The sequence below is a fragment of the Raphanus sativus genome, chromosome 7 (assembly GCF_000801105.2).
Source record: "Raphanus sativus cultivar WK10039 chromosome 7, ASM80110v3, whole genome shotgun sequence".
NCBI classification, from domain to species: Eukaryota; Viridiplantae; Streptophyta; class Magnoliopsida; order Brassicales; family Brassicaceae; genus Raphanus; species Raphanus sativus.
This window is the reverse complement of record NC_079517.1, coordinates 6699808-6767004: the sequence shown is the minus strand read 5'-3', so window position 1 is coordinate 6767004 and position 67197 is coordinate 6699808. Positions and strand designations below refer to the sequence as shown.

The window sequence follows — 67197 nt, the reverse complement described above, 5'->3', positions numbered from 1 at the left end:
AAAAGAAGAAAAAAACAGGTCAGGGGTATTTCAGTACATTCAAGGATCAACAGATACATGCCACATATAAGACGATGGCAAAATAAAAAAAAAACGATGGCAAGAATTTTTAGTCATTTTAGCAAAAAAAAAAAAAAGATTTTTTAGTCATTTTCTGGGACCGGTTGAAATCAAAACCATCAATGTTGTTTACTTGAGAACGTTAGCTTGTAAAATATATAAATACAGTTCTAACGCATGACCAATGGACATGTCACAAGTGTGTCCTAACCTAAATAATTGAGTTAGAATGGTAACTATGGGTTTCAATGAGAAATGAAGACAGAGGTCGTTCTCGTAATAACGTGGTCAAGAAGTGGGCACTTGAAAGAAAAAAATCACATTTAATTTTAATTTTCTGTCAGAAAATCCAAAATGGAAGATACATTACCCAATGTATAGTCCGTTTCATATTATGCAGTCAGACAAGAGACTGTATAATTCCCTTTCAACACCCTATTATATTTCCTTATTCATAAATTATATTATCTTTTTTTCTTTCACTATTTTTGAATCTTATGCTAATCATGGAGGTCGAGAAAACTCAAAGCGGTCCTGTATTAAATACGTGTCGAGTCAATATTAGCGAGAAAAGAAAAAAACGGGGCCGTTTCTAGAAAATCCGAAGCTTCCGCCACCGTCGGATCATGAAAATGAACGGTTGCTATAACAACAAACTATTGCAGAGAGTTTGAAAGTTACCTTGTCGACGGTTGAGTTTGAGTCAGAGTCTCGGTAGTGAAGAGCAAGTTCGAGGCAGTAAAGAACCGACCCAGAAGATTGTGGGAGTCGGGTCGGGTCAAAAACGTGGTCCGGGTGGAGTGGAACTGCTGGCCAGCCGTTGACCGGGTCGTCTCCGTTGACGAATACGAATCCCTCCACGTAATCAAACGATGCCTCGTCCTTCTGACTCACTAGCCACTCAGCGTCCCGACTGAACTCGTCGAACTCGGTGTATACTATTCTTATCCACCTCACCTAATACAATCATTTATATAAAATTAAAAATCACTCATCATTCATTTAAAAAAAAATAATAATCCAAATTCTCTGATTTTGATTGGATTAGATAAATATCAAATTGAGATTATAAAATATTATTTTAATTTTGGGGTTTTAAGTAATCACCATATCTGGTGCTGGCTGAAGCAAAACCCTAGCTCTGGTGATGATACCGAATTGGCCAAGACCACCTAAAACAGAGAAGAAGAGCTCCGAGTTCTCCATCTCCGAGCAAGTAACCACGTCACCATTCCCCGTTACCACGTCTAACTCCGTTACATTTGACGTCTGCGGACCGTAACGGAACGCTTGTCCACTAACGCCGGCATTAGACAACGTCCCGCCTACAGTTAACCCGAGGTAATCAGTCCACGACCTCGGCGCCAAACCGTACTCCGAAACGCACCGTTTCAGCACATTTTCCCATAATGCCCATCCGGAGACGTCGACGAACGCCGTACCACCACCATCGCCACCGGCCAAGAAACCAACCTCGAAATGATTATCGGCGGTGGACCGCATGTCGACGACGAGCCCTCCTTCCGCCATGGCTTGGCCGTTGATAGAATGGCCGTTTCCACGGGCCGCCACCGTGAGTTTATCGGAACTCAGAGCTGCTCTCACCGCTCCGGCGATATCCTCCGGTCCAACCGGTCTCACTACGGCGAGAGGCTTCACACAGTTCATGCCACCAAAGTCCTTCCCGGCGATATTGGCGGCAGAGCCGCCGCACAAGATTTCCCCTTGGATGTTGAGTGACTCAGAAACACCGTCGGAAGATCTCCCGGTGACGGTCAGGACGGAGGCAGCGTCGGACTCGTTGTCCAAGAAGTATGGCTCTATGTAAGCTATCATTCTTGTGTGTGTTGTTGTGTGATTTGCTATTTGCTATTGGAGAGACTATATTGTAGGTGGAAGCTTTTGGAACTAAACTCTTTTTATTTTTGGTTTGTCTGTGGTGAGAGAAGATGTGTCTTAGCTATAAATAGCCACTGAGTTCAGCTTTAGGATTATTCTTATTTAACTGCTAGATTTTTTAAATTTCATTCGGCCGTTAAAATCAATACTGTATTTTTTAATAGCGTATTTTGATTCGTTTTGTTGTTTAAACGAAGATATTGGATTTAAAGGCGTCTCCTAAAATTGTCAACACTGAGTTATGTGAAGATAACTAAAGGAGGAAAAAGAAAAATAGAAAAAGATTCAACGAGTCTTAAAAGAATGGTTAAAGGATCCTCAAAATCTGTCCCGTACCCAAAAAGAAAAAAAGCAGAAAAATCTAAGAAATTTATTGTGTAATAAAGTTGGTCTGTATGCTTACGGCATTATAGATACATGACGTAGTTATTGTTTTTTCATAAAAGCCAAAAAAATGAGTTTCCATCACCATAACTCTATGAGCTAGTTGAAACTATTGGCCAAACAAACAAAGAGAACTGGTTGAAGTAAATGTTTCCATTAAAATCATAAGTTTAGTTATAGATTGAAGATTAACACAGCTCCAGAAATACAAACAACAACATACCTGATTGTTATTCTTCCGATGAAACATATACGTTATAAAATTATAATTTCCTAACTTAAAATTTGTTTAATCCAGCAAACCTTAACACACAAGATACGGAGTAGACACTGTTCGGCAAAACAATTTGATGGAAATGTTAGGGATTTGTCTGTAATCATTAGTGATTGATATAATCAGTCTAACGCATGTAATGATTTCACATAAATTTGCGTATACTGTTCGCTAAATATGTTCCTGTGATTTCTTTTAAATCGCTGAATTGGGTAGTATTTGATTATAAAATTTGGATATATTATAATAGTTTCTTTGATCGTGACCGTGATCCCGTTCCCGGTAAATTCCGGTGGTCTGCCGTTTAGGTTTCCGGCGACGTCTTTCATGTAGTCAAGAACACTTAGAAATATAAATTTAAGTTTTATCTAGTTGTTATTTCTCACACAAAGTATCATTCTGAGAACAGAAAAATCGCATTGCAACTGACTAGATAATTTTGTTGTTAAAAACTTCACCGGTTTTTATATAACTCTCCCACGCCTAAAGTTAACTTGTAAATCATTTGTCTATCGTGCTACTATTTCTGTATTGGCTGAAAATTACTGGTTGGTTGTTATGACATAAAAAGACTTTTGAAACAATTATAATGACCAATAGGAGTATTCAGACATCAGAAGAGAATTAAAATTAGGTTTAGTTGCACATTAAATTATGATTAGTAAGAAGAAAATATTTAATTTGTCAACTGAGAAAACGCAAAGAAGATACAATCGTGTCACGACCTTCTTTAGCTTTTTAGTCAAAAAAACCTTCTTTAGCTTTAGAAGAAGTCCATATGCAAGTGATGAAGCCTCCCCATCAACTATTTATTTAATTATTTGAGAGAAGATCAATGTACTAAAAAAGAAAACCAAAAACCTTAAGTTTATATCACAAAAAATCGTTAAGTTAGTTAAAAATTTTAAAATAAAAACAAAACATCGTTAAGTTGTTTGACAGTCTAACTATACAATCCTGACTAGTTGGCTATGTTTATTCGTTTGAGAGAACGAACCAAAATAGTTTCTTGATTTTCCTTTCTTAAAATCCGCTTGCAAAAAGATGAAATTTAGTTAACTATATACAACTAAATTGTTGACTTGTCGTTCTAAAATAAAACGTTACTTTTAAATACCTCTTAAAAATTCAAAAGATAATTTGTACATTTCAAAAAGATAACATAGCATTATTTATTTTTTCAAAAAAAAACATAGCATTGTTTATACTTCTACAGGACAATCGATGTAATCATTTAGTGTTGTTCCGGTAATAAGCAGTTACTCGGATTATTGAGTAATTTGGATATGTTCTCATTTATTTCACATGCATAAATTAAAACGTTAATAAATGACCCACACACAGAATTGACGACATTCGTCTCTCTAATCGCAACTTTCAATTTTTTTTTAACGCTGATTTATTATGATATTACAATTACAATTAGTAGGAATATTACATAGACGATTCGACAACCGACAATACTACCTGTCTTATGAAGATTTACGTCTAACTGCATCATCTGAGCCGTCCTATGAAGATTCACGCCTGACCAAATTTATTTGCACCATTTGAAGATCTCTTGTAATCCTTCCTTCTATAATCGCATAGTTGCATGTAATCATTCATTCTATAATCTGCATAGATCGCAACTTTTAATTATTGTGGGTTTACTGTTGATTTTATAATAATCGTGGGGGAGGCAAATTTACTTTATCATATGAATATAGGTATAGATGACTTAGGTATTAAAAGTTACAAAAAATAAATATTGTGACCAACTTAAGATTAAAATATAAAGATTTTAGGAGGACAATTCCTAAATCCCGCCCGAATTAAATTAACTAATTCCGGAATCATGTCCCATAAAGTAGTTTAAAAACATTAGTGAACCTAGTAAATATCCTACTGACTTCAAGTTCTTTTCTTCCTTTGTCTATTTTTAATATCGATAATTAGCAAAAAGGTTCGTTTAGACTAATCATTTTTCGAATTATACGTAACAACATAAAGCACTTTCTTTACACTAACCCAACCACGATTTATAATCGTATAAAATTCCCGACTAAGATAGTGTAACAAAGCGATCATAGGAATATTGCACATAACTGTACATAATAGTCAAGGGAATTTTTGAAGACTATAAACAATTTAGTACAACATTTATTTTCCTCAATAACAATGAAATTGTATGTAAAATATTTTTTTAGGTTATTTTGTTTAACTATGAAATATGTATATATAACTATTAGATAAATGTATATATAACTACCTTCTGTACGAAAACTCAATCGAGAGTAAATATTATATCTAAAATAGTTACATTTTGTGTAACAGAATAACATATTTCCATTTATTTATACAGAAGGTAGTTTACTCTCGCTGGATTTAAAAAGCATTAGGTTCTCTGCGTTTGGGCTTATTCTAATGGGAGGTCTAAGTTTAGTTGTATCTTGACTTGTTTGGAGAAGTGAGGAAGGGTTTCTTGATGTGAACACTTGATTCTATAATGTTGCTCTGTTTCTTTTTGAATTAGTTTGAGATGATGTTCTTTTAGATGTCCCCCCTCTCTGTAATAGGGCTTAGATTCCGGGGAAGTTTGTTTCTTCCGGTTTAGGTTCTAGTATCCTTTCCGGCTTTGTATCTATCTATGTTTCAATCAATGTGTTTCAAAGTGAAAAAAAAAACTGTTTTTTTTTGTCAATCCTTCATTTGTACCTCCAATTTCCATGATTTTCTATTTTTTCATACAACTTTCCTATTACCAAAAGTAAGTGCTATGCACGCCCAACTGTCAATGTTTGCCTATATTGAAATGAGAGATGTTATAAATGATAGACAATGCTGAAAATGCAATATTGCAATTATCTGATGCTCTGCATATAGTAAATATAAACGATGTGTACATGTTGCAATACTGAAATCTTTAATCCTTAGGCCGTGAATAGCTGTGTCTGTGTCATTTTATTTGTCTTTTAGTCCTTTGTTGCAATCATGAAGATTTTTTTCTTGTCATGAAAAAAAAAGACAAAAGGACATCATTTAGAGTAAGAGAAAAATGTGATGCTGATATCTGGTTCATGAGATGCTTTTACATAGAATCTCAACCTACATCGGAAGAAAACTCAACTGCTTTGTTGGGATTTGAAGCTCATATCCAATTATATATTGTTATATTAGTATATAATATTGTCAATTTTTAACTAGAGACAAGCCCATATAATTTTTTTTTATTCTTTTCCAAAATGATTTGTACTAATTAGAGTTGAAATTTTCTTTATATACTACACTTTTTTATCTAACTTTCAATGTGTGATTTTGTTTGATATCTTACATTTTTTTCGTTTAAAGTTTAAACTAAAGAGCACATCTTTTTTGTATCTTTTTTTTTTCTCATGTGAAATTCGTTGGCTGGCACTTATTTTGTGCTTATTATATATTGTGCGCTTGAGATGGGATTTGTCGATATATTTGAAGTGGGAACATTTTAATAAATCCAATCAACTTTTACATATATATATCAAAGAGAAGACATCTGAAGTTGAAACATTGATATCTTTTATAGTTCAATATAGTTTTCAGTGTATTAATCAATTTTTATGTTTCAAAGAAACAAAAAAACATTAATAAAATCTAGTTTGTTTTGTTGAAAACATACATTAATAACATCTTTTTGTATCATAGCTTTCATTTGAATACATGTTGCAGTGGGGGAGGGGTGGGGGTTTTGCTATCAGATAAGATAAGATGGTACACCTCGCTACTGAAAGACGCTTATGAGGGATAGATACTCGTTCCTTTCTCTCCTCGAGCCCTCAGAAACAACAGCAAGAACCATTCGTGCATTCAAATTAACATTCTTTTATCCCCTCAGACATGCAGCTTCTCCAACCACGGGCCTGACCAAACATCAACGTGATGGCATGAACCGAGGACTAATCAACGCACTGAGGTCCAAGAACACGTAAATGTACTATGCAATTATATCGACCACTAACGTATTAGATTATTAATTAGGATTAATTTGGAACTCCTATTCCGTATGAATAAAAAACCATAAACATTAACCAAACGGTGGTGGCCGTAGTAGTCTACGAGTAAAGAGGAAAACTTGGAAAAATGCATAAACATACGTTTATTACAATCACGTAGCTTGAACATTCGTCAGATAATTAATACACTTAAGTATATAATCGACTACTAAATATACATTTTCTCGAAATGATTTAATATAAGGCGAGGAAGAAGATGGTGAAAGAAACAAAAGTGGCTAACGATTGAATGCAACAGAAAGGGCGACACCAAGGACAAGCCACGCCCCAATGAAGTATCCAAGAATCCTCGTTGGTCCTACATCCTCTGGTTCCTGTACTCAATATTCTCCCCACAAACTCATTAGTATATATTACGAGAAGCCGATCTCAAATATCAATATTTGGACTAAAACAAAACAGAGCGGGGGGTACACATACCTGAGGAGGAGGCTCTTCCCTGGAGGGTTCCATGATGTCAACCTCGAACGGCCAAATGTACCGCTCTGCTTTTTCGCTTCTGGCTAGACTCCAATCGTACATCCTTCTCTCTTCCACCGACGACAAGATCGTATATGAATCCTAAAATACATATGACTCCCATGATATCTCACAAAGATGATGTGGTAATATTCAAAAAGATTTTGGTTTTTGTTTTATACTTTGACAAGCTCCATCTTGTTCTTGAGCTGTTCTTCGTCTAGCCCTTGTCCCATTAGCTCCTTAACTCTATCTTGGTAACCAAGTCTTACCTGATAATTTTTTTTAAAAAACAGTTTCATTATGATCTATCTACTTGCTAATCTGAATCAGATTATCAAGGAGAAGGAGAGGAAAGAAAACTTGTATGACAAGTCATAATATAAATCTTATAAATAAAAAAAATTCTAAAATCCTTCTATACTCAAGTGACGATTCTGAAGTTTAAGCTGAGCATAAACTAATGAAGCATTGGTCTCCCAGACCTTTTAGAAAAGATTTACATGTTTCCCAAATTTGTAAAATAATATTTTTTTTAAATAGAAATCCTTACTAAATTGTCTATAACCATCCCCCAAAACTCATGACCTGCCTTGAGTTTAGGACAAGAACAGAAACAAAAACACAAACCTGATCATAAGAACAGTTTCTGAGAAGTCCAAGCCGACCGTAGTGATCAACATCTGTAATGGCTGCACTCTAATCCAAACCGCTATCAATGTTTTTCATCCACGTCCATCATTAAAAAAAACAAAAGAGAGAGAGAGACAAAGAGAGAGATTACGAAGGCCACGGAGAGCGCGTTCGACGTTGAGAGCGGAGATTAAAGATGGACTCTCTTTCGGCGCTTCATCGACGGCAGTAGTGCTAGATCCTCCACCGTCGGTTTCTCCGTCCGTCGACGTCTCACCGGAACTCCTTGCCGGCGAACAGATAATCCGTTTCGTGGTTGTTGGCTTCCGCGGGAAAGAGCACGTGCTTGGTACTAGTACGTGATGATGGGGGACGGATTCGCCGGGAATGTGTACTAACGACGGCTGAGTCATCGGAGATAAGGAAGCCATGGCGCTCAAAAATGTTCAGTCAAGAAAGTGATTTTCGAAATTTCGATCCATACAAATTTTACTTGATAACGGATACGAAACCGTCTCAGCCACAAAAAGAACAACTCTTCGTTATGGATGATAAATATATACGAATATATATTTACTAGTTGTTCAAGTATCAACAAAGTCGTTGTAGTATAGTGGTAAGTATTCCCGCCTGTCACGCGGGTGACCCGGGTTCGATCCCCGGCAACGGCGTCTTTTTTTTCTTTTCTTACCAGAATAGTTTTCGAAAAGCTGTCGTCTCCTTCCTTTTCAACGTATTTCCTTGATTTGCTCATCCAGTAAAAAAGTAAAAACACACATAATAATGTTCTCTACTTCTACAATCGAAGTATGTAAATATATAATAAACACCTTAACGCACATCCTTCGATATTTAAAAATTGTTCAAAAGAATCGAGTCCAATAAAAAGAAACAAGAAACAAAAGATAATACAGAATAAGAGAGCCAAACAGATTTGATTGAATCCAGAGTTGTTTTGTTCTTATTTGTTGTTAAGTCCAGAGCTCTCGCCGGATTTCCAAACCACATCGTTAAGTGTGGTCGAGAGCTTCTTGTAGAACTGCAAAGGTAAAGAGTTGGATTAACACATGTAACAAAACTGTCCTTGAAACACAGAGTAGATATACTGGATGTGATTATTATTACTCTTTACCTTATGGAACTCTAGTGTATCTCCTTTAGTTTTCCGGACTTCCACCATATGAAGAGACGGTGATACTTGAAATATCTACAAAAAACAGTATACTAGATTAAGGTAACTAACTTCTTTAATTTCCAAAGGTGATTCAGATTCAGACACTTCAAAAAGAGCCATGAGTTCATGCATTTAATGTATACCTCAGTTGCTACTTTTAGGTTTCCTTTCCTTCCTGCATTCACGTTTTCAAGTCTCATCTGTGTACAGAGGAAGCTGTTTTAAAACAATGGAGAGACAATGTCAATTAGCTGATAGGATTTCTACACGATCAGTTTACCTTATAGTTTTTCTTTTGAATATCGAAACCAAGAGGCTTAGAAGCTTCTTCAATCTTCTGGACTAATTCATTAGCAGCGCCCGTAGCTGCAAATCTTGTTTCTCTTTTGTACCCCTGTAAGTTAATAATAATCTTGAGTAATAATGTGGCAAGAAAGAGTTTGTTAGTCTAAGAGACACACACACCTCTTCTTCTTCAAACAAGTTCCCAAGATCCAAAGCTCTTGACATTGATATCAACTCAAAGGCATTCATTGAAGTCGGCTGCTCCTCTTTCTTTTCTGTGACATGATGCTCCTGTTTCATAGATCACATATTTGTTATGGACATGTTATAAATAAGGAAGTAGCTCAGTCACCATACAGATCTCAGATAACATAAAACACAACTCACTTCTGAGTCTTTGAAAACAGCTTCTACATCATCCAAGTTTGCTTCTTCTTTCTCCTCGAAGACAGCTGGCTTGTAATTTTTCTTGAACCACACATCTTCCAGAATCTCTTGAATTGTGATACGCTGTCACATTTAACGCACAGTCAATTAGCTCCCTCCACCGTTGAAATCAAAGGACGAGAGAAACAATCCTCAGTATGTTTTAAGACATGCAAAAGATGCAATTAAAAGTAATTAAGAGTCAAAAAAAAAAGAAATAGGTTTAAATCTTGAAATCGTTTGTAAATAGATATATCTTACAGTCACCGGGTTTGGATCCAAGATTCGGTGGATCAAGTTCTTGGCACCAGGAGAGAGCCAAGGAGGAAAGTTATATTCAGCAGCTGTTATCTGAAAAACAAAAATTTGATGGAAATTACAAACATGGAAAGAAGAAAAATCACAGATAAAATGTTAAAAGGATGAGATTTTTTTTTTACCTTTTTATAGAGAGTCATGAGATTAGAATCCTCGAAAGGCAAATAACCAGCAAGTAGTACAAAGAGTATCACTCCACAAGACCACAAGTCTGCGGTTGCCCCATCATAGCCTTGATCATTAAGAACCTTTGGGAGTAGAGAGCAACAAGCAAAGCTATTATTATTAACAACAACATGTTGCAAAAAAAGCGCGCATGAGAAGCCAACATGACTACTAAGCATATACCTCAGGAGCAGCATAGTTCGGAGTTCCGCATGCAGTGTGAAGAAGACCATCTCCCTATATGCCAAAACCAATTAAAATCATCAGAATATTGCATACACGTAAGAACATGCACATATGCATATGCAATTTGAATAGGACAATGAAAAAATCAGTAGGATGCTTAGAAGAAGAAGAAGAAGAAGAAAATATTAACCCTGACTTGTCTGGACAAGGCACTCAATCCAAAATCAGAGACTTTCAGATTGCCTTGAGCATCTAAAAGCAAGTTTTCCGGCTGCAGCAAGAGAAGTTTAAAAAGAATACCAAAAAATTAGCTGCAAATTTTGGGCTTTCAAAGATTTAAAACAAGAAAGATGTTTTAGTTAGTGTACCACCTTTAAGTCTCTGTGGTAAACTCCCCTGCTGTGGCAGTAATCAACAGCATTGATAAGCTGCTGAAAATATCTCCGTGCTGCATCTTCTTGCAAGCGCCCATCATGCACCTGCCCACCAGTTTAGACACATCAGATTTTTTTTTTTCTTTTTTTAAAGATAGAAAAGGGAAGAATCTCACAATTTTGTCAAAAAGCTCTCCACCAATGCCGAATTCGAGGACAATGTATATCTTTGTCTTGCTCGCCAAAACCTCATAGAGGCGCACTACATTAGGATGGTTTATCAGCTTCATAGTTGAGATTTCTCTCCTTATCTGTAAAAACCAAACAGAGAAGAGCCACGTCATACCTCAGGGATTAAAAGACAGAGATTCTATTTTCATAAAAAAATTTAAGATTCACTTTGCAAAGAGTAAATGTAAGAACCTGTTCAGACATCTTGTTCTTGAGAACCTTCTCTTTGTCAAGAATCTTAAGAGCCACCGATTCACCAGTCTCGGTGTTCTTAGCATACCTAACTTTAGCAAAAGTGCCTTGTCCAATCGTTTTCCCGACCTCGTATTTACCAACACGACGCTGTACCTTTGGGCGATTCATCCCTCCTCTTTGATATTCTCACAAGTTGTGAAAAATGTTATAGACTTACATAAGATTCCAAAAACAGAATAGAAACCCGACCACATACATATGAACTATTAGTAGATCTTGGAGATCACGACATCGCCTAGGCATATGTGTATACCATCATTATATATGAGACTATGCACACTTGAAACACAAGCTTAGAGCCTAAACAAAGTGATCAAACACTATCTAAGATACTTAAAATCACAACTATTCAAAAAGCTAAAGATTGGAAGATCTAAAACCTGAGAAAATCGGCCGGGGTAGAGAGAGAGCAGAGGAGGTGAAGAAAGGAGTTCCCGGAGCTGAAGAGTTGGTAGGTTGATCCGGGAGAAGAGAAAAAAATATATGGCGGAGGGAGAGGGAGGGGGGGGGGGGGAAGAGGGATGGACGAGAGATACGATGATTGTAGTTTTGAAGCTAACAGACAAAAACTAATTCATTTCGTGTGGGGACCGGACTACTTTCACAATGACACACTTCTCTTTTTCATTTTCGTATGGGACAACCTCCACTATACTGTACATACATTTCTTTCTTTTGCTAATACCAAATTCTTAATTTCTTTCTTTTTTTCTCTCTCTAAAGAATATTATGCTATCACCTTCCTTTTTTGGGTCAAATTATCTTTGAGTTAATTAATCCGATGCCAAAAGGATCTTTTTTTTTAGATTTGACTACATGTATACAATCTTTTTCTTCATTTTTTAAATATTTTGATTTAGAATTTAATATAAAATGTAGGGGTTTGTAAATTATTATCTATGACATTGTTTGTACTGTAGTATCATTTTTTATCATTTAATATTTTGTTGAATTTTCTTCATGAATAACATAAATACATATTATTTTACCAAATTTTTGATCGTTTGAGTTTGAAGTTTTACTCTATATATATGCATAAAATCTGAATTTTTAGTTAAGATAGAAAATTAATCTAAATGATTGATTTTCTCATTTTCTTATCTTTTCTAAAAGGAGATAATGCCAAATTTAATGCTCATATCTCATAATATATACCTATATTATCATTTTAATGTATCCACTATTAATAAATGTTACTTTTAAATTTATATATTGCAAAAATCTTCTACTAAATATGTTCTATGACTATCCCCTAGTCTATATTTGAGAAGTGATTTGCCACATGTCTTCCCTACAATCTTTTTCACAAAAAAAATTGTGACATGGCTATTAAGATTGATGACATGTCATATGGTTAAATATGACATGGACAATTACATTTAATGCTGATATATATTTTTGGAAATCTTTTTAAAATATGGCAATAACTTATATATTTCATTTAATATTGATTTATATTTTTGGTAAACTTTGTAGAATATGGTAATAACTCATAAATCATCACTAAAATAAATATATTCAAATATAACATTTTGAATTTCGAAATATTATATAATTTTACTTTTATAATTATAAAATTTTTATTATCTAAAATTTTCTAAATTTTGTGAATTTTTTTAAAAATATAAATCGTAATATCATTAGTTTCTTTTAGATATCTACAAATTATATAAATATTATTTAGTTTTAATTTTTGATAACTATACAATTTTATATGATTTTTAGTAATTTTGTACAAGTTGATTTAATACATTTAACCAAATGAAATAGATAATCTTTTTATTTAAGATTATAACTTTATATATATACATATATATTCTTAAATATAATTTAAAATAAAAAATATTTTCACTTAATTTTATGCTTAATTAATTATATTTATATTAATTATTGTTCAAAATAATAAAATATATAATATTAATAAATTATATTTTAAAATATAAAATTGAACTTTTAAAAAATTTATCACTACCCATGGTGCAGGAAAACACCTAGATTAATAATTGTAAGTATGACTACTAAAATTGATGACATGTCTTATAGATTAATATGACATGGATAATTATATTTAATGTTAATTTATTTTTGGTAAACTTTTTAAAATATGGTAATAACTCATATATTATATTTATTGTCGATTTATATTTTTGGACTTTTTTAAAATATGGTAATAACTCATAAATCATCGTTAAAATAAATATATTCAATTATGGCTTTTCAAATTTAGAAATATCATTTAAGTTAAAAATATTTCAAAAATATATACATATGTTTAGAAAATATAGAAATTAAATCATAAAATCAAATTAAATCGTAAAATCATTAGTTTCTTATATATATCTACAGGTTTTATAAATAGTGTTTGATTTTAATTTTTGACAATTATGAAATTTTACATATTTATTTAATATATTTAATTAAAATAAATAGATAGAAAAATCTACCTAAGATTATAATTTTAAATATATACATGCACATTCTTAAATATAATCCAAAATAAACAAAAAAATTTTATCTTAATTTTAATGTTCAGTTAAATCAAATTTATATTAAAATATTGATAAAGAAAGAAAATTTATAATATTAATAAAAATTAAATATAATTTATATTTATCTATTAAAAGTATTTTAAAATTTTTTTACTGCACATGGTGCAGGAAAACACCTAGTTATTAGTATAGATAGTCGTAGAAAAGAACTGAAAAGACAAAATCATAAGGGACAGGGCTAGTAGCCCACTATTTAATTTCAAAGGCCCATTAGGCTCTTGAGAATACATCGTTGCTCTCTTTAGAAGCACTCGCGCATAAAACTATAGTGGGAGGGGAGACCGAAAGAAAAAGAATCAGTCTCGAAACTTTTGTCGGATTTCCCAAAGAAAAAAAAAATGGCGGATCAACTGACCGATGACCAGATCTCAGAGTTCAAGGAAGCCTTTAGCCTCTTCGATAAGGATGGAGATGGTAATATCTTATTTCTACAGATCTTCCTACCTTTTTCGTTTATCTTTGAGCTTTTTTTTTTCCTTTTGACGATTGATGGTCTTCATTTTTCTGATACAGTTCGCGTTTGTTTCACGATCTAGTTTTTTGTTTTTTCCTGTAAACGATTCATGACTTGTGTTTTGTGTTCGCTTTCTCGATGGATCTCTTAAGATTGAAATGATCGAGATCTCATTCTTGCAGCAATGAAATTATTCCATGAATCTTAGTTATGTCATGTCATGTTCATATGTTATTGAATTGTTGATTGAGAATTACATAAGGAAACATAAACGGAGAATATTCCATTTTCCTTTTAACATTTTGGGGATATTATTTATTTTTGAAATGAAGTTTATTTGTTGAAGTCTCCCTCTCTCTTTGTTGTGTATTTGTAAACTGATGTTTGTCTCTAAAGCTTATAACTTTGGTGTGGTTTGCAAGGTTGCATCACAACCAAGGAGCTCGGAACCGTGATGAGGTCACTAGGGCAAAACCCAACCGAAGCTGAGCTCCAAGACATGATCAACGAGGTCGATGCAGACGGTAACGGTACCATCGATTTCCCGGAGTTCCTGAACCTGATGGCCAGGAAAATGAAGGACACTGACTCTGAGGAAGAGCTCAAGGAAGCCTTTAGGGTTTTCGACAAAGACCAGAACGGTTTCATCTCCGCGGCTGAGCTTCGACATGTGATGACTAACCTCGGTGAGAAACTTACCGATGAGGAAGTTGATGAGATGATCCGTGAAGCTGATGTTGATGGTGATGGTCAGATCAACTATGATGAGTTCGTTAAAGTCATGATGGCTAAGTAAGTGAGTGAGAGCGAGAGAGTCTTATTATCCCTTGTTAAAAAAATTAAAAGCCTTAACCTAAAAGAATGATACATTTGGCTTTGATTCTGGTTGTGTTCTTTAGGACATGTTTTTGCTTCTTTTCATGTTTTATTTGTCTGCTTTTGGCTTAAGCTATCTCTTTAGTGTTATGTCAAGTATGAACTTCATGTTTTCAGTATCCTTTTGACAATTGATATTCTCTCCTTTTTATTGGTTTTAATCCCTGTTGTTTCCCTTCAATGAATGTTCTATAAAAAAATACTGCTAGAGACGTCTAGGTGGTTGAAAGTAGACCTGAGTATTTGTAATCAAACCTGAGATCCGAACATCCATGTTCTATAGGATAGTCAATAGTGTTTTCTTAACCCGTGATAGGTTGGTTGAAGAAAGTTAACGGTGGATTTGATCTGTAGGGAGTAAAAAAATATAACAAAAATGTTATTGTACAGAAAAATGTATTTGTTTGCTTCTTCACCCTTGAACTTGGCTTCATCTCTACAGCCAAACAACTCTACATGATAGATTTGCAAACCTCCCAGCTTCCCTAATCTGGTCTCTGCACAACACCACCAAAACCTTCTGCCTCAAACCAAACTGTGACTTGATGCATAGCTTTGGTTTCTCGGGCATTCCCTTTAAGAACACCGTACTTCTCGCCGGGACGATATGATTAGGGATACTGAGTTTGGAGGAAGAAGCTGAGAAAGAAGAAGAGCCTAACGTATTGGCGTCACTACCGTTAGAAACACCGATAGCTTTCCATCCATCAGCTATCAGTTGCATAGTTTTCCTCGTGGGAATGACCTTCTTCTTCTCCATATCTTTCAGAAGCTCCTCAGCTTTCCACGGCTGCTTCGCTTCTCCAAACCCCCACATGAGAGTCTCGTAAGTAGTCAAGTTTGGGGACAGACCAACCGTTCCACACATTTTGCTATACACCTGCATCGCTTTCTTCATCTCGCCTGCGCTGCACCAACCGCTTATGATCGTCGTGTAGATCACCACGTTTGGCCTTACACCGAACTTCTTCATCTGATTCAAGATTTGCTCTGCCTTCTCCGGCTCTCTAGCTCGAGTGTACCCTTTGGCTAGGATGCTAAATGCATGAATGTCCGGGTCTATTCCTCCTTCCAACATATCTCCATAGATCTCCTCGCATCTTTTCATATCTCCCACAGAGCTCCACGCGTTCATTAGTGTGCTGAATGTAACCACGTCAGGTCTTACTCCGAACTCTTCCATCAGGTTCACCACCTCGCCAACTCCATCCATGTCGTTGCTGGCGAGGAAGCCTTTGATTAGAGAGTTGAAAACAAAGAGATTTGGATGAACTCCAAGTTCTTTCATTCTATAGAAAAACCTCAAAGCTTCCTCCATCTTCCCTTCTTCGCAGTAACCATTCGTAATGGTACCGCAGGTACGTACGTTCGGTTTAACTCTGCTGTGTAACATCCTCGGTATGATCATATCCTCAGCTGTGCATGTTGAACCGATCCGCGCATACGCTCTTGCCAACGTGTTGAACGTGACTACATCAGGTTTCACCCCATAAGATTGCATTTTGTACACAATGTTCCATGCTTCTTCGATCCTCCTCTGGTTACACCAAGCCTGGACGAGTATGTTGCATGTTCTGTCGTTCGGTTGGAGCATTTCGTCGCGTACCATCATCTCCAGGAGCCTTGACGATTCCTCCAGCTTACCGATTTTGCCGTATCCTTTGATGAGAGTGTTGAACGTGCTCGCTGTGGGTTTGCATCCACTCTCCTTCATTTTTTCGAAGATCTTCATCGCTTGGTCGAGGTTTCCAGACTCGGAAGAGGCGTTGATGATGGCGTTGAAGAGAATGGTGTCCGGTTTGAGGCCGTTTTGCTCGACTTTGGAGATGAGGGAGAGGAGAGAGTGGAAATGCTTTTGGCGGGTCAACGCGGTTACGAGAGTGGTGTATGTGATGATGCTTGGCTTGTGGCCTTCTTGGATAAGTGTGTTGAAGATGGAATGAGCCTCTTGTGGTCTCCCTCGTTCTATCAGACCGTTCATCAGCTTGGTCCTTGAACGAACATCGCCGCAAGTCGTACCGCTTGAACATATCACACACGGATATGACCTCAACTGCACTGTCACAGCCTGTGAAAGAAAGAAAAGGATAAGTTATCTCAAAACTCTTAAGGGATAGGATCAAAGACGTTAATTAAGTATTTGAATCTGATGGTTTAAGTATAATCAGATAGATGAATGACTCTCACTTCTGAATCTTTAAAAACAGCTTCCACATCATCCAAATTTGCTTCTTTGTTCTCTTCAGACACGGCTGGCTTGTAATCTTTCTTGAACCAGGCATCGTCTAAAATCTCTGGAATTGTGATACGCTGGCATGTTAATACAGTCAATTAGTTCCAACAATGAAATCAAGGACAAGTGGTGATATTTTAACCGCATATGTTTTCAATTATCAAGTTCTACATGAAAGACGCAGGTCAAGAATCCGCTTAGAATCGCTATATGATGGCAACGTATTCATGGGACTAACAACTGCTGCAGGAGGACTTTTAACTTTTTAGCATTTTAGACAAAATGATAGATCTACTAGGGAGTAGCTCATTTAAGATAGAATCAGCAAGAGTTCTAGTCTTTTCACAAGATTATTTGGGATAATTAAGATGTCTTGAAAGCAGTGGTAACCGAATATCTTACAGTTGTAGGTTTTGGATCCAACATTCGGACTATTAGGTTTTTAGCACCAGAAGAAAGCCAAGGAGGACAACTGAATTCAGCAGATGAGATCTGAAAAAAAACAACAAAAGTGAGTAATTACAGATAATGGTGAGGAAGAATCCTGAATATAAATATTACAAAACTTCTTACCATTTTGTTTAGCGTCTTGGGATCAGAATCCTCAAACGGCGAGTAGCCAGCAAGTAGAACAAAGAGTATCACTCCACACGACCACAAGTCTGCGGTTGCCTCGTCGTAGCCTTGGCTAAGAACCTTGGGAGTAGAGCAACAAGAAGAACCATTAAAAACAAGGTGGAAAAAAGCATGAGAAGCCGTATGACTAAGCATACCTCAGGAGCAGCATAGTTTGCAGTTCTGCATTCAGGACCATGACCCTGCCCAAAACCAAGTAATTCCGATAAGCTGAGAATCTAGAAAGATCAGTGTTATGGATTTATCAGATATTTGTTAATAGCATCATTACTAAACGTCAGGCACAGTCATAAGAATCAGGCAAGAAAAACTCAGTAGGAACTCATGCAGATAAAAAATGATGGTAAGAGACAAAACTACCATGACTTGTTGTGACAAGGCGCTGAATCCAAAACCAGAGACTTTCAGATTTCCTTGAGCATCAAGAAGCAAGTTTTCCGGCTGCATTGAGAGGGAAAAAAAAAAGCCATTCAATTAGCTGCGCTTGTAAGCAAACACACTATGAACTTGAGCCCTAAAACGTTGTTGTACCTTTAAGTCTCTGTGGTATAGTCCCCTGGTATGGCAGTAATCAACTGCGTTGATAAGCTGCTGAAAATAACTCCGTGCTTCCTCTTCTTCCATGCGCCCATCATTTTTCTTCACAAGTTTTTAAATTTAATGCATTGCTTAAAAGACCAAAAAATTAATACATCTTCATCTGTGAAATACAGGGAGCATGAGGCACTTGATGCATAATAATTCAATCACCAAAGAATACATGGAAGAGATAAACTCACAATTTTGTCAAAAAGCCTTCCACCACTGATGAACTCTAAGACAATATATATTTTCGACTTGCTCGCCAGAACCTAGAATGATTATCAACTTCTCAAACAGATCTGTTTTGATTTATTTCGTGACTTAGGCAAAGGAAATAGAGAGAGACGTAGAGAAAAGTTGGGACATTGAGATGAACCTCATAGAGCCGCACTACATTTGGATGGTTTATCAGCATCATTGTACAAATTTCTATCTTTATCTACAAAAGCAAAACACAAAATAGGCACATCAGACTTGTATATTGAAGACAGGTCAACATGTGAACCTCACTCTTTATATTGAGCATGTTTTGGTTCAAAAGTAATAATGAAAACAGAGAAAGTGAGTTTTTTTACCAGTTCAGACATGTTAGTTTTGAGAAGCTTGTCTTTATCAAGCATTTTGAGAGCAACGGATTCTCCCGTCTCGGTATCCTTAGCATACCTGAGTTTAGCGAAAGTGGCTTGTACAATCGTTTTGCCAACCTCATATTTACCAACCCAACGCTTGACTTTTGGATCACTCATCATCACTCAAGAGTTGACGTTTTGATCTTCACAAAGCTGTTAGTACAGGAAAAAAAATGTGTCTGGTCATCTCTTTAGAATTAATCCACCCAGCATAACAGTCAAAGAGTGTTTCTTTTTCTCAAATCACAAAAATTTAACTGCTACTCCACTAACCAATAATCTTATGCATATATATGTATACAGCTAAAAGTGAAATTCTCTGAGTTAGCTACAAGATAAATCATCATCATCATCCTCATACATATTAGATTGTCTACACACTTTATAAACGCGTGAACAGGTGATCAAACAAACTCTCCAGTTTTACCGAATCGTTTCTTAGAATCGAAGTAGAGAACATGGAAAACACACCTGTGAATTGGCACTAGAAGTGAAATCGCATGCAGACTTTCCAGAACTCAAAGCTTTGCAGGAGGATTCAAAAAAATCAATGGCGCAGAGTGATGCAGAACAAAGAAGCTTGAGAGTCGCGTGGAGAACAGACTCTCATCGCTTCTGCAACTTGATTGATCGGTCTAATTTACTACTACTAAGCCAATGCCTTCTTCTTCCTCCTTACTCCATCTTGTGGCTCACTTTATCACACGCTCTTTCTCTTGTTTTTCTTTTTTTTTTCTTTTATCTTTTTCTTATCCAAAATCTCAATTTACAATAGATACAACAAAAGTTCGACGACGTGGACAAATGATGAGCCAGTCTAATACTAACACTTTCTTTTCTGATTGGTTAATTATTTTTCTTGTCACAGAAAATGATTTTTTATTTTCCTAATTTGAAAAAAAAAACTATTTTTCGTTAACCACGACTCGGTTTCTTTTTCTTTAAGGAAACACGAACTATGCATGTCTGGTTGCTAGCAGATAAAGCTTATAATAACGTCTTATTGGGGAATGCATTTCACAGTTTTTTCTTTGTTACAATGAGAACTCAGAAGCTGTGTACATAAATTCCACCAGAACAAGGTAAGAAGAAGGTTAATAAGCTCGGGAATTGTTTGGCACTCACTATGAACAACGAACAAGTTCTCACAGAAATTTTTTGAGAGATAAAAGAGAGAAGACAACGTGGCATTTGATTTCTATCATTTCGGTTTTACCGTGTGAGCGGTTTGTAGAGGACAACAGTTATGTACTTAGACTCGAACCTGTGTGTTAAACCCAAAGCTACAATGGACTGTGGAGTCCATCCTTGCTCTATGAACACATGGTTTAGCACCACATGCTGTGGCTTTTTGCCTTCTACCCCTGTTTCTTCACTTTTCCCAAGAAGTGTTAGATGCAGCTGAGGTGGCACCGTCAGTGGATCTTTTGTGTAATCCTCTGCCGTTGGCAGGGCTTGGCCGTAGCTATGATCAGGTGACGGTGGCGCCTCAAACTCCACTATGCTTTCTGGGTTTTCCGGCACAAAGTTCTGCGTAATGATTTGAGGAGACGCCGCTACTTTATTACGCAGACTAATAGGTTTATAACATGAAAAAGAGGGTGTGAAAATTTACTTACATGAACATCGAGAATGTTACAGACATTGCCCGTTTCGTCTGATACAAAGGGCAAATCTGGGATGTGTTTGCATTCACCGTCGACGATCACCTTGCAGTGGTATATTCCAGATGGAAGGACCAAGAGAATTGAATGGTCTTTTCCACATTTCTGCAGCTTCTTCCTGTGGAATGTAAAAAATATCTATACGTTTAGTGTAGATATGGAAAGCTCGGGAGCAAGTTCCTGAGAAACAAATCAATTTCTACCTTGATCTCCAATTGTCCCATGAACCTTCCACTGACACATCATTACCTCCCTGGTTCCATGTAATGACAATAGGGATTCCTGGCTCTTCGAGATGATCAAAAACACTTTGAGATTGGTTCCACTGGATCTTGTTAGGCGAAGGAGGGGCGTTTGCCCTCTGCAATGGAGCCACTGGAACCTGATACATGCACCACAAAAAAAACCGAGCCCGTGAGATTTTCTCAAACCAAGCGCGAGAAGAAATTTGGGAATGTGTACCATGTGACAGGAAATGCAGCCAATAGGTATACATGTTAAGCCTAAACAATGGAAGAGGTGACCAATAGTTGACCCAATGGCGTTAGATGTAAGGTGGAATAACAATGTGAGCTGAAAAAAGCAAAGAAGCAGAATAATGAACATAGCAAACAACAGATAAACGAGAAACTTACTATACAATACAGACAGAAGCACTGACTAGCAAACCGTATGTTACTATTCCTTCCTACCAAACCCTGATAAGCCGGGTCAATGTGTATTATTCACATATTAAGAAGTAGAATGAAGAAACAACCTCAATGTCAAATTGTCTCAAGTAAATTCAAGCTTCTGCGTGTTCAAAATTGAAAATGGGCTCAGAAATGAAGAAGCTTCCCCTCCCCCATCAAAATGAAAGCAAATAAATATTAAACAAAAGACTCACAATGGGACATCACATTTCACAATTCACAGTCAAATCAGCACAAAGAGTATCAGTAACTGGTAATGACCAGAGCGCAAAAAAAAAAAAAAAAAACAGCATCGAAACATAGATCAACAAGAACTAACAAACAAGAGCTTCTCAAAAGCAGAATCTCTGGCACGATTTCACTAGGTTGTAACTCAACAAGGTAAACTAAGCATCTCTCTCTCTGCTAAAAAACAAAAGAAGAATAACTTCCTAACTCCTCATCTACCAGAGTTTTTTTTTTTTATACTTCTCCAGAACCAAAAGATTTAAGAAGAGTAAAGTCCAATTCATTTTTTTTTCACCCAAACAAGTGCCAAGTATGCCCTCTTAACAATGATCGATAGCAAAGATGCATCACACAAAGACATCAACAACTATCATACAAGGAGTGTCAGTAATCAGGAGAGCAACTGGAGAATAAAAGTCAAGTCAGGTTTCTCTTATTCAACGAGAGAATCCTAACGAGTAAACTCTATTTCACCTTCAACGATAGTTCAAAGAGTGTTTCAAGCGGATCATCCAAAACCAAGCATCCAATTCAGCGATCGGCACAGACACTATATATATAGAGAGAGAGAGAGATAGAAAGTAAACCTGAGGAGCGAATAAGAAAGGAGAGGGAGATCGAGCGGGGCTTCCGGGAGGAGAACTGCTCATAGAGTCTGCGGAAGGACGACGTTGACGACTGTTGACGGAAGGATCGCCGCCGTTAGATCTCGCCGAAGATGACGTAGCATCTCCGTCGACGACGCCGTCTCTGGCGTCGTCTTCTTTGCCGCTCGCATTTCCCATCTGAAATCAAAGAAGCAGGAGAGAGAAGCAGACGTGAAGAAAAATGGAGGGAGGGAGGAAGAAGAGGAGAAGTTTAATTAAACCCTGGTGCTAGGGTTTAATTACGAGGAATGCCATTTTAAGGGCTCTTGTGAGAGATATCATTAAAATCCGTACCGAATGGATAAACTAGTGACGTGGCGTCCTTAAAGTAGATAATGAACATCCATTCTTTTTTGTCTTCTTCTTTTTTAAAAAAGGGGAAAAAATCTCATATCATATTCGCAAATTTCAATCATCATAATTGTGTATTTTGAGCATACTGCAAGCATTTGTTGTCCAACGTATTGTTAATATATCTTATTAAAACAAAAACATTATAATTTTTTTTAGGTAGATTTTAAAGTTGGACCTTATATATTTAATGCTATATTAATCTATTTATTATTAGACATGCCTTTTTATAAATAATTAATATCAATCATTACCATAGTTTTTCACTTCTTACATTATTATTATATCCACTACGCATATTTCCTTATATTGCATATATTTTACTATAATCTAGATACATCTACTAGCATATTATACTATAAGATAGATTATTTATGATACATCTACTAACATATAATACTATACGACATATTACGACATATTACTAATAATACAATATATTATCTGTATTCATTAACTTGCATCTATCAATATTAGCAATACTATGAAAACGACTAACTCTATACTTTGAACCTATAAACCATGATATACTAATTTATAACAAAAATGACATTACTGTTACAAATTAGTTTTTATAAAAATTATTTATAGCAGCAATTTGTTATATAAGATAAATTTAATCAAGACCCAAATCTTTTTTTTTCCTGTTCAGAAAAAAAGAAACCTACAAATATATACCATTAAGTTAGCCAAAAATCTTCCGAATAAATAGTAAATCTCACCAACCCAACAAAATGAATTAAAAATATAACAAAGATATTATGTTTGAAATTTAGCTTACTGGATCGGATATAAATCTGTTCATTTCAGGTATGAGTTCTTCAAGTTCTCAACATTTGGATTTAAGTAGGTATTTGATTTTTTTTTATCCGGGTCGATTTTTTTTGGTTCCGGATCATTCTAACTTTTTTATATTATAAATTTTAAATAATATATCAAATGTATATAAAATATGTGAATCAAAAGATAAATCCGCGTAGGCGCGCGGGTCATGATCTAGTAGCTAGTTATTACTAAACATATAAAAGAATGTAAATGGTATTAAGGCAGATCAATATATAGTGTGGTGACATGGTGTTGTTCTCTACAGATCAAAGAAAAAAGGAAACAATTGCTAATATTGTACTTTGTCTAACTAGAGCTACTGTATACAACAAAATTATGTGTATTTTGGTCTCACTAGTAAAACACTTGTAGGTTCAAACATCAATTTTCAATATGTGCACTCATTCACAAGCTTATTATTATTAGTTTGTAATAATAGATTTGGTGTGCAGTGAAATTTTTTTTCGGTTAGATGGTGCTTAAAAAAGTAGGTTTCGATTTGGTTTTGGTGGTATCACGGTATAAATTCCAAATTCAAGTAGGATACTGACTCAAAGGGGAAGCTTGGACTTGAACAAAAAACATTATGGTAAAACTTGATAAACCCAAATAAGATCATTAAACCTTTTTTGTTGTTGTTAAAAGGCCTATCATTAAACCTTTTTCGAACGTGAAAAGGTAAACAATATTTCCAAGGATTTCTTGCTCATTATGTCTCAGCTTCCAAATATGACCAGTCTCTGTGATATGATTATTTTCAGTTCAAGGGAATAACTATGAACACACTAACATTATTAAAAGCCTACTATGGCAGCAAATGTTAGCCTCAAACATTTTTTAAGTCTCTCTTTTACAATGGATGATTGGTCATTGCTGACAAGAAATAAAAATATTTCGATTTTTTCTATTTTTTAAAACACTTCATTTTGCCTTCTCGAATTGCTTTTCAGCCACTTTCAAGTTGTAAGACTTCTTCGTTTGCTTCATCAAGTGAACAATAAATACTTCATAGACTTTGAGTTTAACGCAGTGTAAACTCTGAAGTGTCATTTTCAGAGAAGAAAGTATCGATTCTATTTGATACGAGAGAATTAAGATAGTATTTCTTTTTATTCTTTTGCCGGCTTCATTTCTAAACCCTTCATAATTTTCTTAAATATATCTGCCAACCAATTCGTTCTAACTTCTATAAATTCAACACCAGATGAAAAATTGCATTCGATTTCTCCCACAACACTGTGAATTCCTCTTATCATTTATGTTTCGTTCGACTCCTTCCTCTCATCACATGCTTTTTTCTTTCTGATTTGCAGCATTTACTAGTTTATATACTCTTGCTTATAACTACGCAGGCGTGCGTTTCCTGCAAATTTGAAGTCAAATCACACCGAAAAAATGTGACTTATATGAGAAAATAAATAGTCTCATTCTCATACCACTAGTATTGCGCGAAACTAAAATGAAGATAAAGTCCTCAAAATGTCTCTCCTATAGTTACGGAAATAGTATACTTCTAACTAAAATGGCCAATTTACTGAATTTTAATCATCTTTTATAAATAATAATAGCATATTCCGAATCTAACTGCTTATCTGTTAAACATGGCTTTGTCCATAAAGTCATGCTCAGCTTTATTTGTAGTGCGGAAAGACTTCTCGGCGTCCTTACAATCCGATGATGTCTTGTTACACGTTGTTCATATAATTGAGTCACCATCTTAGACTTCTGACTCTTATCAATTCAAGAAGCATGTGTTTAGCATGTAGGGATTTAGGGGGTAAAGTGGGCAGGCGGAATTCTAGTATCATTTTGATGTTAAAGTTTTCTCAAAAAAAAAAAGTTGATGTTAAGGATCTTTTAATTATTCTACTCAAAATATGGTTTATTATTTTTAATTTTCTACTTAAAGAGCCATTTTTTATAGAACCACATTTGTCAAATGGATTGACTAAAATTTTATTAATATTGATCTTACATTATTAAACATGAGGTTCGAACCTGTAAATTACATATTATAAAAAAATGGTTACAAAAGATTGTATATCATCGAATATGAATTTATACGGCTCGGAACGACACAGTCAGATATCTATGTACATATTTCTCCATAACTAACTAAACATTCAAAAACAGCCGAGTTTTGTGTATATACACAATGCAAAGTAATATATTCTTTAGATTTCAATATATCATATTTTAAATATATAAAATATATTTTATAAAGAGATGTATTAAAGAAAAATAACTTAGAGTATCTCCTTTCACTCTTTATATAACTTACTCATTTTATAGGGTAAATAGAGTGGAAAATGGAGTAGTGAACAAAAAAAATAAAAATATTACTCTATAAATGGAGTAATGCTTTTATTTTTTATTTTCTACTCTATTTTTCACTTCATTTACTCTATAAATAGAATAAATTATAGAGTGAGGATGAAGATGCCATTAGAAAAATGATATTCCAATAGTCTATATACATAGGCATTCATCTTTTTTTTTTCCTTTTAAAAGATGGGATCTCTAGTTCACCCATCAATCATTATTGTGAATGCAATTCAGGTTGTGTAGGGATTTTAAGTGTTTTGTATGTTATGTCCAATATACAATTTAAGTTTCTATCTTATTATATAAAGCTTGGTTATTCAAAGTTACTAATTAACATGATTGCGACATGTGGTAATTATATATTTAAGATTGTGACATGTTTTATTATATAAATAGTCATTTAATAGTATTTGTCCTTTTAAGTTTTAAACAAAATATTGTAAACAAAAAATCTTACAAATAATTATTTAGTAGTATCTTCTTTTTTATTACTAAAACTGCATATAAGTTTTAAAAATCTTATATGCATATTTCTTTTCTGAAAAATTTTGTTACTATAACTGCAGATCAAAAGTGAGATAGAAAACCGAATAATCATTATAAAAATTTTTGACTCAAAAATATATATCTGATATTGAATATCATATATTTGAAATGAAATTAAGAAAACTTCTTAACGATTGTGTTATGTCCTCTACATGTCTACTACAGCATGCACTACACGTTACTTTTATAAACAGTTATTCACACAATTGAGATTCAAAAACATGGTTTTTATTACACATATATATTTGTGGCTACAGGAATCAAATCATTATCAAACTGCATAAAATATAAATAGTTTCATTACCTATAAATTGCATGATAAAAATGTTAATCCATAATGTTATCTATTGGTTAAACAACTAAAATTATTTCTAATTCACCTATATATTCATATCTATATACTCTTTTTGTGATAGAGAAATTATATTATAGAGATGGATTTGATCCAATGTATGATTATGCAATAGAGTTTCTCTACGTTTAGAGGAAATTATTGAGATATGCTATTTTTGTTTCTAAATATAGAGATGAAAATATCGTTCCATTACATTTTATTAAAATATAGAAACACTATAATAGATTCATACAATGGAGAAACTCACATTTATAATAGAATTTATCTATTTAACGAGTAAAGATAGAGAAATATATAGAGTTAGGAATTGAAGATATTTTAAAGATGAATAAACTATGTAAACCAAAATAGATAAATGATAATGAATGCACAAAAATACATTCAAGATCCTACAATGACAACATAAACATTTCTAAATTTTCATGTAAGCATAATAATATGTTTGAACAAAAAGAATAATATAGAAAGTTAATACAAACATTAAATTAAGAACTAAGAAAGTGTATGACATTGTCATCGACTCAATTGGTTTGATTAAACTTTTAATTTATTTATACTTTGCTCTGTATTTCTTTACGTTGGGTTCGATTTGAATTTTTGGACATGGCTTTTTTCTAATCCTATGTATAAAGTTGCTAATAATTCATTTATGCGCCATGATTATTGAAATATGAATACTAACCAAAAATGAGAAAAATAATTTTTATACTTAGAATATAATTTCCATCCAATATATGTAAAAGTTATACAATTGAACTATTTTCTCATTTTATGTTTTCATGAAACTAAAACATTAATCAAAATCCGTGCAACGCACGGATCCATATCTAATATACAATAAAAGTTATTGCCACAAAAACAAGTAAATAGATTTTCATGTCAAACAAAAAAAATTAAATTATAAATAAACAAAAATTTCCGACTTTAAATATACAATTAAATTTGTCTCGTTCTCATAAAAACAACAATTAAATTGCATAACTACCAAAAAAAAAAGGGCTATTAATTAAATTAAAAGAAGAAGGTAGAACTAGGGTTTTTGTTAAGTGTTCATCGCTTACACTTAAAACCGCCACCCAAAACAAACACACACACACTTCCTTCTTCTTCAATATTTTCAATCACATTGCGTCTCCTCCTCCCGATCCTGCAATCCCTCCTCTGCTTTCTGATCCCATCCAATTCAGTTTTTCCTTGACGATGGCGGAGACTGAGGGATCACTGGCCGATGATCGAGAACTGATCGGCGGTTTCGAGACTAAGTCTCCATGGAAAACAACGGCGTCTCCCGCCGAAACCGTCGACGCTCCTGTAATGGGTGCTCACTCGTGGCCTGCTCTCGCCGACGCCGCGCAACAGCCGCGACCTAAGAATCTTCCGACGGCGGCGGCGGCGGCGGCTCCGCCGTCTAAATCCATTCCGACCTCAATCCCAGCTCCTGCTCAGGTTAGTGATAAGCAAGCCAGCTTATCAGTTAGTCAGTAATCTATTAATGCTAATGTATCGGTGGTGGTTCGTTTAATTGGTAGGTTTTGGTTTGGATTGTTTAGTTACTTCTTAGCAGAATCAAAATTAGGTTTTATCGAATTCGATGCATGATGTGATTTACATTTGCTTGGGTTGAAAGGTTTAGGAATCTCTTTAGGTTTAGATTTGTAGCATATAGTTTGCAACTGAGAAGTTTCTATGTTTGATGTTTTAGGCTGTAGCTGCTGGTCAAGGGAAGTCTAAGGGTGGTGGAAAGGGAAACAACCCTGCGCACAAGAATCCGTCTGGACGTCATTCAAAGCCAGGCTCGAAGAGCAACCAAAGTGGTCCTCTTCCTCCTCCTTACATGATGCACGGTGTACCTTATCATCCAGCTCCTTTTCCACCTATGGTTCCTCCGCCGCCGCATGCTGCTACTGGTCCGGAGTATCCGTATGCTCCTTATCCTCCTTACCCGGTTCCTGGAGCTCCTGCTGTTGCAGAGTCTGGAAATGAGAAGAAAGCTCAAGCTTCCCCTCTTCAACCTGTTTTGCCAGCTCCTCAAGGAGACCACCCTGGACAGCCTTGGCAGCAGCATCAGAGGGGGTTTGACCCCAGGAACATGCCACATGGCGCTGGACCGAGGAATTTCATGAGACCTCCGTTTATGGGACAAGCTCCTGGTTTCATGGTTGGTCCAGGTCCAGGCTTTCCCGGTAAGATATTGATTCTTTGTCAAGGTTTTCTGGAAAGGGATTGGCTGACTGCGGCGGTTAGAACTCAATAGTATATCTTGATTTAACCTGATTTCTGTTTTTTTCTTTCTGTTTCTTGATTTGACATAGGGCCTGTATACTATTTGCCGGTTCCACCTCCGGGAGCTATAAGAGGTTATACTCCACGTTATGCTCCATACCCTGTTAACCAGGGTCCTCCAGCACTGCCTCCAGAAAAACTCGACTTAAAGGATAGAGTCATAAAACAAATAGAATACTATTTCAGGCAAGTTTTGTTTCTACATCAAGTCATCTATATGTTTTGTGCTTCTAAAACTATGTTCTTTGCTGTACACCTGGGAATTTCTTGTAGTATTTCCATGCGTTTAGATCTAGCTGTGTTCACCTTATGTGTATTTATTCCTTTTTTCAGTGATGGAAACCTTCAGAATGATAAGTACCTCATTTCCTTGATGGATGAACAAGGATGGGTTCCCATCAAAATTATAGCTGACTTCAAAAGGGTAATACTTGTAACATGAGCTTGGCTTGCTTTCTTTTGCATTAGTCTATTTCTTCATCTGCATTTACCTAATGTGCTACTTTGATTTTACTCTTGAATTACAGGTTAAGATGATGACCACGGATGTAGAGTTTATAGTCTATGCATTGGGATATTCTAAATCTGTTGAAGTGCTGGTAATAGTACCATAGCCACCTTGTTTCTGTGATCTCACTTGTCTGTTTGATCATATCACGAAGTTCTGGTACTCTTATAGGGTGAGAAGATACGCAGGCGAGACGAGTGGTCTAAGTGGGTTCCTGCATCTAAAAGGTCAGCCTCTGAGGAAAAAATTGGAGACAATGACGGAGATTCCCCAGAGAATACAACAAGAAGAGATAACTCTGAGATACAGTCAAAGGGTACTTCAAAGCCTACTGCGTTCTCTTCAGAGGTAGAGCTTGTTTTCTTTGAGTAGAGAGATTCTGTAAAACTGCCAAATTTTGTTCCAGTTCATAGCTTTTTTTGTGCTAAGGTTCAGGGAGCTCAGCCATCAAGAACCAATGCTAATGGAAGTGATTTCATGAAATCATCAAGCGAACAAAGAAATATGGATGACTTGTCAAGCGATCTAAACACTTTCTTGCTTGATGAGGAAATGGATCTGGAGCATAGAAGCCCTAGAAAGAGTGGACTTTCCATGTGCAAAAGGTAGTGCACGAGTTGATTACTCTTGATATTGGTTTCATCCCTCTTTTTCGATATTACCTTTTGGATATGAACCTTCAACTGCATATAAAGTATTGGAGTGTGTGTGTTTAAATAGCCCTCTCTTTAAGCGCTATGGCTCAAGGCGCAGCCTAGAGCGCCTTAGTCACTAAGGTGTGGGGCAATCCACAAAACCGTCGCCTAGACCATATGGCGAGGCTTGTTTACTTTTTTTAACGAGACTTTGACCAAGTCACCAACTCATCGAACCCTAACAAACTCTTCTAAATTCTTCCTGTCTAACTTATAAAAACTAACTTAGAAACACAAAATGGTCATCTAATTATGTCTTCTAAGTTCCCACTTTGCCGATGTTAGTTAGAATCATTCTACTTGCTAACTTCCTCTTCATCCCCTCTTTGAGAAAAGAATATGTTGCGAAACACCACCAAAAACTGACCTTTTTCACATGTTAAATGACGTATATTTTGTCAGTACATCATGGGAACGTGCACCTTGGCTTATGAGCACCATTTAAACACAGATTGGAGTTGATGTTTTGGTTTATTTGAATATCTGTAGAATTGAGGATGAAGATGATGATGTAGCTGTTGATGATCATGATATCCAGAAACTTGTAATTGTTACCCAGGTATTACACCGAACTTGTGATGTATTTACCTGAATTCTTTGATGTGGAGTTCTCATATTCCGTTGTATGCTGGACAGAATAGTGGGAAAAGTGATGGCACTGGAATCAGTGGGACAAAAGCAAAGAACATTCCCAAGGAGCTTGCCTCCACAATAAACGATGGTCTTTACTACTTTGAGCAGGTTAGGGTTTTTTTCTCGACAGAATGATATGATCTTTACCTCGTGTGGAGTCTACTATCTAAACACCAACGTGAACAGGAGCTGAAAAAGAATCGACCTGGTCGTAAGAAGAACAATTCTCATTTAGATAGCAGAGATGGAAAAGTGAAAGGGGGAGGATTGAACACTAAACTAGGCGAAAATTCCGCAGCAAATGGAGGTGAAGAGCATAGCATTAGGAGGAAGCAAAATAAGGGAACCCACAAAAATCAAATGGCCCATGTAAGGAGGTTCTTTTCCGGCAACATAAGGAACCATGGGGCTACTTCAGAAAGTCCACCTAGTAGCTCCATTGGATTTTTCTTCGGTTCTACACCTCCAGACAGCCATGGGTCAGTGTCCTAGACTCCTAGCAATTCCATGATATTCCCAATTTATTCTTGTTTTTTTTTTTGCCTTTTCATGTTTTTGATAATTTTGTTCCGACCTTTAACAGCCACAGGCTTTCGAAACTGAGTTCATCACCACAGTACTCTCTTCCTGGCAGCAGTCCACCTGTGGGATCTTTACCAAAATCATTTCCACACTTTCAACATCCGAGCCACCAACTGCTTGAAGAGAATGGGTTTAAGCAAGAAAAGTGAGTATATTTCTTTTGTTATACAACCTGAGTTTTTATTGTATGGAGCATTACTTTAGTTAGGATAAGTTTGTATCCTGAGTACATCTAATCTCAACTCTTTTTTTTCTAACTCTGCCCATAGGTACTTGAAGTATCGCAAGCGGTGCTTAAACGAAAGAAAGAAGCTGGGAAGCGGATGCAGTGAGGTAAATTCTATGCCAACCTCATTTTGATGATCTTTGAGACAGTCGAATAGATATCCTAAACCTGTTTTCTGGAAATGTGTCTGAATCCTGGATGTTCTGTCTTCAGGAAATGAATCATTTGTACCGATTCTGGTCGTATTTCCTCAGAGAAACGTTTGTTCCGTCTATGTATGAAGATTTCCAGAAGTTTGCTCTCGAGGATGCAGCTGGCAATTACAACTATGGGTTGGAGTGTCTCTTTAGGTTTTATAGGTAAGACCTGCATCTTTGACATTGCATCTGTTCTATGCCTATTTCACTGCGGATAAGCTCTCTAGTTTAAACTCAACCTCACCAATATTGCTGTGCACTCTGTCTACAGCTATGGTCTGGAGAAGCAATTCGATGAAGACCTTTACAATGACTTTGAGCAGCTAACGGTTGACTTCTACCGCAAGGGAAATCTATATGGCTTGGAGAAGTATTGGTAAGGGCTCTTCCCTTCTCTGAGATAAATATAATGTGATTCTTGGTGACGTCTCTAGCGATTATCTACTTGTTACGTTTTGTCGATTCTTGGTGATGTCTCTAAAGACGAAAGCTCTCTTTTTGTGCAGGGCATTCCACCATTACCGAGGCCAAAAGGAACCGATAAAGAGGAACCCTGAGCTAGAGAAGCTACTGAAGGAAGAATACCGCAGCTTAGACGATTTCCGAGCGAAGGATCCAATCACCAGCCAGAAAGTAAACAAGTCTCATTGATGACTTGAAGAGACAGAAGAGTAGAGACATCATAATAGGCTGCTGCTTACCACTAAGCAAATGATCCTTAAACCTTGACCTGAAATTTTTGTGCATCTGAGACCAACCAAGTGAAGCCATCACTCTGAATTTCAAGGATATTTGTTCTTGTTTGGTGTTTTCTTTTTTATTTTAAATATATTTTGGGTGTGCAGGATCTCTGCAAGACAAACAGAGCTTTGACTGAAGAGGCGTGCGTTCATCGACACAAGAGTTTCGCCCTCTCCCCAACGTTTTAATCTCTTCTTTTTTTTGTACATAAATTTTCTAATTACTAAATTTTGAGAGAATAACAAAAAAGAGCTGGCTGTAGTCTTTGTAGAAACAATAAGGGATGTTTTGTTTTACTTGAGATAATTACTTAGACAATTACTTTTTTTGTTTGTGTTTGTAAATTCTGTGTTCTTCTAGCGTTTTATTTTTGGCATATGTTGTGTCTGCATTATCTTATCTGCTGACTACAATTCCTAAACTTAAGTCCACCAAAAAGATGACTTACCAAAGAAAATGTGGTTGGTTAATTTTACTGGTTAACCAGAGTATGGAGTCTTAAGGGGCAAAATAGAAGTCATTGTTGCGTGGGTGATAGATCTTGCTGTCTTTATTGCTCCTGCAAGTCAAATGGTAAAACATGTTTCAAGTCGTTATAACCACAATGACCAAAAGATCATATGATATTTGGTATGCCAACTTTCTTCCGGGCACCTAAAAGCTAAAACTTTACCATATAAATCACAAATTAATGTGAAGAAGAGAGGAAGAGTGACGGTCGATTTCTTTAGTTCGTGAAAAAGACATCGCTCTACAATTTGAGAAGGGAAAGAGATAACGTTTGTGATGTGTAAAATAGATGGAACAACAGTTATAATGTCTTAAAAAATACCGATTTGATCAAGCATTCACACCAACAAAGGGCAGCAAAACACTTAAAGGAGCGTACTGAATATCATATATAAAAAGAAGAGGAGTCTAAGGGGGATTTAAAGTTTTGTTGGATAAAGCAAAGAAAATTAAAAGCGGCGGACTGGACGTTTCCTTCAGCAGAAGAACATGGAGCTTGCAACTTCCGAGTTCAACATCGGCATGGGTGGCACAGGGGCTTCTCCAGATCTCGTGATCCCAGCATGGATCGATGATGTCTCAGACACAGACGTGTCCTCAAATTTCATCACAGTTCCCATCTGTACAGCCGCCAAATGAGCATAACAAATAGGTGCAACTGCAAATAAAAACAAAACTTGAGATTAGTATTCCACTATATGATAGGGAAAAAAAACAATGATAGTCATCACCCTACAACAACTATAAGCCCATCCATCAATTCCTTACAAGGCAACTAAATATCTGAACTATCAACAATTCAACAGTAGTAATGTTAAAGATATGAGAATTTACCGACTGAGATGGCACTGGTGCTCCTCTGGTAGCTACAATTAACAAAACAGACAAGTTTAGTAGACATTACTAGCACCATAAACTGATAAAGAATTTAAAACTGATGTAATGCTTACACATAGGATAGAGAATGAACAAGTTCTTGGAGGTCGTCTGTCGAAAATCCAATCTCATCATAGAGAACATGGTAATGTGTTGGCCTTGTAGTTCCCTAAAACATCCAAATCAATAAAAAAAAAGAAGTTTTAATTCGATTTCATAATGGATTCGAGCAGAAGACTTCCACCACAAGGATCCATTTACTTACCATGACTCCAGCATGGGCACAGAGATAGAAGTCATTGTTGTGTGCGTGACAGATCCTGCTGTCAACTATTGTTCCTGCAACATGTTTCAACTCATTTTTAAACCCAGGGGCGGCTTAGATGAGTGGGCGGGGAGTGCGACCGCCCCAGGGCCCAAGGGTCCAGTTTTTTCTTTTTACAATTTTTTTTTGAAATTTTTAATAAATAAAAACGTAAATATAAATATATTTTAACTAAATTTAGTTATGTATATTTTTAAAACTAAATTTATCTTGAAAATTTTCATCCAAAATAATATAATTGCTTAAATAATTACATCAAATTTTAGATTTTAACTAATTTTCAAAAGAGAAATTGCCAAAAAGCTATATAATTTATTTTTGTCCAGGGGCCTAAAATGTTTATGAGCCGGCCCTGTTTAAACCACAATGGCCAAAGCAAAATCATGCTCAGGTCAATGTATTTTTTTACCTGGAGGAACATTGTCAGGGAATCCATCCCGGAAGAACTTGGTGTGGTGGTTCTTCTGTGCAATGATCACTGTGAACTTGGGTTCCCAATTTTCTTCAACAAACTTGCATGCCTAATAATGTAAACCCCAAGAAAATAATAATCAAGTCCATAAATGTCGACCTTACATTACACTAAATAAACAACCATAACAATACCTGCATCATCTGATCCAATTCAATGTTAAGAACTTGATTGAACTGTGAATCACTCACACCATCCCTACATGTAACATTAATAACCAAAATTTAACAAAAAATGTATTATACTACTTTCACATGATACCTTAATACTAATATGTTACTCCACCTGAAAATGATAATGTGCTCAGGTTTCCTCTTCCCGGAGCTTGAGTAAAAGTCGAACAAGAGCTCCCTGGAAAAATGCATAAAATATGATGCCACAAGCTATATGAACACAACACAAAGAGTAGTCCAAGAAGTCAAACCAGAAAATTCCTTCATCTACGAGTATTCCCTTTTCGTTGGCGACAGGTTTGAAGAGATTATCAACAATTTCCACTTTCCTATATTGTGTGCGCACGCATGCCCTATATTTTGAGATGAGCGGCCATTCTCTGGATCCCACAACCTGTGGTTTAAAAACACACACAAACATAGACAAGACTTTAGACTTGAACTCACTCTGGATAACATCATAAGAAACGAGAATCAATGTTACCGCAGCAATCGATGGTACGTCAGACTGACTAGGGGAACCATGAGATACATCCATCCCAACAATGAAGGTAGGAACTTGTGTTACTAAAGGCATTATTGCTTGTGAGCGCTCCATAGCTAACAAGGAGTTCAGTCCACCGAGCTGCATATAGAAATAGAGTTGGTAAGGTAAGGTCTTTTATAATCAATCTTGAAAATTTTTTAAGTGACTGAAACTTCAATGTTGAGAAACCACCTTGGCATTTATCTTGAGGAGAACATTGGTGATATACTGATCTTTTATGTTTTTTGGAGGAGCAATACACTGAGTCACAATTCCATGTTCAATAAGATTCTTCTTCTTCCATGGACCTAGAAAATTCAGAGACAAGTTTCACATTTACATTCATTAGTTAAAAATTCAAGAATAGTATAATACAATTACCATAAACAAGAGAGTTTTTCTTTTCTGCAAGAATGCAAAGAAGGAATAGAGGTTTCTTTTTTCCTAGTTCAGATCGCATCTGCTCGAACATCTTTTCTACTCTGATATTAGGTGGTGCATCCTTAAACCCAGGATTTTCTTGAAAGACATCTTTGTATGGAGGTTCTACATTCTAAAGGAAAAACAAAACAAGGGAAGGGGAAGGATTATAAGCAGTAAGTGCATATATGATTGAGTTTCTATATAGACAATCAATGATCCATATGAAAAGCTTACGATTCCTTTCGACCTTCCACATCTAATCAGGCCAGAAATAAGACTATCTGTGTCACATGGAGCAGAGAAGTTCACAACAGCCCATCTAGTAACCGTGGCTGGCTCAACAAGTTTCTGCAAATGAAAATTCAATTAGTATCATAGATTGAGATAGTAATCATGAAAAGATAAATAATCTATGCACCTTATAATTGAAGTTCCAACGCCCATTGCGAGGTTGAAACTCCTCTCCATTGCCCATTCTCAGCTGATTGAAAACAAGGACATATAATTAATTAATCTAACCTTCAAGATTGAAAAAAAGAAAATGATACTTGCAAGGAAAGCAACTTAAGCCATACCCTTGGTGCTGGTAAAACGCGACCCTCCACTTGAATGAAGCTAGAGCCAATGCTTACACCAGTTTCTTGCAACACAAGGTCAGCATTATAGTTGCTATTCTTCAGACCCTTCAAGATGAAATAACATAAATCAAAATTAGATAGAAAATATTCAAAGTCTCATGGATAATGGAAAGAAGAAGACCTACGTTGGCAAGTGAAGCCATTCTTTCATGTGGCCTCTGCCTAGAATTTTCTACCAAGGAAGCCTTCTGAAAACTACTAAGCGATTTTGTGTAACGCTGTAGACTCACAAGTTCACAGTGCTGAATATATAGAGAAACCAAAGCATAATAAGGCTGTGCATGAGAATTTCGTTGAATACAAAAAGAATAAAATAACAACGCACTAAAGTTTACCTCAATGGGAATGTAAGTTGGGCGCTTTGGCTTACCAACATTGATGCAAGGAAAGTCACCTGAATATTCCAGTTTGAGACCGCGAATCTCGGTGAAGTAATGGTACACCGTCATCTGAACCTCCTCAACTACCCCCTTATTGTTTTTAGAATTCATAGTAAACCTATATCAATCAAAGAGAGATATGTTATAAAGAACTCAAAGAGATGTAAACATGTAATAAAAAAAAACATCAAATCACTACATACATTTGATATTTGCAGCGCTCTTCACTTAGTCCAGTTATCTTATATTCTCTATTTGAGGGGGAAACCTTAACTCTGAGATTCTTGAGAGCACGTCTAGCCTGATGAGGGAAAGTCAGATAATTAAGTACACTTCTCAAAGATAGTAAAACATCGGCTAAAATGCTACAGCAGAGGATAAGATGGTGCACCTTATTCCAGTCAAGATAGTTTGGGTGATTCACATTCTGATTTGCAAGAAGGAAATTAATAACAGGGCCTGGTTGTACTACCATTGTAGTTGAAGTGTCTAAAGAAAAGAAAAGGCGAAAAAAAAAATCAAGTGTTAATAGCCAAAATGTTACAAAGAAGACACTAATACACATTAAGTATTTACAAAAACGAATTACCGATGTTCAAGGATAAGCCTCTCTGAGTAGTTCTGAAGCTTGTGTGGAACCCTCTGACACCAACTACACCTCCACCAATGTTTATAAAGTTCTGAGCATCGTTGTGAAAAAATGATTGGCGAACGAGTAGGCAACCTCTGCAGAGAGAAGTTAAAACATGCATAAAAGAACAAGCAGAGAATGAAAAAGACATTCCACAAAATCAACTTACTGCCTAGCTGAATTCTGTCTCAAAATGACATCCAACACTCTTGTAGCATCTTGAAGATTATCTGTTTCCCTTCCCTGAAGAGCGCTTGCAAGGGCCTGCATGGGGATCCTTGCAGCATAGCTTATCTCAACCACGAACTTCTTGGATCGGTGTGGCCGCCTTGATCTTTTCCTGTCTGCGTCATTTGTTTCATTTGGACTAGCATTTCCAGTGTTGTTTCTGTAGATAAAGATAACGTTATCAACTCGTCATAAACTTGAACAACATGGTAGTACCTAGATGTTTTAAAACCAAACTGAAATTTTGGCACCTGCTAGAAATTGTGTCTTCAAGAACGACTGAGAAATCCATTTTGTTGCTAGGAAGAGCACCAACGGTGAACAGATTCTTCTGGCCATCATAAGCAAAGTATTTGGATCCTAATTCTGTTAGATACGTTTCCTGAACCTTTTCAAGAATCTTCCTAAAAATACGTTGAGCCTCCATTGGACTCCCATCTTCATATTTAATAGCGACCTGCGGTATCCAAAGATCATACTAAGCAAGTATTTTAAAGTAATGAACGTTTATGAGCAGAAGAAAAAGAAACAGTGATACAAATAGAATACTAGAGGAAACATGTACATACACTGTAATGATAGAAGTGGCCATTTGCGTTGTTGAAGTTGACTCTGAAGTGATTGGTAAGAAGAGGTGTCCTCACTCCTTTGGACCCGATGCTACGCCGAGCCATTGGAAGAAGAGTGGTCTTTTTGATATGCTCAGGTACAAGGTTTGGTGGAACTACAGGTGGGGGAGGTGGTAGCCCTTTTGCTTCATTAGAATCCATATCTACAGGAAAAAAGAACAGTAAGGTCAGAAGAAATGACGGAACCAAAGTACAATAGTTAAATAGTAATGGTAAAAGCATGAACATAACATGTACTCGGTATCCGTTCAGATTCGGTTCAGATATATTAATATTTTAGATTACATGACTAGAAATTTAAGCCATTTTTAAGCACTACAAATTTTAGTTTGTTTTGGATTCCTTTTGACTTTTTTATGTTATGTTTGGGCTTATATATCCATTTAAATTATGTAAAATAATTTAAAATCAACAAATAAATATTTCTAGTGTTTTGAGTATTTTTAGTTATTTTCGGATGTTTATTTTTGGCTACTTCTTTTAATTTCGGACACTTTTTTAGATATTTCTGATAACTCTAAATATTTTAGACATTTAAGTATTTATGCATATTAGATTTGAAAATAAATAATATATTTAAGTATATATGTTCAGAATATATTGGTCGGGGTCGAATTTTGTTATGATTCTTTGAATATTAAAATTTTAGATCCATTCGAATATTATACCATTTTGGTTTGGTATAATTTTGGGATTATATTTGGTTCAATTCTTCAGATGTAGATATTTTACTACTCTAATAACAGATATCATGCCCAAGAGGCAAGCAGTTTGTTTTGACAAAATTTTCAGTTTCCTGTGAACTAAATCCCTTTGTCTCAGAAATTTTAAATATTTTTAATTGAAAAAACACGCAGACATCTACTTATTTATGCATGGATCATACTAAATCACTGACATGCATTGAACGATTTGTATCCGTTCAGATTCGGTTCAGATATATTAACATTTTAGATTTACATGACTAGAAATTTAAGCCATTTTTAAGTATGACAAATTTTAGTTTGTCTTGGAATCCTTTTGACTTTTTATGTTTTGTTTGGGTTTATGTATCCATTTAAATTATGTAAGAAATTTAAAATCAAGAAATAAATATTTCTAGTGTTTTGAGTATTTTTAATTATGTTCGGATACTTATTTTGGCTACTTTTGAATAATTTCGGACACTTTTCTAGATATTTATGATAACTCCAAATAGTTTAGTTATTTAAGTATTTATGCATATTAGATTGAAAATAAATAATATATTCAAGTATATATTTTTGGATGTTGAGAATATTTTGGTCGGGGTCTAATTTGTTATGATTCTTTGAATATTAGAGTTTTAGATCCATTCGACTATTATACCATTTTGGTTTGGTATAATTTTTTGGATTAATTTGGTTCAATTCTTAAGATATAGATATTTTACCTCCCTAATAACAGGTATCATGCCCAGGAGCCAAGCAGTTTGTTCAGACAAAATTTCAGTTTCCTGTGAACTAAATCCTTTTGTCTCAAAAATTTGAATTTTTTTAACTGAAACAAACACGCAGACATTTATTTATGCATAGAATCATACTAAATCACTGGCATGCATTGAACGGTTTGTATCCGTTCAGATTCGGTTCAGATATATTAATATTTTAGATTTACATGACTAGAAATTTAAGCCATTTTTAAGTACTACAAATTTTAGTTTGTTTTGGATTCCTTTTGACTTTTTATGTTTTGTTTGGGTTTATCTATCCATTTAAATTATGTAAGAAATTTAAAATCAACAAATAAATATTTCTAGTGTTTTGAGTATTTTTAATTAATTTTTGATATTTATTTTTGGCTATTTTTGAATAATTTCGGACACTTTTCTAGATATTTCTGATAACTCCAAATATTTTAGACATTTAAGTATTTATGCATATTAAATTTAACAATAAATAATATATTTAAGCATATATTTTTGGATGTTCAGAATATTTTGGTCCGGATCGAATTTTGTTATAATTCTTTGAATATTAAAATTTTAGATCCATTCGACTATTATACCATTTTGGTTTGGTATAACTTTTTGGATTACATTTGGTTCAATTCTTCAGATATAGATATTTTACCTCCCTAATAACAGATATCATGCCCTGGAGCCAAGCAGTTTGTTGAGACAAAATTTTCAGTTTCCTGTGAACTAAATCCTTCTGTCTAGGAAAATTTGATTATTTTTAATTGAAAAAATAGGCAGACATTAATTTATTTATGCATGGAATCATACTAAATCTCTGGCATTCACTGAACGATTTAAAGGGAGAAAAGTATACCTGCTTCACTGAGACTAAGAGAGGAAATGACGACGAATTACGGTTTGATGGGTGGTGCACTAGAGTCTAGCGTTTCCTACCCTATTATATATACGCAGACTCAAAGAGAAGAAAATCATGTATTCTTAGTAAAAAAGAATAGAGAAAATAAAATCAGGTGTTTCCTCCTTTGGATTTCTTTTTTTTTTGCCACATATAATCCTATTACTTTATTGTGTAATGGGTCAAAGCAAAACGTTAGACAAAGTTCACAAATCCATAATTTCTATGTTCTGCTGCAATCTGTATATAAAGAAAACAAAATCATGATTGTGATTGGATAACTACTTAATAAATATTTTCAAGCCAGTTTTAATAAAAAAAACTTTATATATATATATATATATATATATCAAGCCATCATTTTTTCCATCATTTCCATGCATAACTTCTGCTCTTAGTGTTTGTTTTTACATATAAAAGTCACAATCACTGTCTTATTATTCAAACCCACTATAACCAACCTGTTTGTAAATGCAACAAAAAATTTCTATAAATTATTAAATTACTAAAAATATGTAATTTCTATTTATTTTTATTTTATGATATTTGTGTGAAGTGCATCCAAAAGTGCTCAGTGCTATTTTTTCCATGTAAATCTAGCAACTTATTATAAACTTTGTAATTTGCATTTGATTTCAACTTTTTAGTGTTTGTACACACTTTTTTATTTGTATTTAGTTTTTTGTAATATTTGTGTGAAGCCGTTTTTCAAAAATGTATAATGAAAAATTTCCATGTAAATTTTAAAATCTCAGTAAGTTATTTTAGAATTTTCCGTTTATATTCAATTTCTAACTTTAGTATTTGTATGGACTCTTCTATTAGGTATATGGGACAAAATATTTCGTAAATTTTAAAACTGAAATAAAATTTGTAACTTGTATTTATTTTTTAGTTATATAGTATTTGTACGAAATCTCTTTCCAAAAACGTAAAATAAAAAGCAATGATCCATGTAAATATTAAAAGCTCAGGTAAATAAGTCGTTTGCATTTAATTTCTATCTCTTTCATAGAAATATGCAACACAAATTATTCCATAAGTTTTACAACTATTATAAAAAAAATTAACTTGTATTTATTTCTGCTTAATAACATTCGTGCGAAATTACATTCCAAAAATGTATGATGAATATTTTTCCTGTAAATCTTAAAACCCATATAATTAAATTATTTTAAAACATGTCGTTGACAATTAATTTCTATCTTTGGTGTTTATACAGAATAATTTTATTAGAAACATGCAAAAACTTTTTCCATAAATTTTAAACTACTACAAAATTGGTTACTTGTGTTTTTTATATAATAGTCATGAAAACTCACTTTCCAGATGAAAATTTTCCTTCTAAATCTTAAAAGTGTACTAAGTAAGTCGTGTGAATTAATTTTGATATTTAATGTTCGTACGGACAATTTTATTAGAAACATGCAACAACAACAAAATTTCCAAAAAAAATCAAAAAATTATAGAACTTCTAACTTGAATTTATTTTTCAATTTATAACATTTGTTCGATATGGCATTTCAAAAATGTAAGATTTTTTTCTATGTAGATCCCAAAAGATTAGGTAAGTAAGTTATTTGAAACATTCCATAAATTCCAAGACTATTATAGAATTTACAACTACTATATTTTTTGTTTTATAATATTCATGCAAAGTATCTTTCAAAAAAATGAATAATGAAATTTATTTCCTATAAATCTTAAAAGCTCAGGTAAATACGTCGTTTTCATTTATTTTCTATTTAAACGTTTAAATGGACTACTTTATTAGAAACATGCAAAAAAAAATCGTAAATTTTAAAATTATTATAAAATGTTTAATTTGTATATATTCTATAATATTCATGCGAAGTCTCTTTCCAAAAATTCATAATGAATTTTTTGTGTATAAATATTAAAAAATCATGTAAGTATGTCGTTTACATTTAATTTTTATCTCTAATATTTGTACGGAATATCTTACTAGGAATATGAAAGGATTATTTTCCATATTTTTCTACTGTATAATTTTTAACTAGTATTTATTTTTGGTTTCTTAATATATATGCAAAGTCTGTTTTCAAAATGCATAATCAAATCATTTTCCAATAAATCTTAAAATCTCATGTAACCATATCGTTTGCATTTAGTTTCTATTTTAATATTTGTCTGGATTCTTTTTATTAGAAACATGCAACAATAATTTTCCATGTATTTTTAAACTATTATAAATTTTATTACTTGTATTTAATTTTTTTTATATAATATTTGTATAAAATCACTTTCTAAAAATGCACAAGTAAAAGTTTTACATGTAATCTTAAATGTACTAAAACAAATATAGTGTCTCTTCGGACTCTTTTATTACAACAAAGTATATTTTCATAATTTTAAAACCATTATAAATTTGGAACTTGTATTTATTTTTATTTTATAGAATTTGTATCGCTTTCAAAAAATATAAGGAAATCAGGTGGGCTCACCACTAGAGTGTGAATTACAGGCAATACTAATGACTATTCGAGATTGTTGGGTTAAAGGATATAGAAGAATCGTTATTGAAAGAGATAGCCAAAAAGCAATTCAACTTCTCAATGGTCAACGCAAACATTTTGAACTCTACAATTGGGTACGCGAGATCAAATGGTGGGAGAGAAGATTTGAAGATATTCATTATCAATGGATTGGAAGAGAAGCAAATCAAGCTGCTGATAAGTTAGCAACTCAAAGATTTCCAAATCATGTCTTATTGTTCTCATTTTTATGTTCCATGTATAATTACTAATCTTCTCCACGAAAATTATATCAACTCCTCCCATTATTAATGAAAATCAGACGTTATTAAAAAAAAAAAGAACAAACTTTTGTTCTGACAGCATCATCAACAAACAAAGAGTAAATATATTTGGGCTTTTCTAAAAAGCCCAATTAGAAAGAAAAAAAAGAAGAAGAAATGAGCTGCCAAATTACGTCATCGTGTCTAGGGGTGGGCAAAAAACCCAAACCGAACCGAACCGAACCAACCAAACCAAAATTAAACCGAACCAAACCAAACCGTACTCTTTATGTAATCCAATTAGTTCATGTTTTACTCAACCCGAACGGTTTGGTTTGGTTTGGGTTTAAACCGAACCAAACCGAACAAAACCGATAATCCAATATATATATATATATATATATATATAACATATTGTAAATTTTAGTTAAAGTTTCGTTTTTCATTTTTTCATAACTTCCATATCTTTAAAAAAAAAATATAAATACGATTCAAATAATACTATTATATATAAAATCATGTAGCATAAGTTTTTATATTTTCACTCTATCGTTTATGAGTTGATTGTTTTTTAATAAAAGTATAAAACTGATGCCTTCATATTTTATAACCAACCCGAACTACACCAAACCAAACTAAACCATAATAATGTAAACCGAACTCAATCTAAACCAAACCGAACTGAACCGAACCGAATTAAATCCAAACCAAACCCAAACCAAAACTACTTTGGTTTAAATTGGTTTGAATTTTATAAAACCCAAATTACTCAAACCAAACCGAATCCAAACCGGACCCGAAACTAAACCGAAATGCCCACCCCTAATCGTGTCGATTCCCCCACTTCCCGCCATCTCTCTCCCACACGCCGTCTCTTCCCCCCACTCCCCCACCCAAAAACAAACCCTAAATAGAGTTCACGCGATTCTCTAAATCCAGAAACTTTTTTTTTTTTTGGCTAAGGTGAAATTGAAGATGGTATCGCTGACCTGGAAGCACCACACGCTAATTCAAGCTTTGATTTCGCGAGGCCCTCTCAAGGAGAAAGAGTTTGAATCCATCTTCACCGCCGTCACCGGCAGAAACCCAGGTCCTTCTCTCCGCTGTGTGTTTTTCGCCGGAAGTGTATTCGTCAATCAGCTATATAGTGATGAAAAAAGTTTATTCCTTTGTTGTTGTTGTTGTTGGCAGGAGGTGCTAAGAAGATATTTGATAAGTACCTTCTTGAGATAAACAAAGAGCTCTCTTATGTACACTTTGAGTTGAGGGCTTGTAGAGATCAGTATGATGGTCAAGTTTGTTACGGAGTTGTTAACACTGTCTCTGATGATCAATCCAAACTCGGCACTAACTACTCTGTTCCGCAGATCGCTTTCTTTAAAGGCATTGTGAGTTGCATTTTGAATTTTTAAAGGCATTTTTAGTGAATAGCTGGTGCTACTTGTCCCTTGGAATTGATGATTCTTTTTTTTTTTTGAACTTGTGGCAGATAGAAGCTATTGCACAGGATGAAGCTGCTCAAGGTTGCATATCTAGCTTTGATGCCCTCAATATCCGATTGGAGAATCAGGTCCATCATCATAGTCCCTGACTTCTGTATACATGTATCTCTTCATCTAGTGACAAAAGGAACCACTCAATTGAAAGTATTCTTGTCTCAAAAGGAAACCACTCAATTAATTTTTTTATCACTGCTATTCGTTTGGCTATGCTGTATAGTTTTAGTCCCTTTGTTATCGGTTGACAGATCTTGTGTTCATATCTCAGTTACCAAGTGAAGCCAGCAGCAGTCAACAGCAGCAAGTCCCACCTGCATTCAAGAACTTTTCAATGTCGCAAAAGGACAAAACTCTCGATGAGCTTGTAAGGGACAAATGGCTTTGCCGCACAAGAGAGGGTAACATCGGACTTGGAATAAGATCTCTTCTTGACCTGCGCAGCTGGTTCAGAAACAATGATGTTCCCTCTTGCGAGGTTTGCAATGAAGCTGGAGTTAAGGTCTGCATTCTGAAGAAATTTGATAGGATTCACATATTAAACTCTCACATTGTGTTTTGATATGTCTGACACTTGTTTACAGGCGGATTTGTGTCCAAATGAAGGTTGTACGGTCCGTATACACAAGTACTGCCTTCAAAACTTGTTATCTCAAAGGGTACACACACACACACAGCTTCTTTACATTTTCGCCCAAGCCCCCATGCATGTCAGTTTGACATCATTAGTATTTAACCTTCCGACCACATAAAATTTGCAGGACGATAAAGTTTGTTCTGGCTGCGGGAAGCCATGGCCTTTGGGTAAAATTACAAAAGAGGAAGCTGTTGAAGCAGCAGTGGATGATGATGAGGGGGAGGAGGAAAACGAGACTCAAGCCACAGCTTTAAGGTCCAAGAAAAGAAAACAAAGGAGCCAAAGAGACTCAGCTGAAAACGTTTCTTCTCAAGCTTCTTTTGCCTCGAGTAGTGGTAACACTAGGAGAAGAGTAACTCGTAGCGCTGCACACTTGAGTTAGAAAAAATAACGTTTCGGAACTCTGGGTTTTAGGGCTTAGATGTGTATTTTGATGCCTGTTTCTATGTCCAAACATCACTTGAGAGATCAAAACTCTGGTTTTAGTGATTAGTTTTATATATTACTGGTTCTCAATGGAGAGATCAAAAATGTGGTTCAGTGACAGAAAAAAAAAATCAAGAAACAAAGCTACAAGCTAGAAAAGAAAAACTCATGAAGCTTATCTTCACTGAATCCAAGGGATGGACAAGTCTTCCTCAATGATTCTGCTGATCGTTCTCCATCCTTGTTAGCTTAAAATGGTAAACGTTTTAAATCGAAGTTCTGTTGTGAGTCTTGTGACGAACCTGTCAATTTGGAAGTCCACCATTATACGTTCTTTGGTATGTGTTTCGTTGTTGAAAATAGTCTTGATGCCCCCTTCACTTCACCAATCACATCTGGAGTCAATTTGGAAGTCCACCATTACTCGGTGGTAGTATTTGCAAGTAAGAGAAGCTGGTTATAAGGACGGAACCTTAACAACTCCTTAGGGATGGGGTTGATGTTTGCTGCAGTTTTCTTTGAATTTTGTTTACTTTGTGAAATCATATAGCAACGGGAGACTCCAAAACTTCGAAGTTTTGGTTGCTCATTGCTCCATCGAAACAGGAGAGCTCATAACTGAGAAGGTTTTGAGGCGATGGACGCTAATGGCGGCAATGAATAAGCGTATACTGCATTAACGAAAGTGACCATATAGACAGATTAGTGGATGTAAGAGTCACAAACACATCAACAAAGTTTTAGGAGCACATGTGCACGTGGCAGTCCGAGAATTCTCCAAACGTGAACCCTCAAAAAATCAAACTAAAAAATTTTATCAGTGTAAAATTGTAGCGATTTCAATATTTTAGTAGAGTATAAGTGTTATATAATATGTGAAAATAATTTTGGACTAAATTATGAAAGTCCGAGAATTATGTACATTCTGAAAGGTTTTTGTCATACAACTAAACACAAAAACTCTCTGTTCATGTGGAAAAATAAGACGGTTGATTGCAAACAGACGTGCAAGTTTCCGAAAGTTATTGCAATGTTATGTTTTTTGTTTTTTTCTTAAACATACTTTTCAACGATTTGTGTCCAAATAAAGGTTGTACACTTGTTTACAGGCGGATTTGTGTCCAAATAAAGGTTGTACAGTCCGGATACACAAGTACTGCTTTCAAAACTTGTTATCTCAAAGGGTACACACACAGCTTCTTTAGATTTTCTCCCAAACCCCTCATGCATTTGCCAAATAGACTCAACCGAAAACGTTTCTTCTCAAACTTCTTTTGCCTCGCCACTAGGGGAAGAGCAACTCGTAGCGCTGCAGTTAGAAAAGATAACTTATATGTACATTTTGATGCCTGTTTCTGTGTCCAAACATCACTTGAAAGATAATATCATTAGTTTTATATATTTCTGATTCAATGGAGAGATCAAAACTCTGGTTCAATGACAGAAAAAAAAAGGCAATAAACAAAGCTACAAAGCTAGAAAAGAAAACAAGATAAGCCATGAAGCTTATGTCCACGAAATCCAAGGCAGTGACAAGTCTTCCTCTTGATTCTGCTGATTGTTCTCCATCCCTACTGTTTGCGCATGGCCATTAAGATTATGATTCATCACCGAAGTTGAAGGACTCGAGTCATCAACCAAACCAAACCGGTGACCAGAGAAATAGTCATTGTTACCTCCTCTTTCTGCTGCGTCTTGTCTGTAGAGATTGTCTGATTGATTAAACAGGTCTGGAGTGTTCTGAACTTGCTGCTGCTGCTGCTGCTGATGCTGCTGCTGCTGCTGATGCTGCTCCTGCTCCTGCTGCTGTTGATGCTGCTGCTGCATTCCCACTAGACTCTCCGGTTCGTTTCCATAATAACTCGGGTTATAATCCGGATAAGGACTCACTAAACCGGAAGGCATACCAAAGGGTTCTTTAGTGGGTTGGTAAAGGGGTGTGGGTTTATAAGGACATATTAGTTGGTGATTCTCTCTTAAGACCCTGTCACGGAATCCCATCTCCGGTTGGCTATAAGGACATGCACTGTTCTCACAAGTTAGGGTTTCTGTTGGATAAAATGACTCTCCTTCAAACCTCCTCTTGTTGTTGTTACAAACACTATCGAAGTTGTTGCCAAATCCACGATGATGACGAGATCCACCACGTCCTTCAACATCATAATCTTCAGGTTCATGGAATAGAGCATCCGTCTCGCCACTGTTTTCATGTAAGAAGGTTAAAGGCTGATGCTGACTCTCACCAACGATGGCCTTCTCTCGGTTAAGAGCAGCGAGCCATAAAGCGCCTTCTCTCGAAGTCATCTTCTCCTGCAAAGTTCTAGACCGTCCCACCAGCTTCGGTATGCTGTAATAGCTATTGCCATTGCTAATGTCTGAAGCCAGGTGTCTGATCACGCCAATCAGAATACCAACTTTCCACGTCTTCTTGAGGTCATGAGGCTTCTTGTAAGGAGGAGGAAGTCCTCTACAGCCCTCAGGTAAAGAAAGATCGCCCCACCAGTCTTCTTCCCCCGTCGGCCACCAAGGCGGCGGCACGCCTTTCTCCAAAGGATACCGCCGCTGAGGAGGCTTGCAGTGTGGCATCAAAGCCGACAAAAGAGCTCCAAGAGTTGTATCTTGCAGCTCAAGCAACTTATGTGCGGTACACTCCCCACCAACCTCAGACCCTAAAACATTTCCATCAGCGGAGTACTTCAGTATAGCAGCTGGTCCGTTCCTGTCAAACCTCACTTTGTCTTTCCACCATTCACGGAGGTTATCAGAAGACCCCGTTACGGTTCTCCCGTTCTCAAAGACAATCCCGTACACGAAGCCTTGAGCTTTACAGCGTTCCATTGCCTTAGACATGTACTTTAAGACCCCATCTTGTGCCTGGTACATCATTCTTTTGCTTGAGGAATCATCATCACCATCAGGAGACAGCTTCAACGATGCTCCTCCACCTAACCCGTTCTTGGACATCTCCTTGAGCTTCTTTAAACGCTGCTTGTCTTTCCAGATCTTCTTCTCAAGCTCCTCTATTTCCATTTCTTCTCCGGTCGGGTCTTTCCACGTTGCGTTCAGCGACGCAGAACGCACATCTCCCTCGGGAAAACGAGGCAACGTGTTTGATAATAAACCGGGGAACATCCCCATGTTGGTGTTATTATACATTTTTGTATGAGAGAAAATGATCTCACGCTGCAAAACAGTATGACGTCAACATTGTTTCGCTTCAAGAATAAAAAATAATTAAATAATCCATGAAATTAATAAAAGCCATATCATATGAAATCAAAGGTCGAGGAATCGAATATCAATTTAGTTATTATGATTTACGCAGCAATATAAATAACTTTTTGATAGATTCTTGAAGTGAGTAACGTATCATGAGGTTCCAAGCAGACAAACAATACGTAAAGACATAAACAAAAAACAAACCAAAGGAAAATAAAAAATAAAACAAGCAGAAATCGAAAGAAGAACATAAGTTACCTAGAAATCTCTTGACACCTTTTTGTTGCTGTTGCTTCAGCCTCTAAATCGAAACCAAAGAATCCACTTGACCCGAGAGAGAGAGAGAGAGAGAGAGAGAGAGAGAGAGAGAGAGAGAGAGAGACATATATAGATGTGTATCTCAATATATAATGAGCATTAAATTAGACTTTGAATGGGTGCTATGGAACCTTAAGAATCATGATAAGAGGCACAAAACTTGTTTGAAGGATATTGTAAAACTTTCAATATCTTCTTTGAGTTTCATTCCATTTATAATTTAGATTTTGTTTTAACTAAAATTACTTCTTTTCCAATAGAAAAAAATAACTAAGTCCACAAAATGATAACCTTCACCCAAACCTATTGTACTAAAATTTAGATAATTTTATGTCTACTACAAAAAATCATTTAGCAAATCAAAGACATTAATCATTTTCATAGCAAAAAATAATTAAAGTTTTTATCATTATCAATTTATTGATGTTTAACTGACACTTTATGAATAAATATAGTAGTGTTTTAAAATCAAATGACAACAGTTTTACGCGGGAACAATTTTGCGCGGGAAAAGATTTCAAACGGTATTTTATAAATTTAAACATGTACTAGATTTTGACCCGCGCTTTCAAAGCGCGGGTTTATTTTCCTTTATTTTTTTTAATTACAGCGCGGATTTATTTTCCTTTATTTTTTTTAAAATTGACAAATATTTAGTAAATGTCATATTTTCATATATTTGTTTTTTTTATAAAAGACTTAAGCCTTTTATTTTTCTTTATCGTGTTTCATTTCAAATGAGTATAGGCCTGAGCACAATATCCGGATCCGAAGAACCAACTTGAAACCGACCCGAAAATCAGGGTTCCAAATCCGATCAGACCCGGGGTAAATATCCGAATGAGTTCTAAATTGCTATATCCGAAGAACCGGTCCCGAACCCGACCCGAACCGAGAACCGAATGAGTACCCGAAGATATCTGAAATGTGAATATATATCTAAAAATCTATGTTATAATTATATTTATAATTATTTTAATATTTTAAATTAATATTATAAGTTAAATATAGTAGTTATTTTCAATACTTTTGAGTATTTTTGGATAAAATATGATAGTTTGGATAAAAGTTTATCCAAAAAAACTGTATATATTGGATATTTTTGGTTATTTTTGGTTACTTTTGAGTAATTTGGATACAAAAATTTGAACTGAATTGGATACTTTGGTTACTTTGAGTACAAATAACCAAACCCGTTTTAGATACTTTGGTTATTTGGTTATTTTCATGTTCTTATGCATGAGAACCGAACTCACCCGGAAAGACCCGACTCGAACCCGACCCAAAATTTTATAATATCTGAATGGAGTTTAATTTCAAAACCCGAAAAACCTGATACCCGAAAAAACCGATCCGTATCCGAATGGGTACCCGAATGTTCAGGTCTAATGAATATTTATGTTTAGAAAATTAAAGTTTATTTTTAATGAACTAAGTTGGTATAACTTAATTTTATTATGTTGTTAATTTTTTAGATAAAAAATTATATACTCTTAATAAAGATTTATACTTTTCAATGAAAAAATTCAAAATTTTTTATGAATGCTTAAGTTATATTAAAAAGAAAAAAACATAATAGTTAAGTGATTATTTTTTTTTCACTACACAAAATATTAAGAATGGTTGAAAATAAATTATTTGAACTTGGAGGAAAAAATAAGAATTGGATATGATTTCTTGATCGGCCCAAATGACCCAAAAAAGATCTGATATGGGGAGTGGGCTGGATAAAAAAAATGACCCAATATAGATATGTTATTAATATTACTTGATTGCCCTTAATGAAATAAGCAATGTGAGTTAAAGAAAGGGCATGTTTAGTAAAAAATCCAAATGTGCTTGTACTTTAATAGTATAGATTTCAAATAAAAATCCTATTCACCAAACAATGAGTATATTGTTGTGCAATTCATAATATTCCATATTCGTCTGCATGTCGCTGCGGTTTGTGAACAATCGCTAATAAATGCTCGTTTTTAATAACATAGAAATTCGCTGATATATACTATAAGAATTACTGTTATTTTGTTTCCGAAAGTTATTGCATTGTTATCTTCTATTCCATAATAAACTGATATGCTTAAGAAAATAAGTAATTATTTTCAGCATAGAAAGTTTGGATAATAATAATCGTACTTTTTGTAAAATGTCGATATTCGTGTGCATGTCGCTGCAGCTTGCGATTAGTTGCTAATATATATTCATCTTTTATGGATTGCTAATAATAACTAAGAAAATCGCTAATATATAGTATATACTATAAGATTTTTTATTATTTTTGTTTTTGAAAATTATGGCAATGTTATCTTCTATTCCCTGGTAAATTGATATGCTTAAGCAAATACATAAGTATACGTATGTCCATCATAAAATTTTGATAATTATAATGATATTCTTAATATATTTTCATTTATTTTGTTGATAGATCAAAAAGCTGGCAGAGTAAAAAAAGAAAATAAAATTTGGCAGCATTTACTAAATTCATATACTCATTATTAATATTTGAGAATTCCTCAAAAGAACATCAAGTTTATGGTCAGATTTGAGTTCTATTAAAAATCTAAATTGACAGCTTGATTCCTTTCTAAACACTTAAAACATATAATCTAAAAAGGTAAAATATTAACTATAGATTTATATACTTCATTAAGTGTTTAATGTTTAAAATATGTGTATTTTTTTGTAAAATTGATGACAATGATAAGTGTCGGTTTTCATTAACTTACGTATAAAATAGTTAATAAAATAATAAAGGTTGACCATCCTCGGTTGTGATATACTCCAATTATTTCATATTAAGTGTTGTTTTAGACTTCTGCACAAGGATTAATAAATCATTTAATTTTGTATATTTTTAATATAAACACATCATTACCCATATACCTACTCATATTTCAGCCAATAAAAAATAAACAGAAAAATAAAGTTAATAAATTATGCATTTAAATACTAAAACAACACTTATTTTATAACGAAAAATTTTCTCTACCACGACACTTAATATGAAACGGAGGAAATATGTTATACATATCACATAGTACTGTTTGTATAACGGTCAAAATGCTAAATTAGAGAGAGATAGTCGGTAATGAAACATGTAATAGTTTCATTTATTTTATGGTTATCCTTTAGAGATGTCAACTAAAAATCTAAATATCATATTTTATTCAAAAGTTCAAATGAAAGATATTACAATAATAAACTATACGGTATGACCTTATTTCAAATCGAAGAAAAACAATACCAGCATGATGCTATTAATTTTTTTTATTTGTAACATAATAATATAATGTTTTATTTGGAGAAAATGTGAGAGGTGCAATGTATAGAACCAATAGGCAAGTACACCAGTGCCACGGAAGCACGTTTCCATCGCCAGCAGTGATTCTATATACTGTCTGAAACGTGTTTCCCGGGATTTTCCTGTCGGCTACTCTCACAACTACTGGAACCCTCGTCGTCGTTTTCTTCTTCTGATACATTATTATGTACATTAAGTTAATGTGACTTGTGCAACTATCTATCGTACACCTTAACCAACTAACGACCACTCGTAAATTGTTTTATAACCTCCTTGCTTTCACCTTTCATGCCTTGTTCAAACGGTCACCAAAATGATATAAAGATTTTCTTGCTGTCTCTTTCTAGAGTACACTCACAGGACTGTATACTCAACACTTTCACCTTTTTAAAAGTACATGTTTGTTGTGTCCACGTTGTAATAAGAATTGAGTTATGATTGTTATTTATTGGAAACAATAAAACCTCAAAAGGACTCAGCCGACGGCTGTCAATGTATAGAAACTAGAAGCAAGTCAGTGAACTGAACGCCCGCCATAGCCACAATAACCGAATCAGACCGGTTAATTGTATAATTGAAAGGTCGAACTACGTATCCAACCGAACGAACAAAAAACTAACCCGAACCAAAGTGAACAATCTTTTACGTCTGTTAAAAAAGCTGACACTTAGGGCCCAAGCCGAGTAGTGTTTCCTTACTTAGGCCCAGTATACTTGAAAAGCTCCAAATCTTTTTGTCGAGTAACTCGAGTTGAAAGTTTCAGAATGTTAATGACAAATTGACAATCAATAAAATCCCCAAAACCGACTAGCCAACTAATACCGAGAGTAACATGAACAAATCTTCGGTTTACAACACGGTACACGCACCCAAAACAAAAGCAGCTCAAATGCTACCACGAGACATTGATAACAACATACAGAAGACTGTTCCGGTTTATAATTTTTTTTTTTGGTTCAACCGTCTCATCAATCCGGTTTAGTCTCAACAACAGCTATACCAATAACAAGAACCAACAGTAGGTCTACTACACCTACAAATAGCAGACTCAAATGCGGCCACAATACAAACTAAGGGTTGTTTCGGTTCATGAGGAATTTCTTGGTTAAACCGCAACCTAACGCCTCATCAGGTATCTTACCAATCCGGTTTAATCCCTCAGCGAAAACCACACCCATACCCATATGCAAATGCGGTTCAATGTGACAATGAAAAAACCAAACCCCAGGATTGTCCGTTACAAATCTTAACGCCGTCCATCCGTACGGATACAACGCCACCGTATTCCGTAACGGCGGATTCTTGAGATTATACGTCTTCTCGTCGACCCCTGGACGGAACTTCCCCTCGCCGTAACCCAAAACCCAAAAGTCATGACCATGGAGATGCCACGGATGGATCTCGCTAGCGTTAGCGTCCAAACCGTTAGCGTTCTGTAGAATCACGTCGACGGTTACGTTGAACGGAAAAACGTAGATCCCGTTCCCTGTCGTCGTGTTACGGTTTCGCGGCGGGTTCATGATGTCGTAATCCATCGGGAAAGTCGCCGGCGGGGGACTGCGATCGAATCCGCGTCTCAGTCTGTACTTGACGGAGCCGAGGTACGGCGTCGCCGGAACCACGAGAGAGACGTTGTTGAGAGCCCATTTCGTTGCACCGTCGATCATGTTCTGAGTGTTGAGGAGGATCAACCGCTTTTTGAATTTCCTCGGCGGCGGCGGAGATCCCATCGCGGCGAAGATCTTCTTCGAGAAGCTCTTGCTCCGATCGAAATCGTTCCATCGCGGAGTCTCCGGTGGTGGAGACGAAGGTGGTTGGGAGGAAGTGGCGGTTACGTAGTGTAAGACGGTTAGTGCCGGAGGTGTTTTTGGTTTACGGCCGCGGACGCCGATGGAGATCCAGTAGTTTTGGGAAGGGTCTTGATCGGTGGTGAGAAGGACGGAGTAGCTCTCGCCGGAATATATATCGACATCGCTGGTGGTGAACGGTGCGATGTAGTTGCCGTCGGCTTCTACCACCACTAGCTTGTGTCCCTGCACGTGTGAAAAAATTTAACACCGTGTGATCACAAACGTGTTCTAAAACTAAAGAAATATTGTACTCTTGGGACTGATACTTAGAAGTAGGCCTTGTATCTATATATATCACTGTTTAAAATTATTTAATTTCTTTTTTTTTTTTGTCGACAAATTATTTAATTTCAAAAACCGAAAGGGAAGTAAAACGATTAATTAAAAAAAAGTCAAAATTTTATACGAATTGGCTTTATAGATTACAATATGATAAACCTCTTAAAAACTGTAAAAATAAATAAAATAACTTTGAAAAAGGAATGAAAAGACAGAATAACAGCTTTTGTCAGTTTAGCATAAGCTGAATGGAACACGAGTTGGGTCTGAAATCTGAAAAAGTCAATCAATCTACCTACCATCGAGACCACTCTTACCAAGAATATCTAGCTCTACGGAACTATCAACACGCGCACATCTAAAATAATTGTAAATAGTAGTATGTTATATTATATCTGTGGTCTAAAATGTTACACCATGCAGGCAGCACCGTGAGATTAGGAAAACAGAAATTGAAACTAAAACGAAGAAAGAATTTAAAGACTACTTCTTTACTTTGCCTCCGAATAAATACCATCTCAATTTAAAGAAGTCAGATACTTCCTAAGAATTAAAGATGTTCTACCATTCATTCTTTAATATTTTGTCAAATATTTTTTGAAAAAGATGTTGTATGTTCGTTTGTTTTTAAAAGAACTTTTCAGTGTAAAACAGATGAAAATAATCAAAACCTGAACAGCAAAGTTGAGGGAGGCAAGACCGGTGGTGCTGGCAAGTCTGATTCGGTAAGTCTTATTAGGCTCCACGTGTAGTCTCTGTGGTGCGCATTGATCTCCTTTTTTAAACTTGCACATAGGTAGCGATGTATTGCTGAACTGCGCCGTCGCGTTGCTGAACTGCGCCGCCAATGAACAGTTAAATTGTCCTCTCCCATTGATCAATATGCTCTTCATTTTTTCCCAAACAACAAGAAAATAAAAATTATACTATTAAGAAAAGAAAGAAGGGATAAAAAGTATAATTTCACTTTTGACTATGAAATATATAATTCCCTCTTTTTTTAGTGGCCACATTCAAGATAGAGTACTTAAAATGATTGTGATATTATAAAAGTAGCTAAAATTCGATTTTGAAAAAAGAAATCAAGAAAAGCAATTATTATTGCTCGTCCCCTAGGTTTAAGTCTGGATCAAATCTCCACTATTAAAAAGAAAGAATTGTGATATTTTTTTGGACCTATCTTTTTCTTTTAGTTCAGAAAATTAAATTAAGTTAAAAACGTTTAGTCAATGAAAAACAATACTAGTAGTAGTAACCTGAGCTTCACCGATCCAGCGCATAGGTTTGGCAGAAAGACCGAGTTCTTGGGAGAGAATACTCTCATGCCACCAATCGCTTAGTAAGAGATTAAACTCTCCGTCGTATCTCAGTGGCTCTCTCTTCCCTTTCGCCGCGTCTATAATCAACGATCCGTAAAGCCCAGCTGATCTCTGCATGCCGTAGTGCCCATGGTAGAAATGTGTTCCCGGCTGCACCATGTCATTTTACCCAAAATAAAACTACATTCTTTTTTCTTATTTATATTTTATTGAAATTAAAAGGTTACCTTATCAACAGTGAATTTGTAGGTAAAAGTCTCGCCAGGGGCGATGGCACATTGAGTAACTCCAGCTGCTCCATCTGCCCATGGACTTCCCAACTGTTTACAAAAACTCAGTTAATTATTTAATTATCAACTTTTATAGATATAATATCTTAATCTAGTTCAAGTTTGTTCTATATGGATTTAGGATTTTGCATGCACAAAGAAATTGACTAGTGTCATAAGCTATAATTAAATCAATTTTTAAACCGTATCTCTTAGGAAAATGTACAAAACTTAATTAGTAACTGCTATCATAATTTTAAGCAATAAAAAATTAAGCAATAAATAGAGTCCAAAGAAACTAACAATCCGAAGGAAGAGTCGTAAATGTAGTGTATATTATAGAGAAGAGACGGAGTCATGCATGGCATGTGCTTCTAAACCATTATTTCGGAAACTTTATTCTTTATCATCTAACGACAAAACAATGGAAACAATTATTTGATGCTTAGAGTATGAAAAAAACAAACAGTAGAAAATTTAAGATCTGAATGAGTTTATATGGTGAGGATGGCCAATTTAGTGTCATCTCCATTTCGTTCTTCTAAAAAATTGAAAATGAAATTTGTAAATGAAATAAAAATTCTAGAAAACAATTCGGACAGCTTCTTTCACCTCAAAATGATATTCCTTTTTTTTTTGAGAAACATCAATATAATATTTGTAAATAATGTTTAAACTTTAAAGATCAATCTATGTTTTGCTTAGACTCTCCTAGTTATTATTCAGAAAATTTCGAGTAGAGAACCTGACGAATTCCATGCCAATGAATAACAAGGCCTTCGGTGGCGAGTTTGTTGGTGAGATGGACAACGATGGTGTCTCCAGCGAGGGCGCGTATGGTGGGACCGGGAAACTGGCCGTTGACGGCCATGACCATGCCTTCTTTGCAGTCGGGAAACCCGAACTTGTACTCAACCTCCCAATGATACTCTCTCACGGCGGCAGATGCCGTGTGAGCCAAGATGGCCACCATCACTATCCACCACACACCCATCAATGGTTTATGCTGTGAATGATGATGTATGCTGATCATAGATGTATATATAGTGGGAAATGAAGATGGGAGAGGGGAGAGATAGTGGGCAGCAGAATTGGGGTTTTAGTCAAAAAGTATATTCAATTTTTCTTTTCTTTTTGGGTATTTTAGTTTGGGCACAAGATTTATGGACGTAATTATGATGGTGTAAACAATCAAAATATCTCAAGAAGATTCGGATTAGTAGGTGATCTCATGATACATGTTTTTAGGGGTGACCGGTTGAATTTGTCTTTGAAGATTAGATCATGTTCACAATCTTTATAAGGCCAAAAGGAGGCTGGCCGTTTGGTAGGTTTTGAACATGTAAAGTAAGCAAAGTTAATCAAAACCACATAAACAAAAGGAGTTAATAATATCACATAAAAGCCTTTTATTTTAGGTAAGCGTCAAAATTAAATCTCCATTTGTCTTGTGTATATATTTATATCTTAAAACAATTATATTATTTTCTTGCCAACATAACTGATCGTATCAAATTAAAACTTTTATATTTTGTACAGTACTTTACATTCACGCATCGTGTGTATAACTTGTCTACAATAAAAATTGTCTTTTCCATTTCCCCGATCTCTGCTCGATGAATATGTTGGCATAAAAGTATATTTCGGAAAAGTTTTGTACTTTCGAATAAAAATCTGCAAAACAGTAACCACAAAATATTTTAGTAATGGTTTATACTTTGTACTAATATCATTATCATGTCTAGATTCAAAATCAATTCTTATAAAGTGTCTGTGAGAGGATGATAAACAAGAAAGGATTGATGAAAAGCTAATGAAATCTACTAACAAATCCCTTTGGAGTTGGTGATCTGGAAGTAATGGTTACCACTACGAATTTCTAATCTGGATTATTGTAAGATGGTCCATTACTCCATTCCACATTGGGACACCACAACGATTTATACTAAACACTTTAGACCATCTTAAAGACAGTACTCTGTATTATTGTATCTATAATAATGTTCATTTATTTCGTCTATTAGTGTACTTTTGGAGACCTGTAATAATCTTAATTGGCTGGAAAGTTTCCATGCGCATAAAGAGCTAATAAAAGTATTTGTGAAGATATCATTCGGATGAATAAAGTGTGAATTTTGTTTCTCGCCAATTCTGATTGTGTTTAGCAGAGAAACAACCCTGTCATTTCAAGAACACATACATCTCACTCAAACGCATATTACAAATTACAAACCCTGAAAACTTGTGTGTTTAAGAGCTATTCAAGTGATATTTGGTCGATTATAAGTATATAACACCGACTAGAGATAAGAGCATTTTCAATGTTTATTTCATTTTTACACCAAACTGATATAATTCCAAAATAGAGTTGGTTTTTCCTTCAATGTTTTACTTCATTCTTTACTCCAAAAAAAATATTCATAAATGATTCTTTTTGTTTAGTTAATAATTGTTAATAGTATCTTTAACTTATAAAAATTTAACAATTAACCAAACTATTTTATGTTTACAAAATTCCCATAAAATACACTTTTAAAAACTAAATATTTACTACTAAAAATACGATTAGAGATTATGTTCCAACTTCAATTGGTGCAATCTTTATAATTCAAAAATAAAATTATGCATTAATAGAGCATAAAGAAAGGAAACAAACTTTTGTTTCGTAATTTGAATTACGTATTAGATCCTAATGTTTGTGCACATCAAGTTTAACAAGATTAAGAAAAACTCATATATTTCGTTTGAACAATACTTTAGTGATCTTGGTAGTTTCGAAAATAATTTACCGAATTATCAAATTACTTATTCATATTATATTATATTTAATTATTTAATGTTATTTATGTTTAGTTTTTGATTTTTATTAGTTTATGGATATTTTATGTAAACTATTAAATAATCTTTTGTGGAGTATTATATTTATTTTCATGTTATTATATCATTTTAAATATTGTTTAAGTATAAAATAAAATAAATTTAAATTAAAATGACAATTTCATAAATAAAGAAAACTTCAACTCTAAAATAAAGTAATGAGTAAGATTACTCTATAAATTGAGTAACTCTAACCATTAATCTATTTTGGAGTTGAATATATAGTGGGATTGGTGAAGATGTTACTCCAAAATTAACTTTAGAGTAAAAAATGGAATATGATTGGAGATACCTAAAGAGAACAAAAATATTTAGTTTGATTTTATCAATTGGTCTCTTTACGACTAGTTTCTTCTTTAAATAAATTCCTGCAGCGTTTAACTCGAAACAAAAATAATACTACTAATAACTAATATTTTCTTTTCGAGTTGATAGATCTTGAATCAAAACATTTGTAGTTTTGTCTCCAAATAATTTATCAACAATACAAGGTAAAAAACACACACACACTATACATAAAAAGCATATTACTAGTATAGTAGTATTAGTAAAAGACACCGGCTATAGCTCCGTTTTTTAATGGCGTCCCTGGTTCATAAACATTTCTCCGGTTAAACCACAACCTAGCGCCTCGCGCGGTATATTCATCTTAACAATCTGGTCTACTCCCTCGGCGAAAACCACACCCATACCCATATGCAAATGAGGTTCAATGTGACAATGAAAAAACCAAACCCCAGGATTGTCCGTTACAAATCTCAACGCCGTCCATCCGTACGGATACAACGGCACCGTATTCCTTAACGGCGGATTAATCAGATTATACTTCTTGTCGTCGACCCCTGGCCGAAACTTCTCTTCACCGTAGCCCAGGATCCAGAAGTCGTGGCCGTGGAGATGCCACGGATGGACCTCGCTGACTTCAACGTTTAAAACGTTCGCGTTCTGGAGTATCACGTCCACGACGATCCCCGTCGGGAGTTTGTAGATACCGCTACTTACGGTGGTGTTGGGATTCACCGGAGGTTTGTTGATGTCGTAGTTCTCTATGATATCTGGTCCCGGAAAATTTAAATACTCCAACGGTAACCCGTATCTGATGGATCCGATGTACGGCGTGGGCGGGACAGATAAGGAGAGGTTGTTTATAGCCCACTTTGTGTAACCTTCCATGAGATTCTGAGTGTTGAGGAGGAAGAGCTGCTTGTTTGATTTCTCCGGCGGCGGTGGGTATCCTTTCGCCGCGAATATTTTCTTGGAGAAGGTTTTGCTCCGTTTGTAGTCGTTCCAGATGGGAGTCACCGGCGGTGGAGAAGGTAAGCGTCCGGATTCAGAAGCACCGGCGTAATGTAGCACGGTGAGGGCTTGAGTTGTGTTTGGTTTCCGGCCACGAACGCCGACGGAGATCCAGTACTTTCTTGGAGGAGATGGATTATGTGTTCGGAGAAGAACGGAATATGTCTCGCCGGAATAGATGTCAATGTCTTTGACGGTGAACGGAGTGACGTAGTTTCCGTCGGCTTCGATGACCTCTAGTTGGTGTCCCTGCATGGGAATATTTAATGTCACACGTGTGATCTCGCTCTAATACATGTATATATATATATATAATAAATCGATAAATATTGAAATGCTGAAAAGACTGTACATATCTCATTTGAAAAATTAAAAATATAACCACTTTTCAACTTATTTAATTTGTTACTGATAAAAATTAATATTATATTTGTTTGGATATTCAAACTGCGTCCTAATGACAAAACATGTTAACTAGTTCGTTTTATAAACATGTATGCTACAAAATTTGTTAGAAGTATTTTATATTTTAGGAATGTCTAAATAAATTAGTTAGAAAATAACTTACTTCAACGGCTAAGTTGAGGGAAGCAAGAGAAGTGGTGCTAGCGATCCGAAGGCGATAAACACTATTAGGCTTGACCCTCAGAATTGTAGGTGCGCAATGATCCTCTTTTTTAAACTTACACTCTTTCAAGCCTCCCTCGTTGAAATACCACGCTTGTGAGCAATTGAACTGTCCTCTTCCGTTGATCAAGAGACTCTGAGGCTCCCCGATCCAACGCATAGGCTTCGAAGAAAGAGAGAGTTCTTGAAAGGTACTGCTTTGATGCCACCAATCACTGAGCAACAGATTAAACTCTCCATCGGAATGTAATGTCTCTTTGGGCGATGTCACTACCATCATCCCGTACAGTCCAGCCGATCTCTGCATCCCGTAGTGTCCGTGGTAAAAATGTGTTCCTGCCTGCACCGTTACAAAACGTTATCGATATCTCTTTCTGTAAAAGTTATTTAAGAGAAATAAATGTCTTTTGCTTACCTTATCAACAGTGAAATTATAAGTGAAAGTCTCGCCAGGATTAATAGGACATTGCGTCAGACCCGCTGCTCCATCTGACCATGGAGTGCCGTTCTATTTCATAATCATAATTCATTGTTGTTATTTCCTTTTTTTGTCAATTTGATTATACTGAATTTTTTTGTAGATAATATAACTAATTATATAATCTCCATTCTAGTATAACTTTTTATAAAAAATATATTTTCTCTTTTATTTAATGTTTTAGAAAATTTTGCTGTTTCAAAAGTACATGTTTTGACATTTATATATTAACTTTAGATTTATTGAAAACTTTTTAACCAAATATATTTGAATCGTTATTTAATATGATTATTTAAATTATTTTTTAATTTATATCTATATTTTCTTTAAAAATTATTAATTTTTGAGATTTTAGATATAACTTATCTTATATTATATGACATGGAATAGTAATTATATAGGCAACCTGACGTATGCCGTGCCAATGGATGACAACACCTTCGGTGAAGAGTTTGTTTTTGACGTGAATGATGACTGTGTCTCCGGCGACAGCATTAATCGTTGGCCCTGGAAACGTACCGTTGATGGTAATAACGAAGCCTGTACTGCCTTCTGCACAATCCGGAGACCAGAACTGATTCTCGACCTCCCAGTATAATTCTACAACTCCGGAGGCCGAGTGAGCCGCCACCATAACTACCGTTACTAGCCACCACACAATTACCAACATTGAAATTATTATTATTTGGTTATGTAAGCTGGATATATTGTGTGGGTTATATTAAATAGAGTGTCTTGCCTTTTATGAAACGTTTCGTTGTTGTATATATAGAAAGGGAATGGTTGCCTTGAACTTTTTTTTTTCAGTTAACCGAAAAAATCCAAATAATTCTCTATAATTATTTTTGTCTTTTTTTCCTTTGTGTTTAAAAGGGTGACTTTTTGTGGTTGTTTCTGATTGAGATTGAAAGTTTTGATATATTAACAGATGACAAAGAAAGACGACAAGATCAATGTGACCATATTAGTAATTTTAGCAGTTTGGTAGAAGACTATGCAGTTTGTTACAACTTACAGCATTTTGACATTGTTTACTTGGAAGAAACGTGTAAGTCAAACAACTATACTATGTGAAACATATTAATAACATAATAAATCACATTTTATTATCGTGCATAAGATTTTTTTTAGTAAATGGATTATATCTTGATTGAAAAACAAAAAAACTTAATTTCTGGATATGAACTTTTAGGTTTTTCTTGCCTTATCTATGAATGTTATGTATTGATTTAGTATATCTTTATGAATTATTTAAAGATATCTATTTATAAATGGAGAAAAAAAACTAATTCCTCATTAGAATTTTTTTTAGAATTAATCTCAGTCGTCTATCAAAGTAAAAATATACTAAGTATTACTCATTTATTTTCAAATTAATTGGCCACCGAATATATCTACTAATAATAGGAATCCCAAACAATGTTGAAAAGTTATGAATTTTTATAGAAAATTTATTTTTTGTTAAAAATTGTGTCTTTTCATTATTTGTTTAAATATTTGTGTATTAGTTAGTATTTAAATTGAAAACATGTAATTATTTAAATGAAAAGTTGTGACTATTCATATATGTATCATTTCAAAATAACTACTTTTAAATTGAAAATATATGACTATTTAAATTGAAAAATTACAACTATTCATATAATTATCATTTTAAAATAACTACATTTAAATTAAAAATTTGTGACTATTCATATATATAGAAAGTTGCATCTCTTAATTTTTTGTACAAATATTAATTTATGTATTTTCGTTTTATTATGCTTTTATCCATTTATTAATATTTCATAAATATTTGTAATTTTTTTACATCTAAAAATCAGTGTATTAAAATGAAAAATTAAATCTCTTGAGTTTTATTCATGAAAGTTTCATCTCATATATGGTTTACATGAAAAAACCCTAACATTGTTGAAAAGTTGTGTATTTTTGACGACATAATAAAAGATATATTTTTATTTGAAAATATTTTAATCTTTCAAAAGAGATTTTTATCTACTATAAAGTTATATAATTTAAATTTTAGAGTAACTTACTTAAATTAATAAAAGATGTATAAATGTTTTGGTATGAAAACTTATAATTATTTATACAGTATTTTCACTCTATATCCAAACTTTTCTGTGAAATGTCATAAGACTTTCTTGGAGTGTTCTAAGAAGTTCTTAAACTGTATTTGAACGTCACTACCGTATCCACTGGTTTGTTTCGAAGCAATTTTGAGAGATTTTGAAGTTATTTAAATGCATAACTGCACATAATTTTCAGAATTTTCAGAGTTTTATGAACTTGATGTGATCGTCATTACCATACTCACATGTGCATTTTAAGCAACTTTGGGAGATTTTGAATTTTTGAAATGTATAATAGCACAGAATCTTCAGAATTAGATCTATTGATTGAGAACTAGCTATTATGATATTGAGCTCATCTATTCAGAAACAGTAAACATTTTGATTAACTTTCTAATGCCACTAGTTTGAAGACAATCGGGTCCTTAGTCAAAAGTTTTGATAATTTTACTGAAGAGTGGTCGTTTGACGAAAGGAAACTTAATATCCTAAGCCATCTGTGGACATTGCACAAGGTTGTGGAATTTCAGCAGACATCCTTGGAATGTCAGCAGACATCCTTGGAATGTAATAAGACTTCTTTGGAATGTCATAAGACTTCCTTGGAATGTCCTGAGACGTTCCTAAACTGTATTTAAACATCATTACCATATCCACTGGTTTGTTTCGAGAAATTTTGGGAGATTTTAGAGTTATTTAAATACATAACTACACAAAATTTTCAGAAAGTTCAAAAATTTCAGAGTTTTATGAACTTAACAAGTTATGATAGTTTTACTGAAGAGTGGTCGTTTAACGCACGGAGAAGAAACTTAATATCGTAAGACATCTGTGGACATTGCACATAAGGTTGTGGAATATCACCATACATCCTTAGAATCTCATAAGACTTTTTTGGAATGTTATAAGACTTCTTTGGAATGTCATAAGACTTCCTTGGAATGTCCTGAGACGTTCCTAAACTGTATTTGAACGTCATTACTGTATCCACTGGTTTATTTCGAAAAATTTAGGGAGATTTTAGAGTTATTAAAATACATAACTGCACAAAGTTTTCAGAATTTTCAGAAATTTTAGGGTTTTATGAACTTTATGTGATCGTCATTACCCTGCCCACTGATACGTTTTAAGCAACTTTAGAAGATTTTGAGTTTTTTTTTGTAATGTACAATTGCACATAATCTTCAAAATTTTATCTATTGATAGAAAACTAGCTATGGTGAAATTGAGCCCATCTTTTAAGAAACGGTAGATATTTTGATTAGATTTCCAACGCCACCAGTTTGAGGTCAATCGGGGTTATTAGTCAAAAGTTTTGATAATTTTACTGAAGAGTGGTCGTTTGACGCACGAAGAGGAAACTTAAGATCCTAAGCCATCTGTGGACATTGCACATATGGTTGTGGAATGTAAGCAGACATCCTTGGAATGTCATAAGACTTCTTTGGAATGTCTTGAAACGTTCATAAACTGTATTTGAGCATCATTATCCTATTTTGGTTTGTTTCGAGCAATTTTAGGAGATTTTAGAGTTATTTTAATTCATAACTGCACAAAATATTCAAAATTTTCAAAAATTTTAGAGTTTTATGAACTTAACAATGCTACCAGTTTGAGGTCAATCGAAGTCCTTACTCAAAAGTTATGATAGTTTTGCTGAAGAGTGGTCGTTTGACGTACAAAGAAGAAATTTAATATCTTAAGACATTTGTGGACATTGCACATAAGGTTGTGGAATGTCACCAGACATCTTTGGAATGTCATAAGACTTCTTTGGAATGTCCAGAGACGTTCCTAAATTATATTTGAACGTCATTACTGTATCCACTAGTTTATTTCGAAAAATTTTGGGAGATTTTGGAGTTATTTAAATACATAACTGCACCAAAATTTCAGAATTTTCAGAAATTTCAGGATTTTATGAACTTTAATTGATCGTCATTACTCTGTCCACTATTACGTTTTATGAAACTTTGGGAGATTTTGAGTTTTTTTTGTAATGTATAATTGCACATAATCTTCAAAATTTTATCTATTTATAGAGAACTAACTATGGTGAAATTGAGCTCATCTTTTAAGAAATGGTAGAGATTTTGATTAGCTTTCCAATGCCACCAGTTTGAGGTCACCCGAGGTTCTTAGTCAAAAGTTTGACGCACGAAGAGGAAACTTAATATCCTAAGCCATCTGTGGACATTGCACATAAGGTTGTGGAATGTAAACAGACATCTTTGGAATGTCATAAGATTTCTTTGGAATGTCATAAGACTTCCTTGGAATGTCATGAAATATTCCTAAACTGTATTCAAACGTCATTACCCTATTTTGGTTTGTTTCGAGCAATTTTGGGAGATTTTGGAGTTATTTAAATTCATAACTGCACAAAGCTTTCAGAATTTTTAAAAAATTCAGAGTTTTATTAACTTAACAATACCACAAGTTTGAGGTCAATCGGGCTCCTTAGTCAAAAGTTATGATAGGTTTACTGAAGAGTGGTCATTTGACGCAAGAAGAGAAAACTTAATATCTTAAGACATTTGTGGACATTGCACATAAGGTTGTGGAATGTCAGCAGACATTCTTGAAATGTCATAAGACTTCTTTGAAATGTCATAAGACTTCCTTAGAATGTCCTGAGATGTTCTTAAACTGTATTTGAACGTCATTATTGTATCCACTCGTTTATTTCGAACAGTTTTGGGAGATTTTGGAGTTTTAAATACATAATGTCCAAAATTTTCAGAATTTTCAAAAATTTCAAAGTTTTATGAACGTTGTGTGATCGTCATTACCCTGTCCACTGTTACGTTTTAAGAAACTTTGGGAGATTTTGAGTTTTTTTGTAATGTATAATTGCACATAATCTTTAAAATTTTATCTATTGATAGAGAACTAACTATGGTAAAATTGAGCTCATCTTTTAAGAAACGGTAGAGATTTTTATTTGCTTTCCAATACCACCAGTTTGAGGTCACTCGGGGTTTTTAGTCAAAAGTTTTGATAATTTTACTGAAGAATGGTCGTTTGACGCACGAAGAGGAAACTTAATATCCTAAGCCTTATGTGGACATTGCACATAAGGTTGCGGAATGTAAGCAGACATTCTTGGAATGTCATAAGACTTTTTTGGAATGTCATAAGACTTCCTTGGAATGTCCTAAGACGTTCATAAACTGTATTTAAACTTCATTACCCTATTTTGGTTTTTTTGAGTAATTTT

At 34.7% G+C, this 67197-nt stretch overlaps 12 protein-coding genes and 1 non-coding gene across 18 annotated transcripts in view; 4 read left to right on the top strand and 9 right to left on the bottom strand.

Annotated features, from left to right (window-relative positions):
- The window catches only part of LOC108816044 (cytokinin dehydrogenase 7), a 3399-nt gene extending 1380 nt beyond the window's left edge, over positions 1–2019 (bottom strand). Inside the window, exons 1-2 of the mRNA XM_018588607.2 lie at positions 1168–2019; positions 742–1017 (exon numbers count right to left, since the gene is read on the bottom strand). Coding sequence (XP_018444109.1) covers positions 742–1017; positions 1168–1896 — 1005 coding nt within the window. The 5' untranslated portion in view covers positions 1897–2019. The remainder of the gene's footprint in view (positions 1–741; positions 1018–1167) is intronic.
- A 4697-nt stretch (positions 2020–6716) lies between these two features.
- LOC108816048 (NAD(P)H-quinone oxidoreductase subunit U, chloroplastic) lies at positions 6717–8260 on the bottom strand. The gene is made up of 5 exons (XM_018588614.2): positions 7892–8260; positions 7738–7799; positions 7290–7379; positions 7069–7209; positions 6717–6962 (listed from the first exon to the last, which is right to left on the bottom strand). The coding sequence occupies exons 1-5, from the start codon at positions 8169–8171 to the stop codon at positions 6867–6869; spliced, it is 669 nt and encodes a 222-aa protein (XP_018444116.1). The 5' UTR covers positions 8172–8260; the 3' UTR covers positions 6717–6866.
- Positions 8261–8339: 79 nt separating this feature from the next.
- TRNAD-GUC (transfer RNA aspartic acid (anticodon GUC)) lies at positions 8340–8411 on the top strand. Its single transcript has one exon. It is a non-coding gene; the product is annotated as a tRNA-Asp (tRNA).
- Positions 8412–8521: 110 nt separating this feature from the next.
- Positions 8522–11826, bottom strand: LOC108816046 (CBL-interacting serine/threonine-protein kinase 26). Of its 2 annotated transcripts, none has more exons than XM_018588609.2 (14): positions 11535–11826; positions 11092–11287; positions 10845–10979; positions 10666–10773; positions 10485–10565; positions 10292–10345; positions 10066–10191; positions 9887–9976; positions 9587–9709; positions 9380–9490; positions 9195–9308; positions 9058–9114; positions 8873–8947; positions 8522–8779 (listed from the first exon to the last, which is right to left on the bottom strand). In XM_018588609.2, exons 2-14 carry the CDS (start codon positions 11260–11262, stop codon positions 8702–8704), a joined length of 1323 nt encoding a protein of 440 aa, XP_018444111.1. In that variant the 5' UTR covers positions 11263–11287; positions 11535–11826; the 3' UTR covers positions 8522–8701. The 2 variants fall into 2 exon arrangements, with proteins under 2 accessions (XP_018444111.1, XP_056846969.1); XM_056990989.1 differs by having other exon boundaries at positions 11092–11269.
- Positions 11827–13958: 2132 nt separating this feature from the next.
- LOC108816050 (calmodulin) lies at positions 13959–15184 on the top strand. The gene is made up of 2 exons (XM_018588617.2): positions 13959–14117; positions 14580–15184. The coding sequence occupies exons 1-2, from the start codon at positions 14042–14044 to the stop codon at positions 14951–14953; spliced, it is 450 nt and encodes a 149-aa protein (XP_018444119.1). The 5' UTR covers positions 13959–14041; the 3' UTR covers positions 14954–15184.
- Positions 15185–15350: 166 nt separating this feature from the next.
- On the bottom strand, positions 15351–19836 carry LOC108816042 (pentatricopeptide repeat-containing protein At5g21222). 2 transcript variants are annotated; one of them, XM_018588603.2, is made up of 11 exons: positions 19585–19836; positions 19060–19266; positions 18861–18923; positions 18682–18753; positions 18434–18541; positions 18263–18343; positions 18040–18120; positions 17840–17962; positions 17669–17758; positions 17221–17343; positions 15351–17101 (listed from the first exon to the last, which is right to left on the bottom strand). In XM_018588603.2, the coding sequence occupies exons 2-11, from the start codon at positions 19231–19233 to the stop codon at positions 15470–15472; spliced, it is 2547 nt and encodes an 848-aa protein (XP_018444105.1). In that variant the 5' UTR covers positions 19234–19266; positions 19585–19836; the 3' UTR covers positions 15351–15469. The 2 variants fall into 2 exon arrangements, with proteins under 2 accessions (XP_018444105.1, XP_018444106.1); XM_018588604.2 differs by having other exon boundaries at positions 18040–18084.
- A 450-nt stretch (positions 19837–20286) lies between these two features.
- LOC108816047 (SNF1-related protein kinase regulatory subunit beta-1) lies at positions 20287–22587 on the bottom strand. Of its 2 annotated transcripts, XM_018588612.2 has the most exons (5): positions 22285–22587; positions 21240–21350; positions 20981–21159; positions 20733–20895; positions 20287–20643 (listed from the first exon to the last, which is right to left on the bottom strand). In XM_018588612.2, exons 1-5 carry the CDS (start codon positions 22480–22482, stop codon positions 20326–20328), a joined length of 969 nt encoding a protein of 322 aa, XP_018444114.1. In that variant the 5' UTR covers positions 22483–22587; the 3' UTR covers positions 20287–20325. The 2 variants fall into 2 exon arrangements, with proteins under 2 accessions (XP_018444114.1, XP_018444115.1); XM_018588613.2 differs by lacking the exon at positions 21240–21350 and having other exon boundaries at positions 22285–22585.
- Positions 22588–27795: 5208 nt separating this feature from the next.
- Positions 27796–32945, top strand: LOC108817929 (la-related protein 1A). 3 transcript variants are annotated; one of them, XR_001944097.2, is made up of 16 exons: positions 27796–28192; positions 28449–28929; positions 29059–29215; positions 29363–29453; positions 29557–29628; positions 29709–29885; positions 29967–30142; positions 30722–30791; positions 30869–30973; positions 31052–31344; positions 31449–31592; positions 31717–31780; positions 31887–32032; positions 32142–32246; positions 32377–32631; positions 32716–32945. XR_001944097.2 is itself a non-coding variant. In XM_018590756.2 (15 exons), exons 1-15 carry the CDS (start codon positions 27947–27949, stop codon positions 32519–32521), a joined length of 2466 nt encoding a protein of 821 aa, XP_018446258.1. In that variant the 5' UTR covers positions 27796–27946; the 3' UTR covers positions 32522–32945. The 3 variants fall into 3 exon arrangements, 2 of the variants coding, with proteins under 2 accessions (XP_018446258.1, XP_018446257.1); XM_018590756.2 differs by having other exon boundaries at positions 29973–30142; positions 32377–32945; XM_018590755.2 differs by having other exon boundaries at positions 32377–32945.
- Positions 32946–33463: 518 nt separating this feature from the next.
- On the bottom strand, positions 33464–38563 carry LOC108816446 (protein argonaute 9). Its single transcript, XM_018589016.2, has 22 exons — positions 38363–38563; positions 38045–38250; positions 37735–37953; positions 37524–37660; positions 37326–37423; positions 37138–37235; positions 36890–37052; positions 36680–36796; positions 36492–36599; positions 36335–36397; positions 36151–36264; positions 35875–36046; positions 35686–35801; positions 35452–35592; positions 35219–35361; positions 35080–35145; positions 34929–34992; positions 34732–34843; positions 34263–34336; positions 34072–34166; positions 33956–33987; positions 33464–33779 (listed from the first exon to the last, which is right to left on the bottom strand). The coding sequence occupies exons 1-22, from the start codon at positions 38561–38563 to the stop codon at positions 33598–33600; spliced, it is 2721 nt and encodes a 906-aa protein (XP_018444518.1). The 3' UTR covers positions 33464–33597.
- Positions 38564–44359: 5796 nt separating this feature from the next.
- LOC108814530 (uncharacterized) lies at positions 44360–46148 on the top strand. Its single transcript, XM_018587124.2, has 6 exons — positions 44360–44603; positions 44705–44901; positions 45003–45083; positions 45281–45511; positions 45594–45668; positions 45771–46148. Exons 1-6 carry the CDS (start codon positions 44489–44491, stop codon positions 46026–46028), a joined length of 957 nt encoding a protein of 318 aa, XP_018442626.1. The 5' UTR covers positions 44360–44488; the 3' UTR covers positions 46029–46148.
- A 1359-nt stretch (positions 46149–47507) lies between these two features.
- Positions 47508–49248, bottom strand: LOC108815103 (ETHYLENE INSENSITIVE 3-like 2 protein). The gene has a single exon (XM_056991055.1). It carries the CDS (start codon positions 49226–49228, stop codon positions 47579–47581), a length of 1650 nt encoding a protein of 549 aa, XP_056847035.1. The 5' UTR covers positions 49229–49248; the 3' UTR covers positions 47508–47578.
- Positions 49249–53699: 4451 nt separating this feature from the next.
- LOC108814726 (L-ascorbate oxidase) lies at positions 53700–57754 on the bottom strand. The gene is made up of 5 exons (XM_018587350.2): positions 57373–57754; positions 56586–56678; positions 56296–56508; positions 55711–55926; positions 53700–54943 (listed from the first exon to the last, which is right to left on the bottom strand). The coding sequence occupies exons 1-5, from the start codon at positions 57658–57660 to the stop codon at positions 53981–53983; spliced, it is 1773 nt and encodes a 590-aa protein (XP_018442852.1). The 5' UTR covers positions 57661–57754; the 3' UTR covers positions 53700–53980.
- A 2292-nt stretch (positions 57755–60046) lies between these two features.
- Positions 60047–62625, bottom strand: LOC108815813 (L-ascorbate oxidase-like). Its single transcript, XM_018588314.2, has 4 exons — positions 62312–62625; positions 61843–61935; positions 61369–61767; positions 60047–61049 (listed from the first exon to the last, which is right to left on the bottom strand). The coding sequence occupies exons 1-4, from the start codon at positions 62573–62575 to the stop codon at positions 60081–60083; spliced, it is 1725 nt and encodes a 574-aa protein (XP_018443816.2). The 5' UTR covers positions 62576–62625; the 3' UTR covers positions 60047–60080.
- Between the last annotated feature and the right edge of the window lie 4572 nt (positions 62626–67197).

Coding starts and splice junctions, on each gene's coding strand:
- LOC108816046 (XM_018588609.2), bottom strand. CDS start 11,262: ATGAATCGCCCAAAGGTACAGCGTCGTGTTGGTAAATACGAGGTCGGG. Junction 9,115..9,194: donor TTCAAAAGAAAAACTATAAG/GTAAACTGATCG, acceptor CTCTGTACACAG/ATGAGACTTGAAAACGTGAA. Junction 8,948..9,057: donor ACCTAAAAGTAGCAACTGAG/GTATACATTAAA, acceptor TGTTTTTTGTAG/ATATTTCAAGTATCACCGTC.
- LOC108816446 (XM_018589016.2), bottom strand. CDS start 38,563: ATGGATTCTAATGAAGCAAAAGGGCTACCACCTCCCCCACCTGTAGTT. Junction 38,251..38,362: donor GCCACTTCTATCATTACAGT/GTATGTACATGT, acceptor TGGATACCGCAG/GTCGCTATTAAATATGAAGA. Junction 34,167..34,262: donor GTGCCCATGCTGGAGTCATG/GTAAGTAAATGG, acceptor TGGATGTTTTAG/GGAACTACAAGGCCAACACA.
- LOC108814726 (XM_018587350.2), bottom strand. CDS start 57,660: ATGATCAGCATACATCATCATTCACAGCATAAACCATTGATGGGTGTG. Junction 56,679..57,372: donor ATTGGCATGGAATTCGTCAG/GTTCTCTACTCG, acceptor TTTTGTAAACAG/TTGGGAAGTCCATGGGCAGA. Junction 55,927..56,295: donor GCTGGATCGGTGAAGCTCAG/GTTACTACTACT, acceptor GAAAAAATGAAG/AGCATATTGATCAATGGGAG.
- LOC108816048 (XM_018588614.2), bottom strand. CDS start 8,171: ATGGCTTCCTTATCTCCGATGACTCAGCCGTCGTTAGTACACATTCCC. Junction 7,800..7,891: donor ACGCGCTCTCCGTGGCCTTC/GTAATCTCTCTC, acceptor ATTAGAGTGCAG/CCATTACAGATGTTGATCAC. Junction 7,380..7,737: donor GAAACTGTTCTTATGATCAG/GTTTGTGTTTTT, acceptor AAAAATTATCAG/GTAAGACTTGGTTACCAAGA.
- LOC108814530 (XM_018587124.2), top strand. CDS start 44,489: ATGGTATCGCTGACCTGGAAGCACCACACGCTAATTCAAGCTTTGATT. Junction 44,604..44,704: donor CGTCACCGGCAGAAACCCAG/GTCCTTCTCTCC, acceptor TGTTGTTGGCAG/GAGGTGCTAAGAAGATATTT. Junction 45,669..45,770: donor AAAACTTGTTATCTCAAAGG/GTACACACACAC, acceptor TAAAATTTGCAG/GACGATAAAGTTTGTTCTGG.
- LOC108817929 (XM_018590755.2), top strand. CDS start 27,947: ATGGCGGAGACTGAGGGATCACTGGCCGATGATCGAGAACTGATCGGC. Junction 29,454..29,556: donor TTATAGCTGACTTCAAAAGG/GTAATACTTGTA, acceptor CTTGAATTACAG/GTTAAGATGATGACCACGGA. Junction 30,792..30,868: donor AACTTGTAATTGTTACCCAG/GTATTACACCGA, acceptor TATGCTGGACAG/AATAGTGGGAAAAGTGATGG.
- LOC108815813 (XM_018588314.2), bottom strand. CDS start 62,575: ATGTTGGTAATTGTGTGGTGGCTAGTAACGGTAGTTATGGTGGCGGCT. Junction 61,936..62,311: donor ATTGGCACGGCATACGTCAG/GTTGCCTATATA, acceptor ATTATGAAATAG/AACGGCACTCCATGGTCAGA. Junction 61,050..61,368: donor CCCTCAACTTAGCCGTTGAA/GTAAGTTATTTT, acceptor ATTCCCATGCAG/GGACACCAACTAGAGGTCAT.
- LOC108816042 (XM_018588603.2), bottom strand. CDS start 19,233: ATGATGAGTGATCCAAAAGTCAAGCGTTGGGTTGGTAAATATGAGGTT. Junction 18,924..19,059: donor AAACTAACATGTCTGAACTG/GTAAAAAAACTC, acceptor TTGCTTTTGTAG/ATAAAGATAGAAATTTGTAC. Junction 18,121..18,262: donor CCTTGTCACAACAAGTCATG/GTAGTTTTGTCT, acceptor TGATCTTTCTAG/ATTCTCAGCTTATCGGAATT.
- LOC108816050 (XM_018588617.2), top strand. CDS start 14,042: ATGGCGGATCAACTGACCGATGACCAGATCTCAGAGTTCAAGGAAGCC. Junction 14,118..14,579: donor CTTCGATAAGGATGGAGATG/GTAATATCTTAT, acceptor GTGGTTTGCAAG/GTTGCATCACAACCAAGGAG.
- LOC108815103 (XM_056991055.1), bottom strand. CDS start 49,228: ATGTATAATAACACCAACATGGGGATGTTCCCCGGTTTATTATCAAAC.
- LOC108816047 (XM_018588612.2), bottom strand. CDS start 22,482: ATGGGAAATGCGAGCGGCAAAGAAGACGACGCCAGAGACGGCGTCGTC. Junction 21,351..22,284: donor CTTTCTTATTCGCTCCTCAG/GTTTACTTTCTA, acceptor TGCTTTTTTCAG/CTCACATTGTTATTCCACCT. Junction 20,644..20,732: donor GTAACATTCTCGATGTTCAT/GTAAGTAAATTT, acceptor ATCATTACGCAG/AACTTTGTGCCGGAAAACCC.